Raw genomic sequence first — 72,089 nt, forward strand, 5'->3', positions numbered from 1 at the left:
ACGTCGGCGGCGTCGCGTTTCGCTTGCGACTTCTTCTTGCCTTTCTTCTCGGTGCCGTGCTGAGTGGACGCCTCGAGAACATCTTTCGGCTGGCAGCCCTGGGGCTGCTTGTCCTTCCGGAAGATGGCCTCAACCGCCTCCTGGCCAGAGGCGAACTTGGTCGCGATGTCCATCAGCTCGCTCGCCCTGGTGGGGGTCTTGCGACCCAGCTTGCTCACCAGGTCGTGGCAGGTGGTGCCGGTGAGGAACGCGCCGATGACATCCGAATCGGTGACGTTGGGCAGCTCAGTGCGCTGCTTTGAGAATCGCCGGATGTAGTCCCGGAGAGACTCTCCCGGCTGCTGGCGGCAGCTTCGGAGATCCCAGGAGTTCCCAGGGCGCACGTACGTGCCCTGGAAGTTATTGGCGAAGGCTTGGACCAGGTCGTCCCAGTTGGAGATCTGCCCCGGGGGCAGATGCTCAAGCTAGGCTCGAGCGGAGTCGGAGAGGAACAGGGGGAGGTTGCGGATGACGAGGTTGTCATCATCCATTCCACCCAGTTGGCAGGCCAGCCGGTAGTCCACGAGCCACAGTTCTGGCCTTGTCTCCCCCGAGTACTTTGTGATGGTAGTCGGGGTTCAGAACCGGGTCGGGAACGGCGCCCGTCGTATGGATCGGCTGAAAGCCTGCGGACCGGGTGGTTCGGGCGAGGGACTCCGATCCTCCCCGATGTCGTAGCGTCCCCCACGCCTGGGGTGGTAGCCTCGGTGCACCCTCTCGTCGAGGTGGGCTCGATGGTTGCGGTGGTGGTGCTCGTTGCTGAGGCGACCAGGGGCCGCAGGCGCTGTGTTGCGCGTGCACCCGGTGTGGACTGAGGCTTCCCGCACGAATCAGGAAGTCGCGGTGCGATGCTCCGAGGGGTATCCCTGCCTTCGGGTGGCAGAGCTTTTGGCCCGTCGAACCGCGGCATCCTCCAGGAGATTCTTGAGCTCTCCCCGGATACGCCGCCCTTCGGTGGTTGATGGTTCCAGCATTGCGCAGAGAAGTATTGCTGCTGCAGCCAGGTTCTGGTCGACCCCACTGGAAGCCGGTGGTGGCCTTGCCCTGACGTCGTCGGCAATGCGGAGCTGGATGCCCTGGGGTAGATGACGCGCTTCTCCGGCCGGAGCTTGGTCTACCCATTCCTGCCTGATGTTCCGGCGGAGCGGCTCAAGTGTTCCTGCTTCCTCGTCGAGCCTGGCCTGCATCTCGTGGATTTGCTCGAGCTATGCGTCCTGACCCCCCGCAGGCACTGGGACCATAGCTAGCTCCCGAAGGATGTCAACGTGAGGCGCAGGCCTAGGGGGATCACCGTTTTCCGGTATACCAAGATGGTTGCCTTCGTCGGGACCCCCTAGATCGACGTGGAAACATTCACGACTTGGGCCGCAGTCTTCGTTGCCGAAGCTGTGGCTACCGTCGGAACAATCGGAAAGGCAGTAGTCGCATGCGGTCATGAAGTCCCGCATGGCACTGGGGTTACCGAGCCCGGAGAAATCCCAACCAAAGTCGGGCTCGTCATCTTCCTCGGAACCCGAGGGTCCGTAGGTCGAGACGGCCGTCAGCCGGTCCCAGGGTGACCGCATATGATACCCCGGAGGGTTGGTGCATGCCTCTATGAAGGCTTCCACCAAAGCGGGGTCGCTTGGTGGGTCGAGGCTGAATCCAAAAGGCACGAGACGGGAATCGGTCGGTACCTCTTGGTCGACAGGCGGTGATGAAGTCACGTCAGGGGCGGACTGCACCGTCGTCTCAGGTACGATGGTGATGCCCAGCAAGTCCTTCGCGAGCGTGCTGGCGTCGTCCGTCCGCTTGGAGTTGGCATGTTGTGGGGAAACGGCGCTCGTCTTCGTCTCAGACGCGAGGTCGACGCCCGACGTGTCCCCCGTTGGGGCACCGGCGTCGTCGACTCGCTCGACAGCCGACGAGGTGCCGCCTCCTGCTTGGCCACGGTTGCCCCGCCTCCTCCTCCATCGGCGGGGGAGGTGACGGGACAAACTCGGAGGTTGTTCTTCCGCCTCGTGGGGAAGACGTCGTCGATTCCGCCGCCAGCGGGCGGGTTGTCGGCCGCCATTGTCGTCGTCGCGAGGTGGAGGAAGGAGTATCATGTCGTAGCTGCCGTCGAGGGACATGAACTCAAGACTCCCGAAACGGAGCATCGTTCCGGGTTGGAAAGGTTGCTGGAGACTACCCATCTGGAGCTTGACGGGAAGCTGTTCGTCAACACGCAGCAGGCCCCTACCTGGCGCGTCAACTGTCGGCGTTTTGACCCTGGGGGGTCCCTGGACCGACGAGTAAATTGTCGCCGCGTGTCCCAGCCCAGATGGGTCGGCGCGAGACGGAGCACGAAGGGGGGAGAAGAGAGGAGAAAGGGGAAACCCGCGGCCTCCGTGTTGTCCTGCGCCCAGGTCGGGTGCGCTTGCAGTAGGGGGTTACAAGCGTCCGCGTGGGGGAGAGCGAGGAACTCTACGCGCCGTCCCGTCCTCCCGCGCGGCCAACCTCCTCGTAAAAGAGCCCTGGACCTTCCTTTTATAGGCGTAAGGAGAGGGTCCAGGTGTACAATGGGGGGTGTAGCAGTGTGCTATCGTGTCTTGCAAAGAGGAGCTAGCGCCCTAAGTACATGCCTTCGTGGCAGCCGGAGAGGTCTTGACACCCTGTTCATGTAATATCGTGGCCGTCGGAGGAGCGCTGGAGCCTTGAGGGAGGACAGCTGTCGGGGCTGTCGAGTCCTCGCTGACGTCTCCTTGCTTCCGTAAGGGGCTGAGAGCCGCCGTCGTCACGGAGCACGCGGGGCGCCATCATTACTATTTGTTTACCAGGGTGAGCCTGATGGGACGCCGGTCTTGTTCCCCGTAGCCTGAGCTAGCTAGGGGTAGGGTAATGATGGCCCCTCTTGCGACGTGGTCGGTCCGAGTCCTAGGTCGGGCGAGGTGGATGCTCCTCCGAGGTCGAGGTCGAGTCTGCCTTTTGAGGTCAAGGTCGAGTCCGAGCCCCGGGTCGGGCGAGGCGGAGACTGTCGTCCGAGGCCAAGGCCGAGTCCGAGCCCTAGGTAAGGCGAGGCGGAGTTCATCGTCTTTCGGGGCCGAGCCCGAGTCTGAGCCCTGGGGTCGGGCGAGGCAGAGTTCGTCGTCTTCTAGGGCCGAGCCCGAGTCCGAGCCCTAGGGTCGGGCGAGGCGGAGTTCGTCATCTTCCGGGGCCGAGCCCGAGTCCGAGCCCTGGGGTCAGGCGAGGCGGAGTTCGTCGTCTTCCGGGGCCGAGCCCGAGTCCGATCCCTAGGGTCGGGCGAGGCGGAGTTTCCTATGGCGCCCGAGGCCGGACTTGGCTGCTGTCAGCCTCACTCTGTCGAGTGGCACAGCAGTCGGAGCGACGCAGGCGGCGCTGTCTTCTTGTCAGGCCGGTCAGTGGAGCGGCGAAGTGACTGCGGTCACTTCGTCTCTGTCGACTGAAGGGCGCGTGTCAGGATAAGGTGTCATGCCATCCTTGCATTAAATGCTCCTGCGATACGGTCGTTCGGTGTGGCGATCTGGCCAAGGTTGCTTCTTGGCAAAGACTGGGCCTCGGGCGAGCCGAAAGTGTGTCCGTCGCTTGAGGGGGTCCTCGGGCGAGACGTGAATCCTCCGGGGTCGGCTGCCCTTGCCCGAGGCTGGGCTCGGACGAGGCGAGATCGTGTCCCTTGAGTGGACCGAGCCTTGACTTAATCGCACCCATCAGGCCTTTGCAGCTTTGTGCTGATGGGGGTTACCAGCTGAGATTAGGAGTCTTGGGGGTACCCCTAATTATGGTCCCCGACACCAGACTTATGGTGACCGCGACTGCAGGACCAGGATAAATTTAGAACCATAGATCTTCAGCGTCATATCTTGTAATTAATACGAAAAAATACATATAGAAGCTATATTCTTAGCATCAGTCTTACTCTTAGTTAGTCTTAGTTAGACAGGGTAGTTTGCTTATCTTGTGCCTTAATGTTTGTCATGATGAACTATGTTGCATTTGGATCTTTGTAATGAATGTCGCCAGGGTGTAGGCATCCCCTGCACTTTGGTTTACTTGTTAAGTGTTAATAAAATTAGTTACCTAGTTGGGAAGCCCTTTTGTTCTACTTTCCTCTTTATCTGAGAAGTTGTGTTTGTCTGTGTTGGAAGTTAGTGAAGATGTTCATCTGTTCAGTATGGTGGAAGAATTCTATACTCTTTTCTTATGCTGCAAGTTGCAGAATCAGTTCTGATGTGTGATTGCATTCTGCAGATGTCAGAAAACAAGCGCAGAGGAGGAAGGCGTGCTCAGCAGGAGCGGCCAGCTCAGCAGGATGAGGCACCCTAGCAACAGCAGCTGCCACCCTCGCCCCCGATGACGATCGAGCAGATGTTCTTGATGCAGACTTAGGCAGTTCAAGCCATCGGTCAGACTCTGGCCACCATTCAGCAGCAGCACCAGCAGCCACCACCTCATCCTCAGATGCCTAGAGACAAGCGTGCTGAATTCATGAGATGTCATCCCCCAACGTTTTCTCACTCTTCTGACCCCATGGATGCTGAAGATTGGCTGCGCACTGTGGAGCAGGAGTTGCACACCACTCAGTGCGACGACAGGGAGAAAGTTCTATATGGTTCCCGTCTGTTGAGAGGAGCAGCTCAGTCTTGGTGGGAGTCTTATCTCGCCACCCATGCCAACCCCGACACTATTACCTGGGAAGAATTCAGAGGCAATTTCCGCCAATACCATGTTCCAGCAGGCCTGATGACAGTGAAGAAGGAGGAGTTCCTAGCGCTCAAACAAGGGTCAATGTCCGTCAGTGAGTACCGAGACAAGTTTCTGCAGTTGTCCCGTTATGCTCCTGAGGATGTCAACACAGATGCCAAGAGGCAGTATCGCTTCTTGAGGGGCTTGGTTGACCCTCTTCAGTATCATCTGATGAATCATACCTTCCCCACTTTTCAGCACCTAATCAACAGAGCGATCATGACAGAGAAGAAGCGTAGAGAGATGGAGGATCGCAAGCGTAAGATTGGTGGACCTCAGCCTGGAAGCAGCAATCGCCCTCATTTCTCAGGCAACCCACCTCAGCAGTTCAGGCAGAACCAGCGCCCACCTTAGCAGCAGCAGTACCAAAGGCAGTACCCTCAGCACCAGCAGCAGAATCGCCAGAACAATCAGTTAGGAGGAGGTCAGTTCCAGAGGCCGAATCAGCAGGCACCTCGTCTTCCCGCCCCAGCAACCAACTAGAGCAGTCAAGCAGCACCAGTTCAAGGCGGAAGCAGAGCATGTTTCCATTGTGGAGAGCAAGGCCATTGGGTGATGCAATGACCGAAGAAGGCAGCCCAACAGCAGTCAGGCCCTGGCACTCCGGCAAAGCAGAATATGTCTTAGCCTGGAGCAGGCAACCGCTCTCAGCCACGCTACAACCATGAAAGACTGAATCACTTGGAGGCTAAAGCAGTTCAGGAAAACCCCGACATGACAGTAGGTATGTTTCCAGTCGACTCCCATATTGTAGAGGTGTTATTTGATACTGGAGCAACACATTCATTCATTACTGCATTTTGGGTAGAAGCACATAATCTTCCAATCACTACCATGTCAACACCCATTCAAATTGATTCAGCCGGTGGTAAAATTCGAGCCGACAGCATTTGCTTGAATGTAAGTGTGGAAATAAGGGGATAGCATTTCCCGCTAATCTCATAGTAATGGGTACTTAGGGAATAGATGTCATCCTAGGGATGAACTGGCTAGATAAGTATCAGGCAGTTATCAGCTGTGATAAGAGGACAATCAAGTTGATGTCCCCACTAGGAGAGGAAGTGGTGACCGAGTTAGTCTCACCTGAGCCAAGGAAAGGAAGTTGTCATCAGATGGCTATTGATAGCAAAGAGCCAGATCCACTCGAGATTATCAAGGTTGTGTCAGAATTTCTAGATGTGTTTTCGGAAGATTTACCAGGCATGCCGCCTGAGCGGAAAGTTGAGTTTGCTATAGAGCTTCTTCCTGGCACCGCCCCCATTTCTAAAAGAGCCTACAGAGTATCTGGACTAGAGTTAGTTGAACTCAAGAAGCAGATCGATGAGCTGTCAGAGAAAGGTTACATTCGGCCAAGCACCTCTCCTTGGGTTGCCCCTGTCCTGTTCATGGAAAATAAAGATGGCACCAGAAGGATGTGTATTGATTACCGAGCTTTAAATGAAGTCACGATCAAGAACAAGTACCCCTTGCCCAGAATAGAAGATCTGTTCGACCAGCTGAGAGGAGCCAGCGTGTTTTCAAAGATAGATTTGAGGTCAGGTTACCATCAGCTCAGGATTCGACCTTCAGATATTCCAAAGACGGCATTCATTACCAAGTATGGATTGTATGAGTTCACTGTGATGTCTTTCGGTCTAACAAATGCACCAGTCTTCTTCATGAATCTGATGAACAGTGTATTCATTGATTATCTTGACAAGTTTGTTGTGGTATTTATTGATGATATTCTCAAAGCAAAGAGGAGCATGCAGATCATTTGAGGATGGTATTGCAGAGATTGCGAGAGCACCAGCTGTATGCAAAGTTGAGCAAGTGTGAATTCTGGATTGATGAAGTCCTGTTCTTGGGTCACATAGTCAACAAAAAAGGATTGGCTATGGATCCAAAGAAAGTGGTAGACATTCTGAACTAGAAAGCGCCAACAGATGCCCGAGGGATCAAGAGCTTCATTGGAATGGCTGGATATTATCGGCGATTCATTGAAGGGTTTTCGAAGATTGCGAAACCAATGACAGCTTTGCTAGGCAACAAAGTTGAGTTCAAGTGGACCCAGAAATGTTAAGAGGCCTTCGAAGCGCTGAAAGGGAAGTTGACTACAACGCATGTCTTAGTCTTGCCTGATGTGCACAAGCCCTTCTCGGTGTATTGCGATGCTTGTTACACTGGTTTGGGATGCGTGTTGATGCAGGAGGGAAGAGTTGTGGCCTACTCGTCCCGACAGCTGAAGGTTCATGAGAAGAATTATCCAATCCATGACCTAGAGTTGGCAGCAGTGGTTCACGCACTGAAGACAGTGAGGCACTATCTGTATGGGCAGAAATGTGATGTTTACACAGACCACAAGAGTCTAAAGTACATATTCACTCTATCATAGTTGAATATGAGGCAACAAAGATGGTTAGAGTTGATCAAGGACTATGAATTGGAGATTCATTACCATCCAGGCAAAGCGAACGTAGTGGCAGATGCTTTAAGCAAGAAGAGTCAGGTCAATCTGATGGTCGCTCATCCAATGCCTTATGAGTTGGCCAAAGAGTTTGATAGGTTGAGCCTCGGATTTCTAAACAACATGCGAGGAGTAACAGTTGAGTTAGAACCCACCTTGGAGCAGGAAATCAAAGAAGCACAGAAGAATGATGAGAAGATCGGTGAAATCCAGCAACTGATTCTAGGAGGCAGAGGTAAAGACTTTCGAGAAGATGCAGAAGGTGTGATATGGTTCAAGGACCGCTTGTGTGTTCCCAATGTCCAGTCCATTTGGGAGTTGATCCTCAAGGAAGCTCATGAGTCAGCTTATTCTATACACCCTGGAAGTGAGAAGATGTATCAGGATCTGAAGAAGAAATTCTGGTGGTACGGAATGAAAAGGGAGATCGCAGAGCATGTGGCTATATGTGACAGTTGTCAAAGGATCAAGGCAGAGCATCAGAGACCAGCTGGATTGTTGCAACCGTTGTGAATTCCTCAGTGGAAATGGGATGAAATCGGAATGGACTTCATAGTCGGATTGCCTCGCACTCGAGCCAGCTACGATTCAATTTGGGTAGTGGTGGATCGCTTAACCAAGTCAGCCCATTTCATACATGTCAAGACCAACTACAGCAGTGCAGTATTGGCAGAGTTGTACATGTCCCAGATCGTTTGTCTTCATGGTGTGCCAAAGAAGATAGTGTCAGATAGAGGAACACAGTTCACCTATCATTTCTAGCAGCAGTTGCATGAAGCTTTGGGCACACATCTGAATTTCAGTTCAGCTTATCATCCGCAGACAGATGGTTAGACCGAAAGAACTAATCAAATCCTCGAAGACATGTTGAGAGCCTGTGCGTTACAAGATCAGTTCGGATGGGACAAGAGGCTGCCTTATGCAGAGTTCTCCTATAACAACAGTTACCAGGCCAGCTTGAATATGTCACCATTTCAGGCGCTTTATGGAAGGAGTTGTAGAACTCCGTTGCAATGGGATCAGCCTAGAGAAAAGCAAGTGTTCGGGCCAGACATTCTGCTCGAAGCTGAAGAGAACATCAAGATGATTCGAGAGAACCTGAAGATAGCGCAGTCAAGGCAGCGAAGCTATGCAGACACAAGAAGGAGAGAGCTGAGTTTCGAAGTCGAAGATTTTGTCTATCTGAAAGTATCACCGATCAGAGGAGTCAGAAGATTCGGAGTCAAAGACAAGCTAGCACCCCGCTATGTTGATCCGTATCAGATTCTCGCAAAGCATGGAGAAGTGGCCTATCAGCTCAGTCTGCCAGAAGGCTTGTCCGCAGTGCATAATGTCTTTCATGTGTCTCAGTTGAAGAAATGTCTGTGTGTGCCAGAAGAGCAATTGCTAGTGGAGGGTCTTGAAGTCCAAGAAGACTTGACCTATATTGAGAAGCCAATGCAAATCATTGAGACTGCAGACAGAGTCACCCGAAGGAAGACTATCAGAATGTGCAAAGTCAGATGGGGTCATCACTCTGAAGAAGAAGCAACATGGGAGTGTGAAGATGATCTGATGGCTAAATATCCTGAGCTCTTTGCTAGCCAACCTTGAATCTCGAGGGCGAGATCCTTTTAAGGGGGATAGATTTGTAACGCCCCAAATTTGAGAGTTGAATTTTTCTTTCTCTAGCACTCCCTAAATTCGGGCGTTACCTTTCCTCTTTCTTTTTCTTCTCGCTGAGCCTTGTTCATTTTCAAAGTTCTAGCGAGATTTAGCTCGATATCTTGTGTAAGTAAACCCTAGAAATATTTTCTTTTGTTTGTTGCACCATGCCGGTCCATGCATTTATTTTGGTTGAGTGAAATTGTGAAATTATTCATTTAGCAAATAGATTAGAAAAGGTAAAACCCCTTTTTTCCCTTCTCTCCCCTCCCCCTCTCCTTGTAGCCCGGCCCAGGCGCGTGGCCCAGCCGGCCTCGGCGGCCCAGCCTTCCCCCCCCGCCCCCACGTGCACCGTGCGCGCGGCGGTTGGAACCGCCGCCGCCTTCCCCCTGTGGGCTCCGCCCGTCAGCCGCCCCTCCCCCCAAAACATCTCTCTCTCTCCCCATGCCCCCTCGCGCACGTCTCCCCCGCCCGGCTCACCCGTCGTCGAACCGCCGCCCGCCGCCCTGCCCTTGGCCGCGGTAATCCCCCCTCCTCTTCTCCTCGCTCCCCCCTTCTTCCCTTCCACGGTGCAGCGCCATTCAGCCTGGCGCGGCCATGGCGTGGCCCGGCCTCGGCGGCGCCAGCGCGGCACACCCGCCTCGCCCGACCATGGCGCGCGGCTCGGCACCCCCGTCCCGGCGCAGCTCCATCTCCCTCGGCCCTCGTCCCGGCGAGCCCGCCTCGTGCGGCCCCTGCGCGGCCGGCCATGGCGTGGTTGTGGCGCTCACGCCTGCCTCGGCGGCACCCTCCCCCGCGGCGGCCCGGCCTCGGCACCCCTCGGCGTGGCGCGCTCGCTCGCCCGACGCGGCTCCCCGGCCTCGGTGCCCCGCGGCGCGCGCGGTCCCGGCCCCCTCCTTGCGCAGCCCGCGGTGGCGCGGCGTGGCACGCCCGCCTCAGCGTGCCTTGCCCCTGCCCCCTGCCGGGCACGGCCGCGGCATGTCCACCCCGGCGTGGCCTTGAGCTCGGCCCGGCGTGCCTATGGCGCGCGGCCTTGAGCTCGGCCAGCGTGCGGCCCCACGGGCGGCCCCTCTGGCGCTGCCCCGCTGCGCGGCGTGTGCGCGACTCGGCCCCGGCGTGTGCGTGGCTCGTCCGTGGCACATCAGCGTGGCCTTGCGCGCACACGTGCTCGCGTGGTGTGCGCAGTGATTTAGTGCGGCTCGCCGTGCCTTCGGCGCGACGCGTAGCGCCCTGTCACGAGCGACGTGCTCGTCTACCCCTAGCCACCCGTCTACCCCTCCCCGTGTATTCTATGCGCATTGGTCACGTTGTTTATATTAATGAAATGGAAACTCAACTCAGAAATTGATTACGTTAATTATCTCACATAGTTAATCATTGACTTCGTTTAATGTCGACCAATTGGAGATAGTTATAACTCTATTAGTGCATGTGATTAATACTTGTTAGTGTAACTAGGTAGAACTAGATGAAGTAATGATTAATTATACACCTACCCATAATACGCTTCGATTATAGCTTTAACCACTGCGAGACCTTCCTTCTTCTCTTTCTAGCAGTTGCGAATACAAAACCGTATGTCATATCTTATGCATATTCAGTTTATCTGCTCTCTTGTATGGTGTACTGTTTATGTCCTAATTCAAATGGATGGATGTATGTTTGCGCTCGCATAGAGAATGGTTTGGTTGAGGAGTCCGAAGAACTCGCAGGAGAAGACCCTGAGCAGTAGCTGGTTGGTGGAGGCAAGTGTCCCTTGAGCTATCTTTGTCCTATACAATTCTATAATTCACTTTCTGCATTTACACAGTTATACCTAAGGATTGACTAGCTTTTGTTATCCTTGTCCTTGTTTACCTATTTGGGTTGGATTATTATGGTTTAGCTTTATGCTAGTGCTTAACACCAATCAATGAACATGATGAGATTTATCAATGATACGTTGTTTCCCTTCTTTATTATGATATTATACTTGTGCTATTTAAGGGGGCTCGAGCGGTTTCTCGAGTGCCTGTATGTAAGGACCTGTTCTTTGGATGACCGCCCGGGAAAACAGTGCAACCATGAGGGTGGAGTGGGATGCCCTTAGCTGAATAATTAGAGGAACCGGGGTGTAGTTCGCTTAGCCGTCGTGCCATTAATGGGGCTCGGTGTATGCGGCTCGCTCTGCCAAGTTTGGTTCGCCCCTTGGGGAGGAGTGCGGTGCATTTAGGAAACCTAACGGGCAGCTACAGCCCTAGGGAATCTTTGTAAAGGCTATGTAGTGATACCGTGCTAGGTCACCTTGGTAGTGATCAATGGAGAGTCATGATCTCTGGGCAGAAAGGAAATCACGGCTTGTGGGTAAAGTGCGCAACCTCTGCAGAGTGTTTGAAAACTGATATATCAGCCGTGCTCACGGTTATGAGCGGCCAAGGGAGCTCCATTGATTAGTGATACTTGATCAGAGATGTTCGTATTACAGGTGGCAGTGAGAATGATGGTTTTGGCATTGACTATGGTAATGGTAAGTGGTATTTTTTCCGTTTGGAAAGGGTACGTTTGGGTTAATAACGTGGGTTAATTCTAAAACTTGGCTTTCTCTACTAGTAGTAATAATCTGACCAACTAAAAGAAACTGCTTGACTTACCCCCACATAAAGCTAGTCCACTACAGCCAGACAGGACACTTGCTGAGTATGTTGATGTGTACTCACCCTTGCTCTACACACCAAACCCCCCTTCCCTAGGTTGTCTGCATTGCAACCACTGCTCAGGAGAAGATGAAGCCATGGAAGGAGACTTCCAGGGGTTCCAAGATTACGACGAGTTCTAGGCGTGGGTTAGCGGCAACCCCCAGTCGGCTGCATGTGAAGGCCGCGTGTATCTACGTTTCTTTTCCGCACTTTGATTATTGTAAAGACTATGTGGATGTCTCATACATATGATGTAATCGACTATTATTACCCTTTTATGTGATTATTTGAGCACTATGTGATGATGTCCAGTTATGTAACTATTGTGTACGTGAATCGCTGATCCTGGCACGTACATTGTTCGCATTCGGTTTGCTTTCTAAAACCGGGTGTGACACCTAGCCCCCTAACCAGCAACCTTAGAGACCATGTAAGCCATAGCTAGGACTGTAACACCCCTGGTGTTACTGTTACTAAAACTTGAGCATAACATCATAAGCATTGGCATTGCATATGTTTGACACACCTAGAGTGCATTCACTAGGCAAAAATTTCAAACAAGTGTATTGATATGGTATTTTGTAAATAAGACCCTAGTGTAGGGTACTTAACCTTCAATAGGGACCTGAGGGGTAAAAGAGGACCCAAATAGAGAAAACCCCAAAGATTAAGTAAATTAATCATAAAATGTTATCAAAGATGGGCCTACATTGCATTTACACCCCTGAGATACCAAAAACCCTAATGGAAACCCTAGAAAACCCTAAACCTAAACCCTAGGGGGTTGAGTGCAAAATTAGTCCACTTTTGGACTAAAGTGCAAAAACCATGTTAAATAAGTATCCTAAGTCATTTGGTTCACAAATATGTGGATTTGTAAGCTAAACCCTGGATTTTGGACCTATTTGCAAAAAGGACCCATTTGGATTCTATGCTAAGTTTGAAATCAGTGATATGGGCTCAACTTTGGAGCTCTGTAGCTTTCAAATTCTAGGGTTTTTGCCCTAGGTCAACACATCAAATTTGCAGAACTATCAAAGGAGAACAATTTTGCTTAAGAGTGTAAGCACAGTTGTTATGAAGAATTTGGAGAAAATCACACCCAAAGTCAGGCTATCAGGCTGTTAAAGTCTGAATTTCAGACTGACAGTGCAACCACAGAGACTTTGGGCATGAATTCAGGCTTGATTCAATAGGAATTTGGCTACTGCTGCTATGGCAAAATTATAGCTGGTTTGTAGCTCTATAACTTTGCTGCATAGATCTGGACGAGTTACCATAGAAATTTGAAAGAAATTTGGCCCTAAACCTTGGTTGTCAGGCGCACTGAAGAAGAATGCGATGGTACAGTACACCGGGTGGATAAGCTTCAGCCTCACCACCGACGACCTCTGCCGTGATTCGCGCCGCCGCCATTGCGATTTACGCCACCGGTGACCCGATAAGTCTGCCAGGTAATAGCTATTCGCCTGGAGATAACTCCGGTGACTCACCGCCGTATCCCCCTTGCTTTGCGGCCTGTGCAGATAAGCTCGCCGGCGACAGCCATCGCACGGCTTGGCACCACGTACCCTGGCACCTCCACTGGATCATCGTGAACCGCTGTAATCCTCTGTCCATCGCCGGAGTGACTGCCACGGCGTTGAACACGAATTCACGTGCGCCAGTGACCTCCCCCTTCCTCTGACCGCCACGCGTCACCATTGAAATTTCCGGCCACCGCTCTCTCTCCCTATAAATTGAAGCCACCGTCAGCTTCGCAACATCATCACGCACCACACCACCCAGTATTGCTCCCAGTCGATCACCAGTGAGCGCGAATTTTAAACTTCCCCCAAATCTGCTCAAAATCACCGCGAAAACAACCTCACCGCAGTCAGCTCAGCTCAGGTCAGTTCAAGTTACTCCGCCGCTTGTTCTAGCATCCCTAGGCTCTCCTCAAGCTCCTCGACCCTTTTAATTGAACTGGACCGCCATGAATCACCGAGAACACATTCATCTGTCCGCAATGTTCACGGTCACCGTGGCTAGAGACATTCAGTTAGTCATTTATGAAATTAACTTAGGGGAAACATTCACTAGGCCCCGAATCTGGTTTAGACCGACGAAGGACGCCAGTCCTTGCCCCGTTCGGCTGGTCTACGCGCTCGCCGGAGCTCTGCCGTGTTCATCGTCGTCGGGGACCTCGATGTGGAAGGGAATAGAACTTGGGGGGTTTATTTGAAAAGCGTCAGTGACTCAATAAAATAGTAAAAGAACCCTTTCCCAGTTAGCCAGAACACCAAGGGCCTTTCTGCAAAGTCTCCAGCGAGGGCGCAGGCGCGCGCGCTTTCCTGTGTTGGTTGGGCCGCCGGGGCTGAAATCGGCCTAGGACTGTTCACTCTTTTTTCCTTTTCTTTTTCGGGCAGGACTCCAACAATTTTAGAAAATAGTAGAAAAATCCTAAAAATGTCAAACCAATTTTCCTAGATTCCTAATTTTCCATAGAATTTAATAAAAATAGTTTCATGATTTTTAGATTAAATAGGGAATTTTAGAGCATTTAAAATAGCCTAAAACCTTGTTTCTAGATTTTTAGAAAATAGATAATAATTCCAAAAATCCCCAAACTTTTTAGATGACCTTTATATAATATTTAGAAGCCTTGGGTTGATTTTGGTATGATTTAGACCTTGTTTGATAACTAGAACCCAAAACCCTACCCCTGCGCTTTGAAATCCTTTACTGACTCCGGAAACCCTAGTTTCCCGGAGAACCGTGAAGGAAAATTGTATTCAAGACCTTAGATAATAAACTTCTACTATCCTTGCACTCTCATGAGCATTACATGGCACTCATTATTATGTATGGTTATCTTTAGAACACGAAGAAGAAGTTGAAGTAGTAGAAGAGAAGACTTCACCACCACCTCAGGAACCTCAAACAGACAGTTGTTTTTACTTTGACATCTGTGGAACTGAGCCTGAATCACCTGTAAACTAAGGCAAGCCCCGGTGCATTTGCCACCTCCTTGACTCTTTTAAAATCTTTCTCACTTGCTTGATGCATTAGGTGATAGGAGTTGATTGATAAAACAATTCCTGCATTACCTTCCTTGAATTTGATTACCTTCCTTTGGATCCCTATTTTATAAAAAAGCTTTTACTATGCTTAGTCTTGCTTTAGCAAAGAAAAGATTTTGTTTTTACAAAAGATGATGTGGCAAAGTGGGAGGGATGTTTTTGAAAATAAAATTTGATGGTGGATCCATCATGGCCATGATGGGTTCAACATCGGAAAAGATGTACCTCTACCAGGTACCAAACTTTGGGTTGAAATGATTAAGCTGAGACCGGGCGGGTGACTTGCACGAGAAGAGAGTCTCAGTGTAGTGTCTCCGTCTGAGTCGATTAAGGACCGTGTCGATGTAGGCTTGATGACCGAGGACCCTTTAACTGGTCACATGCCTCGTCATGGGTAAGCTTTGCCTCGGGCAGACTAAGGCCAGAATAAGATACCACGCAATGGGAGTGGAGAGATGGCGAGAGTAGCGTGTACCCTCCATGGCAAGAGGCTGGACGGTGGTGTATCTGTGCTCTCGGTTGGCGTGAACCTGATCTGGTCTTAAGAAACCCGGTGGTGGGTTGACATATGCAAGGGTTAAGTGCTACATATGTCGTGTGATCAGAGATCCTCAGCTGAGTATAATCGATTCGGATCGTCGTACCTTCGCGGTTATGAAGACTTGGTCACTGACTTACACGTAGAACTCCAATAAAGATTAAGGGTCCTAAGAAATTGGCTAGTGCAGGTCAAGTGATTGAACTAGGGTAGAAAGAACTCTAGAGACAGGCAATCTTACCTAACCTGACAAGTAAAATTTGGATTTTTAAGGATCCACTTTAGTAAGCATTTCTGCAAATAGAGTCTTTGATTATTGAGAAACCTTACCTTGACTCCCTGATGACCAGCATGCCCTTGAGAGTCTTTTCTTTAGTTGGGTAAGTCTTGCTGAGTAATTCCATACTCAGGGTTTTATTCCCTATTGTTTTTAGGTGAAGAAGCGACAAACTTTTGTTGTTTCTGTTCCAAGGTGGTCTCAAAAGAAGAAAATCAAGAATAGAGCTGCGGGAGGAAGGGTTCCTCCATAAAACTTATGTTTTATACTTATCGGGAGGGGTTTTTGCCTCCCTTGGTTCTGTAATAATAATACTCTGCACTCGGTTAAATATTTCCTGGTCTGTAATATATAACTTTGTCTTACTTTTAAAATAAATGTAAGTTTATGTAATTGCTTCCGCATTTTCATATCTCCGTTGATCTGTAATGTCTGCGTGACGGGTGAAACGCTCTTGGGAAAAGTAAGAAAAGCAGATACCGAACTTGTCAAGTGATTCAGGGGCACCTACAGGGTTGTCTGAGGTCCGTTAGACAAGGACAACTGTAAGTGGGCCTAATGACTTGGGAGGTTCCGTCACAAGGACAAGTAAAAGATTAGGGGGGAGATAGAGATTAGGGGGAAGATAGCAGAAGTAGCATAGAAGTAACAGAGATAGTACAAGTAGCATATAACTATAGAAGAGTAACAAAATTGCAGTTTTAACATAGTACAAAATAGCAGAGATACAAGTAACAAAGATAGTAGAAGAAACATCATTGCTAATAGACAATGGTATCAGGATGACATAGGTAAGTAATGACATAGAAAAGTTCATCATTGCTAGTCGACAATGGTATCAGGATGTAAGTAATGTCATCATTGCTAATAGACAATGTTCTCATCATGAGCAACTAAGCACATCACATAAAGGAACTTAGCACAAAGAAAGTGAGTTCAAAATTGCAGATAGTTCATCATTGCTAATAGACAATGTTCTCAGCCAGCAACTTAGCACAAAGAAAGTGAGTTCAAAATTGCAGATAGTTCATCATTGCTAATAGACAATGTTCTCAGCCAGCAACTTAGCACAATACATATTACATAATGACAACTATCCCCTATGTGAGGCCCTATTCTGCCACATTTGTTGAGCCCAATTGTCCCTGGTAGCAACTAGGCAGCATTGTCCATGACAAGGTCATGGGGAGCTTCCTCATGAACTTGATTTGCAGCCCATGTTTCTTCTTGTGGAATATGTTCATCATTCCCATGACAAAGAATCCAGTTGTGGAGGATACAACAGGATAGAACTAGCTTTACTTGTGTCTTGTATGAATGGAAAGGTTTGTTGTATAATATTTGAATCTGTTCTTCAAAGCACCGAAGGCCCTCTCTATTGTCACCCTTAGTGATGAATGTCTAAGGTTAAAGAGCTCTTTTGGGTTCTGTGGATTCCTCCCCCCATATTCACTCAAGTGGTACCGTGTGGCATGGTAAGGGGGTAAAAACCTAGGTCTGACAGCATAACTAGCATCCACAAGGTAACATTTACCTAACATAATAGATCATATATTAGGGAATACCAAGGAAAGTGTGCATTGTGTAGACCAATACTATTTTTACCTTGGGACACTTTTAGACCATCTTCTCTTTCAAGGGCATCAGCAAGGATAAGGGCATCATGTGCTGAACCCTCCCAGCCAGCAAGAACATATGTAAACCTTAGATCAAAGTCTACAACAGCTAAGATGTTCTGTGTTGTGGTGTGTTTCCTACCAAGGAAGGTAGCTCTCTGATGTCTAGGAACTCTTGCTAGCACATGAGTGCCATCAATGGCACCAATACAGTCCTACACATTAGGGCAAACATTTGTTACTACAAACCCAACTTGAAAAGGAAGGGATCAGTAGTGGTCTGTTTGGAGGGCTGAGCTTGAAATAAGGGTACCATCTGTGGCTATCTCTAATTTTGGTTGGTGTAGCAGTTGAAGGTGGCAAGATCATTTCATTTCTTAGTTCACCAACAACATACAATACTTCCCTAAAGTATCTGCTAATGGTCTCAATAGACATTCGAAAGCTCATATGTATAACTCTAAATCTTTGGTTATGACCTACCACATGTAAAAACATGGCAACCTACTCCTTTACTGAGCTATGAATGCTATCTCTCAATAGTTGCCTAGTGCGAAAAAGTTCACACAATTGCATAAAAGGGGCTCTTCTCATCCTGAGTAAGTCAACACACTCAACATCAGTGGATTCATAAATAAACCTTAAGTTGTTTTGCCTCTCTTGGTCTCTTTGGTGCATTGGGCCATAAGTGATAGACCTCCTAGCATGCATTCGGTGCCTTAACCATGCAGCCAACCAGGCTAACATAACTGCTACAAGAACCACTGCCTTTGTAATTAGCCGACGACGTGCAATAGCAGAATCCATTGCTAGAGTAATAAAATAGAAAAGGAGATTAGAGGTCTAAGTTGGCTCACATGTGTTGTGCTAGTTGCTAAAATGTAATTCATAGAACATTGATCTATAGCTCAGAGGCACACTAGCATCATAGAACATTGATCTATAGCTCAGAAAATACATGATCAAGCATGCTAAACGGTGATGTGCTAGTTGCTAATATATGAAAATAGATTCTTACACAAGCCATGACTGCGACATAAAAGAGATGCGCCACCCAGAGGCAATGAATCATCACATACCATTGATCGATAGCTCAGAGAAACACAAAATGTGCATTAAACTTGCCATTAAAGAAACACAAAAGCAAGTTAAATGCCACAAAAGTTATCACAAAATGTGATAGTTCAAAAGGGGTTTTTACCACAAAATGTGCATTTAACTTGATTTCTCAACCACAAAAGATCAATACCAGAGTAAATACCAGATCTGTTAAGAGAGTGATATGTTAACAAATGCTTTGACAAAGAAAATAATACACAGAACTGGATTCATAGCATAAAAAGCAGCATGGTTATACACAGGAGAGATTCATAGCATAAAAGCAGCATGGCTATACACAGAACGGGAACTAAATCTACCATAATACCAATTCTGTTAAGAGAGTGAGCTAAAAAGCAACATGGTTGTACCAGATCTGTTCAAAGGTGGCTTTATTCGGCCAAAAGCAGCATTATTTTAGGACCCTCAGATTCTCATATCAGTAGTAATCAAGATTCTCAGATCAGTTTGGTTCAAATCAGTAGTACTCAACGGGAACTAAAGCGAATACCTCGTGTTCAGGGGGATAGGGGAATGTCAAAGTCCTTACCTTTGAAGAAACCTAGAGAGTGCGAGAGGAGGGTGCGAGAGCTCCACAACGGGAACTAAGGCGAGCTCGACGGAGAGAGAGGGAGCTCGACAGCGGCGAGTAAGGGTGCCAAACCCTAGCTCATAGTGAGTGGATACGGAGAGGGAGAGCTCGAGGGCGAGTGGAGACGGGAGAGGGAGAGCTCGACAGCGACGACTGAGGCGAGCTCGATGGAGAGAGGGGGTGCTCGACAGCGGCGACTGAGGCGAGCTCGACAACGGCAACTGAGGCAAGCTCCCGGCAAACAGATATCTCCTTGTTGTCTGGAAGGCAATACAAAAATCGTCTTCATCAATACCATTAAACACCAGGGATCTTGGGGGATACTTCAGATCCTTAGCATATTGCCTAGCTTCGGCAACCTGCTCCTTTGATAGCTTTTCCCTGCCGCGTGACGCACTATAAATTCCAATCCCTCAGTAGAAGCTTCAGCGGCAGGGAATTCAGATTCTTTGCTGGTTCCCTATTTTTCTAATGGTAACGGAGCTTTTACAGCACTTGAAGGTTTTGGTTCAGTATCCGTTTCAACAAGCTCCGCAGGCCCTGTTTCTGCGGGAACTGAGGGCCCAGCTTCAGCTTCAACCCAAGTTATGACAGCTTCGACAATTTCCTTTGTATTTTTCTCACCCATGCTAGGTACTTCTGTAGAGACAGGAGTTAGTACCTTTGTCAATTCCATGACAGCATCCAGTACACTAGCCATTCTCCTCCTTTTCAGAGTTAGCAAAGTAGTTTTTTGAATCTTCGGCAATTCTACCTCTGGCAGTGAAAAAGTTTTTGTCTGCTCCGCTATTGTATTTGGAATTGGCTCTTCGGCTGATCCCACTATGGCTTCAGCAGTAGCGGGATGATTTGGTTCAGCGGCAGAAGAAGACCCTTCAGCAGGCTTCGGCACCTTGGCCGTTTCAGAGTGCCTGGGCCAGTGTGTCAAGACTTTAACCTTTTTCCCTTCAGCGTGGTAGAGATTGCCAAAGCAGTACCCTTTATTTTCTTTTCCTGCTTTCGTGAGTGATAACAATAGTCTGGGTACACAAAACCAATTACATCAAAAACCCTGTTTAATCTCTTCTTGCCTTGTCCTCCGAAGGCCAATGTCATGGCATCGTCTTCGGCCCTTGTGTAGGCCCCGAGCAATTCGTCACTAGTTGCCTCAATATAATCCAACCAGTCATCGTTCGGCTCATCGAACTGATCTCTGTATCTAAAGGTGTATTTTAGATAAACTAAGCTGCCTTGGCTGGACCCAGCAGCGTCCTTCGTCATCTCCCAGCCACTTCCAAGAGGCCACACTCTGTAAGCAATATGCTCCTGGACTAAGTCCCTGGTGCCAATATAAGTACATACAGTGTTGAAGGCCATCTGACATGCTTGAATATCATTTCCCAAGGGCAGTGACTGGTCTCCTAATGCCGAAGCGAGACCAGATAAGGTGTTGAATGATCCCCTTTATATCTTCTCTTTCAACTAAGTCGTTCTTCACATAAAACCACTCTTGCATCTAGGCTTCTGGCCACCTCTTCCGAAATGTTGGGACTAGATAGCTCACTTCAGAGCGAGGCACGAAGCCATAACAACCAAAATTATTATGATATTGTTCTTTGCCAGTAGCCTTCGTCTCATAGGATAGCTCATGCATGTTGCAGAAGCATTTTGCATTCGGCTCTAAACCCTGGCTTATCATGGCCCAAATGAAGATCCCCATTCTAATGATAGCTTCGGGGGTAATCTGATGAAGGTAAATTTCAAAAGTCTTCAAAACTTCAACTAAAAATTTGTCCAGGGGGAATCGAAACCCTGCTTTCATAAAACTCCTATAGACAACAATTTCGTCTGCTTCGGGCGCAGGGGCATTGCTATCTCCTCCAGCCCTCACGATAGAAATATCGCGGAAGTATCTTCCTTTCATTGCATCAATTTGACTCTGTTTGATGGTTGATTTCCTGAAGATGGTATGACTCGGCCGCCAGGGCCGATCTTCGGCACCTTCATTTCCACTTTCTAAGTCAAAACTTTCACTATCACCGGAATCTTCAGATAACCCAGCTAGCATCTCATTGGTAATCTTATTTATATTTGTCTTCTTCATAGCTTCATAAAACCCAGCCAATATAGGGTCAGCAATCTTCTTCTCTTCAGCCATTTAGACAACGGTTGCACGATTGCCGAAGCTTAAAACTCAACCAAAACTCGGCAGAGCAAAAAAATTCAGAATGCCAAAAATAGCGCAAGCAACTGAAATGGCACAACAAATGCTCTTGATGCAGGTTCCTATTTAAATGCCTAGTGCCCCACGATTTGGTGGGTCCTTATGTCAGTGATATTCGCTATTCTAGCGAAGGGAAGGTGTTTTTTGGAACCTTCGACTAAAGGCCTTCGTTCACGTCGCAGTTTGAATTTGTTACAAAGAAAGAAATTAATACTGCAAGGGGCTACTGTTGGGGCCTTCCTCTTCTGAAGGTCCTCAAAAACATGACTAGTCATATGTTTTGTGTAACATAGACTGTTACAGGAGGCTTCGACTTTGGGATGAAGGTTTTCTCCTCTGGTAAAGCCATGCGTGATATGAAGATACAGCCCGAAGGTGATATGACTGAACGCCGAAGCTATGGCTAAAGGAGCTTCGGCTTGATATGATAGCAAGGATGAAGGATGGAACCGATCTAAGGAGGAAAATACTACTTTGTCCTTGATAACTTGCATTGTAATTAAGAGTAAATGTCAAGGGCATGGATGTAATCTTATCTGGGCTGCGTCCCGTGCCTATAAATAGATGAACAGTAGCATCGTACTATTCACGCTGAATTGTAATCTCTCTCTCGCGTCATCTTTGCATCCCTACCTTCTGGCGAACCGAAGGTACCATTGTGCTATAAATATCATTAATGTTCATTTTGATATATGAATACGAATATAAATAAATTGTGAGGACTTGATCATTATCTTTCATTCTTTAACATTCTTTTACATTCTTATTTATGTTTGTATTCATATTTTATATACTGAGATGATGAAGGCATGTCCTTCATGACCTTCGTCTAAAGATCATTTTATCCGAAAGGAAATAATGCTTCGAAGGACGAAGGTCTTTAACCATTAACAATCGTGTTGTCTTGTTCTTGATCTATAACATTTGAGAACAAGTGACCAACAAGACTCATCTCCATTGCTTCGAACCCCCAAGTGCTTAATAGAATCACTCGATGATTAGCATATGTGTTTTACAAAGTGCTTAGGCTAGCGCTTGCTCTAGGTTGTTCCTAGTAGATTGAGTGAGGTTAGAAAATCCACACAAATCACTCCTCTTGCGTAAGCTGTTGTACTTGTACCGAGTGAGGCGAGAGTCTTGCGAGACCACACCAACCGCGTTTGTGGTGTGGCTGCCACCATATACTAAGGGAACAAGGCCTACGGTGTTTCGGCCGAAAGCTCGATAGTGAAGACGGCGGGGAGCGTCCAAGAGGAGGCCAAAAGCAGAGCACCAATTGTGCGTAGAGAAGGCCTACGACTCTCTACGGAGTCACTCGACTAGGTGCTTGGCCCTCGCGTGGGCTTCCCTTTACGTAGGGGCACCAACGAGGATTAGTTAGAACCTTACGTGGTTCTAGATACCTTGGTAAAAATATTGTCGTGACAACGGGAGTTTGCATGTCTACCTTTATCTTTAAGCTTCCACATTTATTGTTTACATGAGTTGTGATATTTACTATTCCTAGTTTAGAATATAGGCAAGTCGGTAGGATTGGAACTTCGGTTGCTAAACTCCTTTTTGCTGTAGAGATAGCAACACTTAGACAAAACCTTAGTGCACACTCGTGTCCGGCTATTTGCATAGGTTTTGTTTCAGGGAATTATTATTGGCCTAGTTTAGAGTGCGAAAAATAGAAGTCATAATTAATCCCCTCTTAGGCGTCTACATTCTTTTCACAATGCATATAAATACAAACACCTAGTAGCACTAGATGATCGAATTATCCAATTAATCTCCCCCTAATAGTATGGCCACCTATCCTAAATCTGGTCACATACTTTATAAAGTTTTGATAGGTAAAAAATGTCTTAGCTTATATCTTTGTCTTGAGCACTTGCATTTTACTTTAACCCTTCCTTTTATCATGTTTAGCACATGATCAGCCCTTATGAACATCATCATCATTTTCATAGTTGTTATACTTGCTCAAACTTGGATATGGACTTAGCCTATCTTATGTATAGTACTTAGAGTAGAGGTTAGTCCGCTAGTTTAACAATTACTAAAACCATACATAAAGCTTTCAAAAGGAAAACGAAAGGATTTCATGTGTGGAAACATTGCATATGATTGAGCCTTTGCTTCTTGGATTCTCTGATCATTTGGGATGAATGGTGAAGAGATTATGAAGATGAAAAAGGATTTGGAGCTGAGTGAAATAGAAAGGAAGTTTTTAGAAAAAAAATTAGACAATAAAGATGCTTATTTTCTTCGCTCAGTTGATTGCTTATAAGAACTTAGTAGAGATTGTTATAACAAATTTGGAGCTATGCTTGAAGACGCTTATTGGGAGAAGGGAGATTTTAGTTTAGTCTTCGGCTAGCTATGTTCTCATTACGAGGATATGCCAACTATGCTCTAGACGACTGGTAAGCTAAGTTCTATTTGACTTGGGCTTCGTTTTATCAGATGAAGGAAGCCAATGATTCGTTGTATGCGAAGCTATAGATGAATGTTATAAGTTTCCTCATGTTGAGTCTTAAAAGTTTCTGTAAAGGTTAACAAGCTAGGAAAGAAAGTATTTTCATTAATACTGGAATCTCGGGGGCGAGAGCTTTCCATTACAAAAGCCAAAACTAGAATACACAAGTGTTTTGTGAGTTGTTGGATTTGTTATTTTTTCAATTATCTCTTGTTGCCATCTTGTGATGTTTCCTTCTTACTGCAGCTTGAGGGAAGAATCGACACTAGCTGAATCATGTCAGAAGAAGGCATACAAAGCTATTGTGGATCTCGCAATGCAAAGTGATGATGTTCGTGACCATATTATATAGTTTGTTTTGTAATTATTGAGGGGTGAGAATACAATTGTAAATACTTAAACTTTAATAAACCTTGTGTTGGTTCCTCCTCTCAGGCTTGCGCAGAATGATGCAAAGATTATGCATCTTTTGATGTATACGAGAAACTTCATTGTTGAACCTTCGAAATTAGTTGAATATTATGTTTAATGTTAGTGAAGATTTGTTTGATTCTCACATAAGGATTGTGTATTTTTAGCTTAGAAATGGTATTCTTACATGTTTGCGAGGATGAATTTTTCTTAGATTGTTGTGAAGATATCCATTTGCATTAGCAAAACTAGGATTTAGCGTGATCGTGTTGTTGATCTCTCTAAGGCAACCTGATGAATGATAGTTTTTGTCATTTAATGGAAGTAGACTTCCTTAATTTGTTTTGCTTTCCATGTAGTTGGAAGACTTGAGTCCTATTGACATGTCTGAAGATTTTCTTTGAACCAATGCTAACTGATAGTCGCCTAGAAAAGGCTAAATAGACAAAACTTAAAATTTAACTTCAAACAATCTAACTCAACCTGAGATTATTATATTAAGTGCTTAGAACAAGATGAGTTAGTTCGAGTAGTTTAAGTACAATGCTTGCACAAGGTTTTTAGTAAATATAAATACATGATTGAACTTTGCAACTCAATGGAAAATAAGATTAGTGCAAGTAGCTAAAAGACTAGGAAGGAAAGATGTAGAATAAATTGCAACACAAAAACAAATGAATACACATCAATTTATTAACGGAGTTCGAATTTTTTAAAAAACTTACGTCTTCGTTGATCCACTAAAATTTAAACAGACACTAAAGTTTAATGGAAACAAACGGACCCTTCAGTTTGCTCTCGGGGCTTTGGTCTCTTCCCCTTCGTCACTCTCTCTCTCTCTCCCCGACTCACTACTTATCTCCCGTCGGGCCTCGACGGACGGCGGCAGTGGCCGCGCGGAACGGCGAGAGGACGACGAGTGGAGGTTCACGTGGGGGGTGCCGCTCTGCTAGCGCGTGAACGGTCATCTTGGACTTTGGAGGTAAATACCCGGAGCACGACGAGGGCAGCTGTTGTGGGTTTTGGTTGGGGTTTTGGAGCAAATAGGTTTCTCGATTTTCCTACGAAATTTCTGATCACGATTTGCACGGTTCCACCCAGTGCTCCTTGTGCTGCAGTGGACGCGTGGTGCCGCTATGGATGCAGGAGCCAAGAAGAAGAGGAGGCTGGAGGAGGGGCAACGTGGTGGTCAAGAACTGCCGGTGCCGGTGCCGCCCCGGGGCCCGGACCTGATCAACAGCCTCCCCGACGAGATTCTTTGCAGCATCATCACCCTCCTCCCGACCAAGGACGGCGCCCGCACCCAGATCCTCTCGCGTCGGTGGCGGCCTCTTTGGCGCACCGCGCCTCTCAATGTCGAGGTCGCTATCAATTACGTTGGGCACATGTCGTCCTACTGCAGCCGTCTCTGCAGCCTGTTGAGCACGCACGAGGGCCCTCTCCGTCGCTTCTCACTCACCTATCAGCTATTTGGCAACAACTTCCAGTTGGTCGACTCATTGCTGCAATCCCCCAGGATCAATGACTTCCCGGAGTTGGAGATTTGTTCATACAATGTACTTCCGCCGTCTGTGCTCCGTCTTCTGCCTCTAGTCTGCGCCCTGCACTTAGGCAAGCGGGCTCCACCACGATATAGCGATCTCATTTTTTTCCCAGACCTCAACCAGCTCAAGCTCCTAAATTGTAGTCATTTCCCCAACCTCAAGCACCTCACACTTGCTAGGGTCCATATATCTGACACTGCTCTCCATGCCGTTCTGTCTGGATGCCCTGTCCTAGAGAGCATGGTTCTGGATGGTAACATCGGTTGCCACAGTCTACATATCAGTTCGCCGACCCTTCGGAGCCTTGGTGTGTCGGATGGTGTTAAAGTCTTGGAGGGAAAGCTGCAAGAGCTCATTGTTGAGGACGCTCCTCTCCTAGAAATGCTTATCCCACAGCCTCCAAGTTATGGTCTGGTGATCTGGGTTATTCATGCACCCAAACTGAAAACATTGGGGTATCTTCATGATGACATCCCAACATTTCAGCTTGGAACCATGTTTTTTGAGGTATAGCTACATCTTTTACTTAGCCCAATGCATTTCCATGTACGTGTATTGTTCACCAGATCATATGGTTTATGTTCATACCGTTATTTCAGAAAATGGTGCCTATTATTAGCCTGCCCAATGTGATGCGTACTGTAAGAACTTTAGCCCTCCTCACCACTCCTGATCTGGATCTTGTCATTGGCTTCTTAAAATGCTTTCCATGCGTGGAGAAGCTATACATTGTGGTGAGATTTTCTTCTTTTTTTTGCGCAAAGCTACTTGTTTGTTGTACTAAATAAACTGAGCAGTCAAAAATCATGTTGCATCTCAATTGATGGTGTGTTGTTTCACTTCACTCTTCCCTTTTCAGTCATATACTCGGATGCTTATTAAGAACGAACAAGGCTATGCTCCACTTGAATGCCTTGATCGGCATCTCAAGAACATGCAGATAATAAATTATGAGGACAATAGTGCAGATGTAAATTTCGTCAAGTTCTTCATCTTGAACGCCAGAGTGCTTGAATCTATGAAGTTTGTGGTTCGTCAAGGCCAGTGTGATACAAAATGGATTGCCAGACAACACAAGAAGCTAGAGGTACATGGCAGAGCTTCTCGAGGTGCTACATTTTGTTTTGAAGCTGATGCCACACGTAGGATGTCTAGCTTGGTACACACGAAGCACATCCATGATTTGGCTTCAGATCCATTTGATGAATCATTATGTGGGTGCCCTGGTGATTATGTCTTTTGAAGATGTCTATCAGTCAGACAGTTTGGTAAGCCAAACGCACTTGAATTTTTTACATACCTGAAATTTCTAAGGTTATTTTTTGGTGGCCAGTGCTATTGTCAGAAAGCTATGCCTTTTTTTGTGTTTATGTGGAAACCTGCAACATTTTTCTTTGCAATAGAAATTTGAATCATATTAACCATTTTGTGTAGCTTATTGCTGCTGTTTTCATAGAGTATGATCTTGAGTGCCTCCTTGCCTATTCATGACTAAACTTGACTGTGTTGTTCATGTTACTATTGCATTGATTACATACAAAGACATTATTTATTGATTATTAGAAGTATTAGTGCTTACTGGAATACAAAAACAGAAAACAACCCATCCTTATGTCTTTGTATGTCTTGCAATTTATTTGGATGACTAGCATTTGTAGATAGATGTGGCCAGAGTTGATTGTGTAAGTACCTTGTTATACTAATGTTGCAGATTGTTATTTTTCGAGGTCATATTACACAGGAGTTGCAGATTCGATTCACCCCCCTTAAGAAAACATCTTTGATTCCATCTTTTATGCCAATGTGATTAAACTCGTGCTAATAGCCTAATACTGCTTAAATGTTTGTATTAGAGAATCTGTTTTCATGATCTGTTTTACAGAACCATTGTTAACAGCGATATTATTGATCCTGGGAAACAAAAAAAATACAATTCTGTTATTTGGGGCTGTGTAGATACTAGTGGAGACATGTTGGGCCTATTTGGCACAGCTTATAGGCTGCGTATGGCCAAAATGTGTGGCAATTAGAAGCCAAACTGCTCGGAATTTTGCAGCCTTTTCTGGTTACATTACTCCACCACAGTTCATTTGTACTAAAACGCAGAAGCTTGGTAACCACACTTTTCCTTTATTTGTGCATCTTCTCAGTGAAGTATTTGTCCCCATATAGTTGTACCAACCTGTGCTGTTGTTTTTAGTGATTTTCAGTTGATCGATGCAGAGTATATATGTTGTTTTGTGTATGAAGTTCTTGAATTTTAAATTAAATTTCAGATTAAACTGATTGTTCACCAATAATTGACAACTTGACAATCTAACTATCTAACTACTAGCAGTCTAGCATCCAGTTGTGTACTTGTGTACTGGTAACTTTTATATAATATAGTTTCCATAACCTTTGGTATGATGGAGCTGTGTTTAGCATTCAATTTCTGCGCTGCAGCATTCTTGTTCTCGTTAGTTCATATGGCTTTATTTCAACCTACAGTTCTATTAGTAATACAGATCGGGGTTTCAAACATTTCCATCGTTGGGTTACAGCCCTGTAAGAAGCTGCTTAAAGGACTTGATCCGAACATGTTCATATACATTATTGGCGGGTGAAGTTTAATACTAATTTTATATTATTCACTTAAATGCTTAGAATTAAGTATTTAAAGGTGTCCTTCATGGGTACTACTTGACCTACTAAACTAGCATCTCTTTCTTCATGTGTAGTAGTGCTGAAATCAAAATCTCATATATCCGGTTTTAGTTCTACTTAGTATAAAACCTCTGGACTTTACATCCTCTCGCCACAACTCTAGGTTTTTTATTTACTCCCGCTCGACTTTCTTCAACTAGCACTATATCGTCTGGCGAAAAGCATACACTAAGGGATATCTCTTTGTATGTCCCTTATGACCTTATATGTTACCAAGGCAAATATATGTTTGGGATATCATTTTTAACTTTATGTTGGTGATGTGTTTGCCTGTAAGATTAGATGGGCATGGATTATATCACTGAGTGCCTATTGATATGTTAAGATTACTTGTTATGTTATATTGTTCCCCGGGTAGCTCTCTTGTATTGCTTGTTCCACTCAATTAGCCTTCTTCCTTGCATGGAATTTATGGACAAGCCATAAGTAGGCCATTTTAATCAGGTTCATGTTCACAGCCTATTTTGTTTGGAAACCTCGAATTCTGCCATTCAGCTCTCTGTCAGAAAATTTTGTTATTTGCTATTTTCGCTGCAGAAAAAATCTGATTAAAGTATATTACTTACAGAGGTATGTTGAAATGGACTGCTGCTAGAGACGCCCTGGTGTTCTTTGGACTTGCTGCTTGGCTCATCTTTGGCATGTTTTGGGTATACAATTTAGAAGGAAGTTGTCTCATGTCCGCAATGCACTCTAATTACGATGAAATATGTTGTGCTGTGTACTGTGACAACAAAAAGTCTATCCGTAAGGTGCTGGAGAAGTTCTCTTGCTATGGTGATCTCTTTATATTTGTGTGTGAATTTTGCTATGATTGATGATCGTTTGCCCCTTCTAGTCAGGGTTTTTTTTATCACTTGTCCTGTTGAATGAAAGCCGATCATTCTCAGTTTACATGATGTTTGGAATTGGATTTTCCCTAATAATAATTAATTTAGGTAAATTGTTATAATAGTTGTCATTTTAATTGTCTAATGGGCGCTCAGAATATGCTGACGATGACATAGCAGGCAGTCAGGCACACGTCGTTGCTCCAATTGTTGGCATGTCTTGTGGCTTGCATATTATTGTCTAAGGAGAAAAAACAAATTCGTAAAACTTACGATTTGTAAAGTTTAAAGAGTATATGAATTCATTTATGCAAATTTTGAACTGGTCGCTAAATTTCGAAAGCATAAAAATGATTGTAGTATTGATGAACCAAACTGAAATCAAAGCAGATTGTATTACCAGCTTGTGATTATGTTCGAAAAAACAATATACATTAACCAGTGGGTGGAAAGTAGTCTACACTTCAGAGTTTGGAAGATGGTTGTTGTCAATATTTGCCACAAGCTGATAAGCACACTGGTCATTAATGAAGCAAGGTGTGGATGGTGAGGCCAGGCCAGTGGCCATCATTTATATAAACGCTTAGAAAATTGCAGAGCATCAACAGATATTAGGTGAATGAAATAAAAATGACAACTCGTGTAGGTTCATACAAGTAAGGTCTTACATTGCTGGCTGTAAAACATGGTTCGCACATGTCGTAATTATTACTATAAAACATGGTTAACACTCAAAACATTCAGGCACTACATATTGTGCCTATTGCTGTATTGCAGAACAAGGTAATACTGTGTCGCTCCTACACCTCTGGCAACAACACCAGCGAGCGTCTATCTGGTCAGGCATGTGATCCCTGTTGTAGTATGTGAAACGTGTGATGAAAACATTGTGATAGTTGACATTGGAACATTGTAAAATATTTATATTAACGTTGCAAATTGATTTAATTGATTTTGTAGGTAATGCATGTGTCCAAATATTTGTTTTGATAATCACTAGCTAGTACACATAACCTCTATAGTGACGGTTCTAGATGTATTTGCACTAGCGTTTTTCGGTGCCGCATGCTAGGGACTAGTGGAAAACAACGTTATGGTTTTCTTAATAATAAACCGCCAGTGAAAATGCACTTTTCACTGACGGTTTTCTTTATTTAGCCGCCAGTGGTAGTTTTTCCGCCTTTTCCAAATTTTCAAGACAAAACTGAATTATATATATATTTACACTATATATATATATATATATATATATATATATATATATATATATATATATATATATATATATATATATATATATATGTCCGGTATCGTAATTAGGGGTACCCTCAATACTTCTAAGCATGGCTGAAAAAAATCTTCAAAACAGGCCGTAAAGACTGGTAAGCACAGTTCAAAGTTAAAGCCTTATCTACCAAGGGACGCGATCTCGTCTCGCCCGAGCCCGACCTCGGGCAAGAACCATAGTCCCGGACGGATTCACGCCTCGCCCGAGGGCCTCCTCAGGCAGTGGGCGCACCCCCGGCTCGCCCAAGGCCAAGCTCGAGCAAACTTTGTCGTACAGCAACCTCGGCCAAATTGCCTTACCACCGATCGTATCGCATGCGCATTTAATGCGGGGATCACCTGACACCTTATCCTAACATGCGCGCCTCAGTTGGCAAGGTCGAAATGACCGCAGTCACTTCGCCCCTTTACTGGTCGTTCTGATAGGAAAACAACACTGTTCACCCCGTTCCGACTACTGTGCCAACCACCAGGGTAAAACTAACGACAGTAAGTCACGACCTCCCCCGACTACAGCCTCGGGCGCAACAGGGAGCTCCGCCTCGCCCGACCCCAGGCCTCGGCCTCGGGAGAAGGTCTCCGCCTCGCCCGACCCTAGGCCTCGGCCTCAGCCTCGGCCTCGGGATAAGGTCTCCGCCTCGCCCGACCCCAGGCCTCAGCCTCAGCCTCGGCCTCGGGAGGAGTCACCGCCTCGCCCGACCTCAGCCTCGGCCTCGGGAGGAGTCACAACCTCGCCCAACCTCAGCCTCGGCCTCAGGAGAAGTCATCGCCTCGCCCGACCTCGGCCTCGGACCGACTACGCCACAGGGGATACATCATTACCCTACCCCTAGCTAGCTGCCTCAGGCTACGAAGGAACAAGACCGGTGTCCCATCTAGGTTACTCCGGCAACAGGTAATGATGGTTCCCTGCATGCATCCATGACGTCGATTGTTCTCAACTCTCTACGAAGGCAAAGAAACGTCAGCAGGACCTAGGGCCGCACCGCTAGCTACGCTTCTACATGGCTCAAGCACTTCTCCGCCTACCACATTTGCACATAGCTACACCCCCATATGTACAGCTGGATCATCTCCTTGTATCTATAAAAGGGGATGCCCAGGGCCTTCCCAGGGAGAGAGGAAAGAGGCTAACTCAGACGGCTCACTCCAAGGCCAAAACCCTCTCCCGCGAAGCTTGTAACCCCTACTACGAGCACCCTGGTGCAAGATAATATAAGCCTCACCCCCCTCTCATGTTTCATCTTGCATCAACCCATCTGGGAAGGGACACGCAGCATCAAATTCACTAGTCGGTTGAGGGTCCTCGTGGGTCCAAAACACCGACAGTTGGCGCGCCAGGTAGGGGCCCAGCTGCGTGTTGGCAATACTTTCCCGTTGATTTTCAGATGGATAATCTTCAGTAACCTGTTCGGCCCGGGATGGTGCTCCGCTTTGGGAGTCTCAAGTTCATGTCCCCCGACGGTAGCTACGACATGGTACTCCTTCCCCCGCAGCGCGACAACAACGACGGTCGTCGGCTCGCTCGGCGGAGGCGAACTCGACGACGATATCTCCCCGTGGCGGAAGAGTGATAGTCGCCTAGAGGGGGGGGGGGTGAATAGGGCGAAACTGAAATTTACAAATATAAACACAACTACAAGCCGGGGTTAGCGTTAGGAATAAGAAACGAGTCCGCAAGAGAGGGCTCAAAACAAATCCCAAGTGAATAAGCAAGTGAGACACGAAGATTTGTTTTACCGAGGTTCGGTTCTTGCAAACCTACTCCCCGTTGAGGAGGCCACAAAGGCCGAGTCTCTTTCAACCCTTCCCTCTCTCAAACGATCCACGAATCGAGTGAGCTTTCTTTTCTCAATCACTTGGAACACAAAGTTCCCACAAGGACCACCACAAGTTTGGTGTCTCTTGCCTCAATTACAAGTGAGTTTGATTGCAAAAGAAGGATCAAGAAAGAAGAAAGCAATCCAAGCGCAAGAGCTCGAAAGAACACAAGCAAATCACTCTCTCTAGTCACTATGGCGTTGTGTGGGATTTGGAGAGGATTTGATCTCTTTGGTGTGTCTAGAATTGAATGCTAGAGCTCTTGTAGTAGTTGAGAAGTGGAAAACTTGGATGCAATGAATGGTGGGGTGGTTGGGGTATTTATAGCCCCAACCACCAAAAGTGGCCGTTGGGAGGCTGTCTGCTCGATGGCGCACCGGACAGTCCGGTGCACACCGGACAGTCCGGTGCACACCGGACAGTCCGGTGCCCCCTGCCACGTCATCACTGCCGTTGGATTCTGACCGTTGGAACTTCTGACTTGTGGGCCCTCCAGGGTGTCCGGTGCACACCGGACATCTACTGTTCATTGTCCGGTGTGCCAGTATGGGCGCGCCTGACTTCTGTGCGCGCAGAGCGCGCATTAAATGCGCGGCAGAGAGCCGTTGGCGCGGAGAAGACCGTTGCTCCGGAGGCGCACCAGACAGTCCGGTGCACACCGGACAGTCCGGTGAATTTTAGCGGACTAGCCGTTGGCGTTTCCCGAAGCTGGCGAGTTCCTGAGGCCGACCTCCCTTGGCGCACCGGACACTGTCCGGTGTACACCGGACAGTCCGGTGAATTATAGCCGAGTCGCCTCAGGGAATTCCCGAAGGTGGCGAGTTTGAGTCTGAGTCCCCCTGGTGCACCGGACATGTCCGGTGGCACACCGGACAGTCCGGTGCGCCAGACCAGGGGTGCCTTCGGTTGCCCCTTTTGCTCCTTTGTTGAATCCAAAACTTGGTCTTTTTATTGGCTGAGTGTGAACCTTTTACATCTGTATAATCTATACACTTGGGCAAACTAGTTAGTCCAAAGATTTGTGTTGGGCAATTCAACCACCAAAATTATTTAGGAACTAGGTGTAAGCCTAATTCCCTTTCAATCTCCCCCTTTTTGGTGATTGATGCCAACACAAACCAAAGCAAATATGGAGGTGCATAATTGAACTAGTTTGCATAATGTAAGAGTAAAGATTGCTTGGAATTGAGCTAATATAACTACTTACAAGATATGCATGGAATGTTTCTTTCTTTATTTAGCATTTTGGACCACGTTTGCACCACATGTTTTTTTTTTGCAAATTCTTTTTGTAAATCCATTTCAAAGATCTTTTGCAAATAGTCAAAGGTAAATGAATAAGAGTTTGCAAAGCATTTTCAAGATTTGAAATTTTCTCCCCCTGTTTCAAATGCTTTTCTTTTGACTTAACAAAATTCCCCCTAAAGGAGATCCACCTCTTAGTGTTCAAGAGGGTTTTGATATACCATTTTTGATATACCATTTTTGAAATACTACTTTCTCCCCTTTTTGAACACAATAGAATACCAATTGATAAATACTTTTGGAAAGCACTAAGTTTTTGAAATTTGTGGTGGTGCGGTCCTTTTGCTTTGGGCTCATACCTTCTCCCCCTTTGGCATGAATCGCCAAAAACGGAATCATTAGAGCCCTCGAAGTAATTTCTTCCCCTTTGATCATAAGTAAATGAGTTAAGATTATACCAAAGGCGAAGTCCGGTCCTTTATCTTTGAGCTCTTACTCTCTCCCAAAGACGAAGTCCTTTTCTTAGATGCTCATTTCTCCCCAAGGAATAGAGAGTTGCTTGGAGTGATGGCGAAGTATGAGTTACGGAGTGGAAGCCTTTGTTTTTGCCGAAGACTCCAATTCCCTTTCAATATACCTGTGACTTGGTTTGAAATAGACTTGAAAACACATTAGTCATAGCATATAAAAGAGATATGATCAAAGGTATTCAAATGAGCTATGTGTGCAATCTAGCAAAAGAAATTTCTAGAATCAAGAATATTGAGCTCATGCCTAAGTCTGGTAAAAGATTGTTCATCAAGAGGCTTGGTAAAGATATCGGCTAATTGATCTTTAGTGTTAATATAAGAAATCTCGATATCTCCCTTTTGTTGGTGATCCCTAAGAAAATGATACCGAATGGCTATGTGCTTAGTGCGGCTGTGCTCGACGGGATTGTCGGCCATTTTGATTGCACTCTCATTATCACATAGCAAAGGGACTTTGGTTAATTTGTAACCATAGTCCCGCAGGGTTTGCCTCATCCAAAGCAATTGCGCGCAACAATGACCTGCTGCAATGTACTCGGCTTCGGCGGTGGAAAGAGCGACCGAATTTTGCTTCTTTGAAGCCCAAGACACCAAGGATCTTCCCAAGAACTGGCAAGTCCCCGATGTGCTCTTTCTATTGATTTTGCACCCCGCCCAATCGGCATCCGAATAACCAATCAAATCAAAAGTGGATCCCCGAGGGTACCAAAGTCCAAACTTAGGAGTATAAGCCAAATATCTCAAGATTCGTTTTACGACCGTAAGGTGGGATTCCTTAGGGTCGGATTGGAATCTTGCACACATGCAAACGGAAAGCATAATGTCCGGTCGAGATGCACATAAATAAAGCAATGAACCAATCATCGACCGGTATACCTTTTGATCCACGGACTTACCTCCCGTGTCGAGGTCGAGATGCCCATTAGTTCCCATGGGTGTCTTGATGGGTTTGGCATCCTTCATCCCAAACTTAGCAAGAATGTCTTGAGTGTACTTCGTTTGGCTAATGAAGGTGCCTTCTTTGAGTTGCTTCACTTGAAATCCTAAGAAATACTTCAACTCCCCCATCATAGACATCTCGAATTTCTGTGTCATGATCCTACTAAATTCTTCACATGTAGACTCGTTAGTAGACCCAAATATAATATCATCGACATAGATTTGGCATACAAACAAGTCATTTTCAAGAGTTTTAGTAAACAAAGTAGGATCGGCCTTACCGACTTTGAACCCATTTGCAATAAGGAAATCTCTAAGGCATTCATACCATGCTCTTGGGGCTTGCTTGAGCCCATAAAGCGCCTTAGAGAGCCTATAAACATGGTTAGGATACTCACTGTCTTCAAAGCCGGGAGGTTGCTCAACATAGACCTCTTCCTTGATTGGTCCATTGAGGAAGGCACTTTTCACGTCCATTTGATAAAGCTTAAAGCCATGGTAAGTAGCATAGGCTAATAATATGCGAATTGACTCAAGCCTAGCTACGGGTGCGTAGGTTTCACCGAAATCCAAACCTTCGACTTGTGAGTACCCTTTGGCCACGAGTCGAGCTTTGTTCCTTGTCACCACACCATGCTCGTCTTGCTTGTTGCGGAAGACCCATTTGGTTCCTACAACATTTTGGTTAGGACGTGGAACTAAATGCCATACCTCATTCCTAGTGAAGTTGTTGAGCTCCTCTTGCATCGCCACCACCCAATCCGAATCTTGGAGTGCTTCCTCTATCCTGTGTGGCTCAATAGAGGAAACAAAAGAGTAATGCTCACAAAAATGGGCAACACGAGATCGAGTAGTTACCCCCTTATGAATGTCGCCGAGGATGGTGTCGACGGGGTGATCTCGTTGTATTGCTTGGTGGACTCTTGGGTGTGGCGGTCTTGGTTCTTCCTCATCCTCCTTTTCTTGATCATTTGCATCTCCCCCTTGATCATTGCCATTATCTTGAGGTGGCTCATCTTCTTGATTTTGCCCTTCATCAACTTGAGCCTTATCCTCATTTTGAGTTGGTGGAGATGCTTGTATGGAGGAGGATGGTTGATCTTGTGCACTTGGAGGCTCTTCGGATTCCTTAGGACACACATCCCCAATGGACATGTTCCTTAGCGCTATGCATGGAGCCTCTTCATTACCTATCTCATCAAGATCAACATGCTCTACTTGAGAGCCGTTAGTTTCATCAAACACAACGTCACATGAGACTTCAACTAGTCCAGTGGACTTGTTAAAGACCCTATATGCCCTTGTGTTTGAGTCATAACCAAGTAAAAAGCCTTCTACAGTTTTAGGAGCAAATTTAGATTTTCTACCTCTTTTAACAAGAATAAAGCATTTGCTACCAAAAACTCTAAAGTATGAAATGTTGGGCTTTTTACCGGTTAGGAGTTCATATGATGTCTTCTTGAGGATTCGGTGAAGATATAACCGGTTGATGGCGTAGCAGGCGGTGTTGACTACTTCGGCCCAAAACCGGTCCGGTGTCTTGTACTCATCAAGCATGGTTCTTGCCATGTCCAATAGAGTTCGATTCTTCCTCTCCACTACACCATTTTGTTGAGGGGTGTAGGGAGAAGAGAACTCATGCTTGATGCCCTCTTCCTCAAGAAAGCTTTCAATTTGAGAGTTCTTGAACTCCGTCCCGTTGTCGCTTATTATTTTCTTGATCCTTAAGCTGAACTCATTTTGAGCCCGTCTCAAGAATCCCTTTAAGGTCTCTTGGGTTTGAGATTTTTCCTGTAAAAAGAATACCCAAGTGAAGCGAGAATAATCATCCACTATTACAAGACAATACTTACTCCCGCCGATGCTTATGTAAGCAATCGGACCGAATAGATCCATGTGGAGTAGCTCAAGCGGCCTGTCGGTCGTCATGATGTTCTTGTGTGGATGATGGACTCCAACTTGCTTCCCTGCCTGACATGCGCTACAAATCCTGTCTTTCTCAAAATGAACATTTGTTAATCCTAAAATGTGCTCTCCCTTTAGAAGCTTATGAAGATTCTTCATCCCAACATGGGCTAGTCGGCGGTGCCAGAGCCAACCCATGTTAGTCTTAGCAATTAAGCATGTGTCGAGCTCAGCTCTATCAAAATCTACTAAGTATAGCTGACCCTCTAACACACCCTTAAATGCTATTGAATCATCACTTCTTCTAAAGACAGTGACACCTACATCAGTAAAAAGACAGTTGTAGCCCATTTGACATAATTGGGAAACAGAAAGCAAGTTGTAATCTAATGAATCAACAAGAAAAACATTGGAAATAGTATGGTCAGGTGATATAGCAATTTTACCCAATCCTTTGACCAAACCTTGATTTCCATCCCCGAATGTGATAGCTCGTTGGGGATCTTGGTTTTTCTCATATGAGGAGAACATCCTTTTCTCCCCGGTCATGTGGTTTGTGCACCCGCTGTCGAGTATCCAACTTGAGCCCCCGGATGCATAAACCTACAAAACAAATTTAGTTCTTGACTTTAGGTACCCAAACTGTTTTGGGTCCTTTGGCATTAGAAACAAGAACTTTGGGTACCCAAACACAAGTCTTGGAGCCCTTGTGTTTGCCCCCAACAAACTTGGCAACGACCTTGCCGGATTTGTTAGTCAAAACATATGATGCATCAAAAGTCTTAAATGAAGTGCTATGTTCATTTGATGCATTAAGAGTTTTCTTTCTAGGCAACTTAGCACGGGTTGGTTGCCTAGAGCTAGATGTCTCACCCCTATACATAAAAGCATGGTTAGGGCCAGAGTGAGACTTCCTAGAGTGAATTCTCCTAATTTTGCTCTCGGGATAACCGGCAGGGTACAAAATGTAACCCTCGTTATCCTGAGGCATGGGAGCCTTGCCCTTAACAAAGTTGGACAAATTTTTAGGAGGGGCATTAAGTTTGACATTGTCTCCCCTTTGGAAGCCAATGTCATCCTTAATGCCAGGGCGTCTCCCATTATAAAGCATGCTACGAGCAAATTTAAATTTCTCATTTTCTAAGTTGTGCTCGACAATTTTAGCATCTAATTTTGCTATACGATCATTTTGTTGTTTAATTAAAGCCATATGATCATGAATAGCATTAACATCAACATCTCTACATCTAGTACAAATAGATACATGCTCAACAATAGATGTAGATGGTTTGCAAGAATTAAGTTCAACAATCTTAGCATGAAGAATATCATTTTTATCTCTAAGATTGGAAATGGTAGTATTGCAAACATCTAGTTCTTTAGCCTTAGCAATTAAATTCTCATTTTCTATTCTAAGACTAGCAAGAGAAATGTTTAATTCTTCAATCCTAGCAACCAAATCATTATTATCTCTAGGATTGGGAATTGAAACATTACAAACATGTGAATCAACCTTAGCATTTAAACTAGCATTTTCATGTCTAAGGTTGTCAATCATCTCACGGCAAGTGCTTAGCTCACTAGATAATTTTTCACATTTCTCAATTTCTAGAGCATAAGCCTTTTTAACCTTAACATGTTTCTTGTTTTCTTTAATTAGACAATCCTCTTGGGAATCCAAAAGATCATCCTTTTCATGAATAGCACTGACTAATTCATTTACTTTTTCCTTTTGAGCCATGTTAAGGTTGGCAAAAAGGGAACGCAAACTATCTTCCTCATCACTAGCATTATCATCACTAGAAGATTCATATTTAGTGGAGGAGTTGGATTTAACCTTCTTCCGTTTGCCGTCCTTTGCCATGAGGCACTTGTGGCCGACGTTGGGGAAGAGGAGTCCCTTGGTGACGGCGATGTTGGCGGCGTCCTCGTCGTCGGAGGAGTCGCTTGAGCTTTCGTCGGAGTCCCACTCGCGACAAATATGGGCATCGCCGCCCTTCTTCTTGTAGTACCTCTTCTTCTCCTTTCTTCTCCCCTTCTTGTCGTCGCCTCGGTCACTGTCACTAGATATAGGACATTTAGCAATAAAATGACCGGGCTTACCACACTTGTAGCAAACCTTCTTGGAGCGGGACTTGTAATCCTTCCCCCTCCTTTGCTTGAGGATTTGGCGGAAGCTCTTGATGACGAGCGCCATTTCCTCATTGTCGAGCTTGGAGGCGTCTATGGGTTGTCGACTTGGTGTAGACTCCTCCTTCTTCTCCTCCGTTGCCTTGAATGCAACGGGTTGAGCTTCGGATGTGGTGGCATCATCAAGCTCGTTGATCTTCCTCGAGCCTTCGATCATGCACTCAAAACTTACAAAATTCCCGATAACTTCCTCGGGGGTCATTTTAGTATATCTAGGATTGCCACGAATTAATTGAACTTGAGTAGGGTTAAGGAAAATAAGTGATCTTAGAATAACCTTAACCACCTCGTGGTCATCCCACTTTACGCTCCCGAGGTTGCGCGCTTGGTTCACCAAGGTCTTGAGCCGATTGTACATGTGTTGTGGCTCCTCCCCTTTGCGAAGCCGGAACCGACCGAGCTCCCCCTCAATCGTTTCCCGCTTGGTGATCTTGGTGAGCTCATCACCTTCATGCGCGGTCTTGAGTAAATCCCAAATCTCCTTTGCGTTCTTCAACCCTTGAACTTTGTTATACTCCTCTCTACTTAAAGAGGCTAGGAGTATTGTTGTTGCTTGAGAGTTGAAGTGCTCGATTTGGGCCACCTCATCCTCATCATAGTTCTCATCCCCTACGGATGGTACCTGCGCGCCAAACTCAACAACATCCCATATGCTTTTGTGGAGCGAGGTTAGATGAAATCGCATTAAATCGCTCCACCTAGCGTAATCTTCACCATCAAAAGTTGGTGGTTTGCCTAATGGGACGGAAAGTAAAGGTGTATGTTTGGAAATGCGAGGGTAGCGTAGGGGGATCTTACTATACTTCTTGCGCTCTTGGCGCTTAGAAGTGACAGAGGGCGCGTCGGAGTCGGAGGTCGATGTTGATGAAGTGTCGGTCTCGTAGTAGACCACCTTCCTCATCCTTTTGTGCTTGTCCCCTTTCCGATGCAGTTTGTGAGAAGAAGATTTTTCCTTCTTCTCTTTGTGGTGAGAAGAGGAAGACTTTTTCTCCTTCCGTTTGGAGGAGTCCTTCTTCTTCTCCTTCCTCTTGGTCCGGGACTCTTCCGATGAAGTGCTCCCGTGGCTTGTAGTGGGCTTTTCGCCGGTCTCCATCTCCTTCTTGGCGTGATCTCCCGACATCACTTCGAGCGGTTAGGCTCTAATGAAGCACCGGGCTCTGATACCAATTGATAGTCGCCTAGAGGGGGGGGGGGTGAATAGGGCGAAACTGAAATTTACAAATATAAACACAACTACAAGCCGGGGTTAGCGTTAGGAATAAGAAACGAGTCCGCAAGAGAGGGCTCAAAACAAATCCCAAGTGAATAAGCAAGTGAGACACGAAGATTTGTTTTACCGAGGTTCGGTTCTTGCAAACCTACTCCCCGTTGAGGAGGCCACAAAGGCCGAGTCTCTTTCAACCCTTCCCTCTCTCAAACGATCCACGAATCGAGTGAGCTTTCTTTTCTCAATCACTTGGAACACAAAGTTCCCACAAGGACCACCACAAGTTTGGTGTCTCTTGCCTCAATTACAAGTGAGTTTGATTGCAAAAGAAGGATCAAGAAAGAAGAAAGCAATCCAAGCGCAAGAGCTCGAAAGAACACAAGCAAATCACTCTCTCTAGTCACTATGGCGTTGTGTGGGATTTGGAGAGGATTTGATCTCTTTGGTGTGTCTAGAATTGAATGCTAGAGCTCTTGTAGTAGTTGAGAAGTGGAAAACTTGGATGCAATGAATGGTGGGGTGGTTGGGGTATTTATAGCCCCAACCACCAAAAGTGGCCGTTGGGAGGCTGTCTGCTCGATGGCGCACCGGACAGTCCGGTGCACACCGGACAGTCCGGTGCCCCCTGCCACGTCATCACTGCCGTTGGATTCTGACCGTTGGAACTTCTGACTTGTGGGCCCTCCAGGGTGTCCGGTGCACACCGGACATCTACTGTTCATTGTCCGGTGTGCCAGTATGGGCGCGCCTGACTTCTGTGCGCGCAGAGCGCACATTAAATGCGCGGCAGAGAGCCGTTGGCGCGGAGAAGACCGTTGCTCCGGAGGCGCACCGGACAGTCCGGTGCACACCGGACAGTCCGGTGAATTTTAGCGGACTAGCCGTTGGCGTTTCCCGAAGCTGGCGAGTTCCTGAGGCCGACCTCCCTTGGCGCACCGGACACTGTCCGGTGTACACCGGACAGTCCGGTGAATTATAGCCGAGTCGCCTCAGGGAATTCCCGAAGGTGGCGAGTTTGAGTCTGAGTCCCCCTGGTGCACCGGACATGTCCGGTGGCACACCGGACAGTCCGGTGCGCCAGACCAGGGGTGCCTTCGGTTGCCCCTTTTGCTCCTTTGTTGAATCCAAAACTTGGTCTTTTTATTGGCTGAGTGTGAACCTTTTACACCTGTATAATCTATACACTTGGGCAAACTAGTTAGTCCAAAGATTTGTGTTGGGCAATTCAACCACCAAAATTATTTAGGAACTAGGTGTAAGCCTAATTCCCTTTCAAAGAGGAACACCCGGGTTTGCCCCGCCACCCTCCTCGCCGGAGGAGGAGACGGAGCAACCATGGCCAGGCAAGAGGCGGCACCTCGTTGGCTGTCGGACCAGAGCGAGTCGACGACGCCGGCACCCCTGTCGGAGACATGTCGGGTGTTATCCTCGCACCTGGGACAACGACGGGTGTCGCTTCCCAGCAATGTGCCAACCTCAGGCGGACTAATGACGCCAACACCTTTGCGAGGGACTTGTCGGGCATTAGTCTCGCACCTGAGATAACGGCGCATTCCATCCCCGATGCGGCTTCACCACCGTCCATCAACCAGGAGGTACCATCCGTTTCCCATCCTATTCCTTTTAGATTCAGCTTCGATCCATCAAGCGACCCCACTTCAGCGAGCGCTTTCGCAAGGGCATATCCTGACCTTCCGGGGTACCATATGTGGTCAACTTGGGACCTGTTGACGGCCGCCTCAACCTCCGGACCTGTGGGTTCCGAAGGAGAGGACGACCCTGACTTCAGTTGGGATTTCTCCGGACTCCATGATCCCAGTGCCATGCGAGACTTCATGTCCGCATGTGACCACTGCCTCTCCGGCTACTCTGACGATAGCCATAGCCTTGACGACGAGGGTTACGACCCAAGTCGCGAGTGTTTCCACATCGATCAGGGTGATCACGACGAAGACAACCACCTCGGCATGCCAGGAAATGACGACGCCCCTGTGCCTGCGTCTCGCGTTGAGATCCCGCGGGAGCTAGTTGTGGTCCGAGTCCTTGTGGGGGGTCAGGGCACACAGCTCGAGCAACTCTGTGAGATGCAGACCAAGCTCAACGAAGAAACGGGGTGACTTGTGCAGCTCCGACAAACATCGAGCAGGAGTGGGCAGGCTGAGCACTCGCCGGAGGAGCGCGTCATCGGGTCCAGGACGTCCAGCGCCGTATCATTGACGATGCCAGGGCAGGGCTGCCCCCGGCCTTCAGTGGGGCCGGCCAGAACCTAGTTGCAGCAGCGGTGTCACTTTGAACAATGCCAGAGCCATCCACCACCGAGAGCGCGACATATCCAGGGCGAACTCAAGGACCTCCTAGAAAATGCCGTTGTCCGACGAGCCGAGAGCTCTGCCTCCCGAAGGCGAGGAGGCCCCTCGGAGCATCACGCAGCGTCCTCCCGACGCATGTGCGAGGCCTCGGTCCACACCGAGCACACAGGAGACAGGACACCTGCAGCCCGGGATTGCCTCGGCGACGAGCAACACCGTCGCGACCGTCGAGCCCGCCTCGAGGAGAAGGTACGCCGAGGCTACCACCCCAGGCGCGGGGGACGCTACGACAGTGAGGAGGATCGGAGCCCCTCGCCCGAACCACCAGGTCCACGGGTCTTCAGCCAGGCCATACGGCGGGCGCCGTTCCCGGCCCGGTTCCGGGCCCCAACTACCATTACCAAGTACTCAGGTGAGACGAGGCCGGAGTTGTGGCTCGCGGATTACCGGCTGGCGTGCCAGTTGGGAGGGATGGACGACGACAACCTCATCATCCGCAACCTCCCCCTTTTCCTCTCCGACGCTGCCCGGGCCTGGCTGGAGCATCTGCCTCCTGCGCAAATCTTCGGCTGGGATGACCTAGTCAAGGCCTTCGTTGGAAATTTCCAAGGTACGTACATGCGCCTTAGGAACTCGTGGGATCTCCAAAGCTGCTGCCAGCAGCCAGGGGAATCCCTGCGAGAGTACATCTGACGGTTTTCAAAGCAGTGCACCGAGTTACCTAACATCACCGACTCGGACGTCATCGGAGCATTCCTCGCTGGCACCACTTGCCGGGACCTGGTAAGCAAACTGGGACGCAAGACTCCCACCAAGGCGAGAGAATTGATGGACATAGCCACCAAGTTTGCCTCTGGTCAGGAGGCGGTCGAAGCTATCTTCCGGAAGGACAAGCAGCCTCAGGAAAGACAGAAGGAAGACGTCCCCGAGGCGTCCGTCCAGCGTGGCACGAAGAAGAAGACCAGGAAGAAGGCACAAGCAAAGCGCAACGCCATTGACGCGGATCTCGTCGCTGCTGCCGAGCACAGGAATCCTCGGAAACCTCCCGGAGGGGCCAACATGTTCGACAAGATGCTCAAGGAGTCGTGCCCCTATCACAGGGGTCCCATCAAGCACACCCTTGAAGAGTGCGACATGCTCCGGTGTTACTTCAATAAGGCCGGGCCCTTGGCAGAAGGTGGCAAGGACCAAGGCAACAACAAGAAGGGGGGCGACAAGGAAGAAGAGTTCCCGGAGGTCCACAACTGCTTCATGATCTACGGTGGGCAAGTAGCGAATGCCTCGGCTCGACACCGCAAGCAGGAACGCCGGGAGGTCTGCTCGGCGAAGGTAGCGACGCCAGTCTACCTAGACTGGTCCGACAAACCCATTACCTTCGACCAAGGCGACCACCCCAACTGCGTACCGAGCCCAGGAAGGTACCCGCTTGTCGTCGACCCTGTCATCGGCAACGCTAGGCTCTCCAAGGTCCTCATGGATGGAGGCAGCAGCCTCAACATCATCTACGCCGAGACCCTAGGGCTCTTGGGGGTCGATCTATCCACGATCCGGGCCGGTGCAGCACCTTTTCACGGGATCGTCCCTGGCAAGCGTGTCCTGCCCCCTGGGCAACTTGATTTGGCCGTCTGCTTCGGAACTCCCTCCAACTTCCGAAAGGAAACCCTCACTTTCGAGGTAGTCGAGTTCTGAGGGACCTATCACGTGGTGTTGGGAAGATCGTGCTACGCCAAGTTCATGCCCGTGCCCAACTACACGTACCTCAAGCTCAAGATGCCAGGCCCCAAGGGAACCATCACCTTCGGATCCACATACCGCCACACTTACGAGTGCGACGTGGAATGCGTGGAGTACGCCGAAGCCCTCGCCGAGTCCGGAGCCCTCATCACCGACCTAGATTGCCTCTCCAAAGAGGCGCCCGACGTGAAGCGGCACGCCGAAAACTTCGAACCAGCCGAGGCGGTTAAGTCCATTTCTCTTGACCCCAGCAACGATGCCAGCAAGAAAGTCAGGATCAGCTCTGAGCTCGACCCCAAATAGGAAGCAGTGCTCGTCGACTTTCTCCACGCGAACGCTGAAATTTTTGCGTGGAGTCCCTCGGACATGCCAGGCATACCGAGGGATGTCGCCGAGCACTCACTGGACATCCGAGCCGGTGCCCGACCCGTGAAACAGCACCTGCACCGTTTTGACGAAGAAAAGCGCAGGGCCATAGGCGAGGAGGTCCACAAGCTAATGGCTGCAGGGTTCATCAAAGAAGTATTCCATCCAGAATGGTTAGCTAACCCTGTACTTATAAGGGAAAAAGGTGGGAAATGGAGGATGTGTGTAGACTACACTGGGTTAAATAAAGCATGTCCGAAGGTTCCCTACCCTCTGCCCCGCATCGATCAAATTGTGGACTCCACCGTTGGGTGCGATACCCTGTCTTTCCTCGATGCCTATTCAGGCTATCACCAAATCAAGATGAAAGAATCCGACCAGCTCGCGACTTCTTTTATCACACCTTTTGGCATGTATTGTTATACTACTATGCCATTTGGCTTGAGGAATGCAGGTGCAACATACCAAAGGTGCATGAACCATGTGTTCGGAGAACACATCGGCAGGACGGTCGAGGCTTACGTCGATGACATCGTTGTCAAAACAAGGAAAGCCTCCGACCTCCTCTCTGACCTTGAGGTGACATTCAGGTGCCTAAAGGTGAAGAGCGTAAAACTCAATCTCGAGAAGTGTGTCTTCGGAGTCCCCCGAGGCATGCTCCTAGGGTTCATCGTCTCCGAACGAGGCATCAAGGCCAACCCGGAGAAAATCGCGGCCATCACCAATATGGGACCCATCAAAGATTTAAAAGGAGTACAAAGGGTCATGGGATGCCTTGCGGCTCTGAGCCGCTTCATCTTGCGCCTTGGCGAGAAAGGATTGCCCTTGTACCGCCTCTTAAGGAAGGCCGAGCGCTTCACTTGGACTCCCGAGGCTAAAGGAGCGCTCGGAAACTTAAAGGCACTTCTTACTAATGCGCCCATCTTGGTGCCCCCCGCTGCGGGAGAGAATCTCTTGATTTACGTAGCCGCAACCACTCAGGTGGTCAGCACTGCGGTCGTAGTCGAGAGACAAGAAGAGAGGCATGCACTGCTCATCCAGAGGCCAGTCTACTTCATCAGCGAGGTGCTATCCGAGACCAAAATTCGCTACCCGCAAATCCAGAAGCTACTGTATGCGATGATTCTAACACGACGAAAGCTGCGACACTACTTCGAGTCTTATCCGGTGACTGTGGTGTCATCCTTCCCCCTGGGAGAGATCATCCAGTGCCGAGAGGCCTCAGGTAAGATAGCAAAATGGGCAGTGGAACTCATGGGGGAAACACTTTCATTCGCTCCTCGGAAGGCCATAAAATCTCAAGTCTTGGCAGACTTCCTGGCTGAATGGGTCAACACCCAATTGCCGGCAGCTCCAATCCAGGCCGAACTTTGGACCATGTACTTCGATGGGTCGCTTATGAAAACCAGAGCACGTGTTGGCTTGCTCTTCATCTCACCCCTCGGGAAACATGTGCGCTACGTAATACGCCTCCATTTTCCAGCATCAAATAACGTGACCGAGTACGAGGCCTTGGTTAATGGATTGCGCACCGCTGTTGAGCTAGGGGTTCGGCGCCTCGACGCTCGTGGCGACTCGCAGCTCGTTATTGACCAGGTCATGAAGAACTCTCACTGCCGCGATCAAAAAATGGAGGCATACTATGATGAAGTTCGGCGCTTGGAAGATAAGTTCTATGGGCTGGAACTCAGCCATGTTGCTCGACGGTACAACGAGACTGCAGATGAGTTGGCTAAAATAGCCTCGGGACGGAAGACGGTTCCCCCGAATGTCTTCTCCAGGGACATATATCAACCATCCGTCAAGCTCAATGACGCACCCGAGCCCGAGGAGACCTCGGTCTAGCCCAAGGTACCCTCGGCCACCGAGGGTGAGGCCCTGCGCGTCGAGATATAAAAGAGTGGGGTCACACCAAACCTCAACTGGCGGACCCCGTACCGGGAATATCTCCTCCGAGGAGAGCTGCCCCTCGACAAGGCAGAAGCTCCGCGACTGGCTCGGCGCGCCAAGTCGTTCATTTTACTAGGTGATGAAAAAGAGTTGTACCACCGCAGCCCCTTAGGCATTCTCCAACGATGCATATCCGTCGCCCAAGGACAAGAGCTGTTACAAGAAATACACTCGGGGGCTTGCGGTCACCATGCAGCACCTCGAGCCCTCGTAGAAAACTGAAAGGGAAATGTGCCCTTGGGCCATTTCTAAGTGTTTTGGTGATTTAGTGTCCAACACAAGTGTCTAATTGTAAAAAGGTGGACAAAGTACAAATCAAGGATAAAGGTATGTTTCTCGGACTTAGTACATTGTTTTATGGACTAATGCATTGTGTTTAAGTGCTGGAAACAGGAAAAATGCAATTGGAAATGTCTTGGCTCGAGCAGCCAAGAATCTGCTGAGTCTAGGAGCACCGGACTGTCCGGTGGTGCACCGGACAGTGTCCGGTGCGCCAGGCTGACTCGGCGTGAAGTGGCCGCTCTCGGGAATTCGCCGACGGCGTATGGCTAAAATTCACCGGACTGTCCGGTGTGCACCGGACTGTCCGGTGAGCCAACGGTCGGCCGGGCCAACGGTCGACCGCGGAATCTGCGCGCGACACGTGGCCGGGCCAACGGTCGGAAGGGGGCACCGGACTGTCCGGTGTGCACCGGACATGTCCGGTGCGCCAACGGCTCCCTGATCTGCAACGGTCGGCCGCACCATTTTAGGAAGGGAATCGGGCACCGGACACTGTCCGGTGTGCACCGGACTGTCCGGTGCCCCCGACGACAGAAGGCAAGATTGGCCTTCCTGATTTGCTCTCAACGGCTCCTAGCTGCCTTGGGGCTATAAAAGGGACCCCTAGGCGCATGGAGGAGTACACCAAGCAACCTTAGAGCATTCTTGATCATCCACACTCAGTCTTTGCGCATTCGTTTGTCATTCTCAGTGATTCGAGCTCCGTTCTAGTGAGAACTTTGAGATAGTCTTTTGAGCTCGATTCTTGGCCGTGTGTGTGCGCATCTTGCTGTGGATTTGTGTGTGTTGCTTCCCTCCCTTACTCCGTGTTTCTTTGTGAACTTCAAGTGTAAGGGCGAGAGACTCCAAGTTGTGGAGATTCCTCGCAAACGGTATTGAGAAAAAGCAAGCAAAACACCGTGGTATTCAAGTGGGTCTTTGGACCGCTTGAGAGGGGTTGATTGCAACCCTCGTCCGTTGGGACGCCACAACGTGGAGTAGGCAAGCGTTGGTCTTGGCCGAACCACGGGATAACCACCGTGCCATCTCTGTGATTGATTTATTGTGGTTATTGTGTTTTGACTCCTCTCTAGCCACTTGGCAAATTACTGTGCTAACAAGTAACCAAGTTTTGTGGCTTAAGTTTTTGAAGTGTTACAGGATCACCTATTCACCCCCCCCTCTAGGTGCTCTCAATTGGTATCAGAGCCGTTCTCTTCAAGAAAGGGACTAACCGCCCGAAGAGATGGATCCTAAGGGGAAGGGAATCGTGATCAACGACAAGGAGAAGGATTCCTTCGTCAACGAGCCAAAGGATGACAAGTCCAACGACTCGGGCTCGGGCCACAGACGCAAAGATGGGAAGAAGAAGAAGAAGACAAGACGCATCAAGGAGATCATCTACTACGACAGCGATGAGTCTACTTCCTCCCAAAAGGACGACGACCACAACGACTACGAGAGAAGAAAACCGGTTAATTCAAACTTTTCTTTTGACTACTCTCGTATTCCGCAAAGTTCAAATTCACATTTGCTCCCCATTCCACTTGGCAAGCCCCCTCACTTTGATGGAGAGGACTACGGATTTTGGAGCCACAAAATGCGTACTCACTTGTTCTCTCTCCATCCTAGCATATGGGAGATTGTAGAGAATGGAATGCACTTTGATAGTACGGATAGTCCTATGTTTATTAATGAACAGATTCATAAAAATGCACAAGCTACTACTGTGTTGCTAGCTTCTTTATGCAGGGACGAGTATCACAAGGTGAGCGGCTTGGACAATGCCAAGCAGATCTGGGACACCCTCAAGATCTCTCATGAGGGGAACGACGTCACCTTGCTCACCAAAATGGAGTTGGTGGAGGGCGAGCTTGGACGATTCGCGATGATAAGGGGCGAGGAGCCGACACAAACATACAACAGGCTCAAGACCCTTATCAACAAAATAAGGAGCTACGGGAGCACGCGATGGACGGACCACGACGTCGTCCGCCTAATGCTAAGGTCATTTACCGTTCTTGATCCTCATTTGGTGAACAATATTCGTAAAAATCCTAGGTACACCAAGATGTCGCCCGAAGAAATTCTTGGGAAGTTCGTAAGCGGGCGAATGATGATCAAGGAGGCGAGATACGTGGACGACGCGTTGAACGGTCCTATTCATGAGCCTCAACCCATTGCTCAAGGCAACGAGGAGCAAGGAGGCGCTACCGAGCAAGGTGGCGCAAGTTGAGGCAGCCGGACTAAATAATGAGGAGATGGCCCTCATCATTAAGCGCTTCAAGACAGCGCTTAAAGGTCGCAAGGGACAGCCAAACAAGACCAGGACAAAGGAGAAGCGCTCGTGCTTCAAATGTGGTAAGATTGGTCATTTCATTGCTAACTGTCCTGATAATGAAAGTGACCAGGAAAAGGGGAACAAAAGGGAGAAGAAGAAGCATTACAAGAAGGCCAAGGGCGAGGCACATATCGGAAAGGAGTGGGATTCGGATTGCTCCTCCTCCGACTCCGACAATGAAGGACTCGCCGCCACAGCCTTCAACAAGTCATCCCTCTTCCCCAACGAGCGTCACACTTGCCTCATGGCAAGAGAGAAGAAAGTAAGCACTCATACTAGTACTTATGCTTCTTCGAGTGAGGATGAGTCTAGTGATGATGATGAGATAGATTACTCATGCTTATTCAAGGGATTAGATAGAACCAAGGTAGACAAAATTAATGAATTAATTGATGCCTTGAATGACAAGAATATGCTTTTAGAAAAACAAGAGGATTTGTTGTATGAAGAACATGATAAATTTGTAGAAGCACAAAAATCTCTTGCTTTAGAGATTAAGAGAAATGAGATGCTTTCTTGTGAGTTGTCTACATGTCATGATTCAATTTCTAGTTTAAAAAGCATAAATGATGATTTAAATGCTAAACTAGAAAAATCTAGTAAATTAACTTCTTGTGAAGAACATGTTGTGATTTGCACTAGGTGTAAAGATTTTGACATTGATTCTTGTAGTGAACACCTAGTTTCAATTTCCAAACTTAATGATGAACTGGCTAGTCTTAATGCCCAACTTAAGACTAGCAAAAGCGAATTTGATAAATTAAAATTTGCAAGGGATGCCTATACAATTGGTAGACACCCCTCAATTAAGGATGGACTTGGCTACAAGAGGGAAGCCAAGAACTTGACAAGCCACAAGTCTCCTATCTGCGCCAAGGAGAAAGGGAAGGCTCCTATGGCTAGTAGTGCTAAAAAGAACCATGCTTTTATGTACCATGATAGGAGACAAACTAGAAATGCTTATAGGAGTTATAATGCTTATGATGATTTTGATTCTCATGCTATGTTTGCTTCTAGTTCTTCCTATGTGCATGATAGAAATATTGGTAGGAGAAATGTTGTTCATAATATGCCTAGGAAAAATGTTGTCAATGTTCCTAGAAAAGTTATGAATGGTCCCTCTACAATTTATCGTGCCTTAAATGCTTCCTTTGCTATTTGTAGAAAGGATAGGAAAATAGTTGCTAGAAAATTAGGGGCAAGATGCAAGGGAGACAAAACTTGCATTTGGGTCCCTAAGGATATTTGTGCTAACCTTGTAGGACCCAACATGAGTTGGGTACCTAAGACCCAAGCCTAAATTTGCCTTGCAGGTTTATGCATCCGGGGGTTCAAGCTGGATTATCGACAGCGGATGCACAAACCATATGACGGGGGAGAAGAAGATGTTCACCTCCTACGTCAAGAATAAGGATTCCCAAGATTCAATTATATTCGGTGATGGGAATCAAGGCAAGGTAAAAGGGTTAGGTAAAATTGCAATTTCCAATGAGCACTCTATCTCTAATGTGTTTTTAGTTGAGTCTCTTGGTTACAATTTGCTATCTATTAGTCAACTATGCAAGATGGGATATAACTGTCTATTTACAAATGTAGATGTGTCTGTCTTTAGAAGAAGTGATGGTTCACTAGCTTTTAAGGGTGTATTAGACGGCAAACTTTATTTAGTTGATTTTGCAAAAAAAGAGGCCGGTCTAGATGCATGCTTAATTGCTAAGACTAGCATGGGCTGGCTGTGGCATCGCCGCTTAGCACATGTAGGGATGAAGAACCTTCACAAGCTTCTAAAGGGAGACCACATGATAGGTTTGACTAACGTGCAATTCGAAAAAGATAGACCTTGTGCAGCTTGTCAAGCAGGTAAACAAGTGGGAGGAGTGCATCACAACAAGAATGTGATGACCACATCAAGACCCCTGGAGCTGCTGCATATGGACCTCTTCGGACCCGTCGCCTATCTGAGTATAGGAGGAAGTAAGTATGGTCTAGTTATTGTTGATGACTTTTCCCGCTTCACTTGGGTGTTCTTTTTGCAGGATAAGTCTGAAACCCAAGGGACCCTCAAGCGCTTCCTCAGGAGAGCTCAAAATGAGTTTGAGCTCAAGGTGAAGAAGATAAGGAGCGACAACGGGTCCAAGTTCAAGAACCTTCAAGTGGAGGAGTTCCTTGAGGAGGAAGGGATCAAGCACGAGTTCTCCGCTCCCTACACACCACAGCAAAATGGTGTGGTAGAGAGGAAGAACAGGACGCTAATCAATATGGCAAGGACGATGCTTGGAGAATACAAGACCCCCAAGTGCTTTTGGTCGGAAGCCGTGAACACGGCTTGCCACGCCATCAACAGGGTCTACCTTCATCGCCTCCTCAAGAAGACTTCGTATGAGCTGCTAATAGGTAACAAACCCAATGTATCTTACTTTCGTGTATTTGGGAGCAAGTGCTACATTCTAGTGAAGAAGGGTAGAAATTCTAAATTTGCTCCCAAAGCTGTAGAAGGGTTTTTGTTAGGTTATGATTCAAATACAAAGGCGTATAGGGTCTTCAACAAATCATCGGGTTTGGTTGAAGTCTCTAGCGACGTTGTATTTGATGAGACTAATGGCTCTCCAAGAGGGCAAGCTGTTGATCTTGATGATGTAGATGAAGAAGACGTTCCAACGGCCGCTATGCGCACCATGGCGATTGGTGATGTGCGACCACAGGAACAATTGGAGCAAGATCAACCTTCTTCCTCAACAATGGTGCTTCCCCCAACTCAAGACGATGAACAGGTTCATCAAAAGGAGACGTGTGATCAAGGGGGAGCACAAGGTGATCAAAGTGATGGAGGAAGAAGCGCAACCGGCACCTCCAACCCAAGTTCGAGCGATGATTCAAAGGGATCATCCCGTCGACCAAATTCTGGGTGATATTAGCAAGGGAGTAACTACTCGATCTCGATTAGTTAATTTTTGTGAGCATTATTCCTTTGTCTCTTCTATTGAGCCTTTCAGGATAGAAGAGGCCTTGCTAGATCCGGACTGGGTGTTGGCCATGCAGGAGGAGCTCAACAACTTCAAAAGGAATGAAGTTTGGACACTGGTGCCTCGTCCCAAGCAAAATGTTGTGGGAACCATGTGGGTGTTCCGCAACAAACAAGACGAGCACGGAGTGGTGACGAGGAACAAGGCTCGACTTGTGGCAAAAGGTTATGCCCAAGTCGCAGGTTTGGACTTTGAGGAGACTTTTGCTCCTGTGGCTAGGCTAGAATCAATTCGTATCTTGCTAGCATATGCCGCTCACCATTCTTTCAGGTTGTACCAAATGGATGTGAAGAGCGCTTTCCTCAACGGGCCGATCAAAGAGGAGGTGTACGTGGAGCAACCCCCTGGCTTCGAGGATGAACGGTACCCCGACCACGTATGTAAGCTCTCTAAGGCGCTCTATGGACTTAAGCAAGCCCCAAGAGCATGGTATGAATGCCTTAGAGACTTTTTAATTGCTAATGCTTTCAAGGTTGGGAAAGCCGATCCAACTCTTTTTACTAAGACTTGTGATGGTGATCTTTTTGTGTGCCAAATTTATGTCGATGACATAATATTTGGCTCTACTAATCAAAAGTCTTGTGAAGAGTTTAGCAGGGTAATGACGCAGAAATTCGAGATGTCGATGATGGGCGAGTTGAACTACTTCCTTGGGTTCCAAGTGAAGCAACTCAAGGATGGCACTTTCATCTCCCAAACGAAGTACACGCAAGACTTGCTAAAGCGGTTTGGGATGAAGGACGCCAAGCCCGGAAAGACGCCGATGGGAACCGACGGACACACCGACCTCAACAAAGGAGGTAAGTCCGTTGATCAAAAAGCATACCGGTCAATGATAGGGTCTTTACTTTATTTATGTGCTAGTAGACCGGATATTATGCTTAGTGTATGCATGTGTGCTAGATTTCAATCCGATCCTAAGGAGTGTCACTTAGTGGCGGTGAAGCGAATTCTTAGATATTTGGTTGCTACGCCTTGCTTCGGGCTCTGGTATCCAAAGGGGTCTACCTTTGACTTGGTTGGATACTCAGATTCCGACTATGCTGGATGTAAGGTCGATAGGAAGAGTACATCAGGGACGTGCCAATTCTTAGGAAGGTCCCTGGTGTCGTGGAAATCTAAGAAACAAACTTCCGTTGCCCTATCCACCGCTGAGGCCGAGTATGTTGCCGCAGGACAGTGTTGCGCGCAACTACTCTGGATGAGGCAAACCCTCAGGGACTTTGGCTACAATCTGAGCAAAGTCCCACTCCTATGTGATAATGAGAGTGCTATCCGCATGGCGGAAAATCCTGTTGAGCACAGCCGCACAAAGCACATTGACATCCGGCATCACTTTTTGAGAGACCACCAGCAAAAGGGAGATATCGAAGTGTTTCATGTTAGCACCGAGAACCAGCTAGCCGATATCTTTACCAAGCCTCTAGATGAGAAGACCTTTTGCAGGCTGCGTAGTGAGCTCAATATCTTAGATTCGCGGAACTTGGATTGAAATGTAGCATACATGTATTTATGCCTTTGATCATGTTCATTCTGCATTTTGTTGCTTATTGTGGTGCTCAAGTTGTACAAACACTCCCTGGACCTCACAAGTCCTGTTTGCAAGTGATGCACATATTTAGGGGGAGCTGTGCTACAACTTGACCCTTTGAGACTAACCATGTACTTGAGGTTGGTTGTTTTAGTCTCCAAGGAGAATTGAAAGGGAAAATGATGGACTTGGACAATGAAAGACTTCCACTACACTCCGATGAGAGGGTAACTTATTCCAAGTTCATCTCATGAACTCTAATTGCCATTTGCTCTTAATTGAAGATTTTGGTGAGGCAATGGGGTTATGGGGCCAAGATTGATCCCGTTTTGGTGCTTGATGCCAAAGGGGGAGAAAATAAAGGCCAAAGCGATAAATGGATCGGCTACCACTTGAGAGATTTTGAAAATAGTAGAATAGAGTTTTTGGTTTGTCAAAACTCTTTTGTTGTCTCTCTTGTCAAAAGTTGGCTTCTTGTGGGGAGAAGTATTGATTATGGGAAGAAGGGGGAGTTTTTGAAATCTTGAATCAATTTCTCTTGGAATGACTCTCTTTATGTCTTAACATGTGTGTTTGACTTAGAGATAGAAATTTGAGTTGGATTTGCAAAAACAAACCAAGTGGTGGCATAGAGTGATCCATATATGTCAAAATTGAATCAAAACAATTTTGAGTTCTTATTTGATTTGATTTTGTACTTGTTCTACTTGCTTTATGTTGTGTTGGCATAAATCACCAAAAAGGGGGAGATTGAAAGGGAAATGTGCCCTTGGGCCATTTCTAAGTGTTTTGGTGATTTAGTGTCCAACACAAGTGTCTAATTGTAAAAAGGTGGACAAAGTACAAATCAAGGATAAAGGTATGTTTCTCGGACTTAGTACATTGTTTTATGGACTAATGCATTGTGTCTAAGTGCTGGAAACAGGAAAAATGCAATTGGAAATGTCTTGGCTCGAGCAGCCAAGAATCTGCTGAGTCTGGGAGCACCGGACTGTCGTGCACCGGACACTGTCCGGTGCGCCAGGCTGACTCGGCGTGAAGTGGCCGCTCTCGGGAATTCGCCGACGACGTACGGCTAAAATTCACCGGACTGTCCGGTGTGCACCGGACTGTCCGGTGAGCCAACGGTCGGCCGGGCCAACGGTCGACCGCGGAATCTGCGCGCGACACATGGCCGGGCCAACGGTCGGAAGGGGGCACCGGACTGTCCGGTGCGCCAATGGCTCCCTGATCTGCAACGGTCGGCCGCGCCATTTTAGGAAGGGAATCGGGCACCGGACACTGTCCGGTGTGCACCGGACTGTCCGGTGCCCCCGACGACAGAAGGCAAGATTGGCCTTCCTGATTTGCTCTCAACGGCTCCTAGCTGCCTTGGGGCTATAAAAGGGACCCCTAGGCGCATGGAGGAATACACCAAGCAACCTTAGAGCATTCTTGATCATCCACACTCAGTCTTTGCGCATTCGTTTGTCATTCTCAGTGATTCGAGCTCCGTTCTAGTGAGAACTTTGAGATAGTCTTTTGAGCTCGATTCTTGGCCGTGTGTGTGCGCATCTTGCTGTGGATTTGTGTGTGTTGCTTCCCTCCCTTACTCCGTGTTTCTTTGTGAACTTCAAGTGTAAGGGCGAGAGACTCCAAGTTGTGGAGATTCCTCGCAAACGGTATTGAGAAAAAGCAAGCAAAACACCGTGGTATTCAAGTGGGTCTTTGGACCGCTTGAGAGGGGTTGATTGCAACCCTCGTCCGTTGGGACGCCACAACGTGGAGTAGGCAAGCGTTGGTCTTGGCCGAACCACGGGATAACCACCGTGCCATCTCTGTGATTGATTTATTGTGGTTATTGTGTTTTGACTCCTCTCTAGCCACTTGGCAAATTACTGTGCTAACAAGTAACCAAGTTTTGTGGCTTAAGTTTTTGAAGTGTTACAGGATCACCTATTCACCCCCCCTCTAGGTGCTCTCAAAAACGCTTTCCGACAAGGTTTCTACTGGCCGACCGCAGTGGCCGACGCCACTAGGATTGTACGCTCCTGTCGAGGGTGTCAGTTCTACGCGAGACGGACGCACCTGCCCGCTCAGGCCCTACAGACAATACCTATCACTTGGCCGTTTGTCGTATGGGGTCTAGACCTCGTCGGTCCCTTACAGAAGGCACCCGGAGGCTTCACGCACCTGCTGGTCGCCATCGACAAATTCTCCAAATGGATCGAAGTCCGACCCTAACCAGCATCGGGTCCGAGCAGGCGGTGACGTTCTTTACAAATATCATCCACCGCTTTGGGATCCCAAACTCCATCATCACCGACAATGGCACACAATTCACTAGGAAAAAGTTCCTAGACTTCTGTGAAGGCCACCACATCCGTGTGGACTGGGCTGTCGTAGCTCACCCAATGACAAACGGGCAGGTGGAGCGCGCCAATGGCATGATTTTGCAGGGACTAAAACCGAGGATCTACAACGACCTCAACAAGTTTGGCAAGCGGTGGATAAAAGAGCTACCCTCGGTGGTTTGGAGTCTGAGGACGACGCCGAGCCAGGCCATGGGTTTCTCGCTGTTTTTTCTAGTCTATGGGACCGAGGCCGTCCTACCCACGGATTTAGAATACGGTTCCCCGAGGACAAAGGCATACGACGACCAAAACAACCAGACCAGTCGAGAAGATTCGCTGGACCAGCTGGAAGAGGCTCGGGACGTAGCCTTACTACACTCGGCGCGTTATCAGCAGTCTCTGCGACGCTACCACGCCTGAAGGATTCGGCCCCGAGGCTTCCAAGTGGGAGATTTGGTGCTTCGGCTACGACAAGGCGTCCGAGGGCGTCACAAGCTTACTCCTCCCTGGGAAGGGCCGTTCATCATCGCCAAAATTTGAAGCCCGGGACATACAAGCTGGCCAACGATCAAGGCGAGGTCTACAACAACGCTTGGAACATCGAACAGCTACGTCGCTTTTACCCTTAAAGTGTTTCAAGTCGTTCATGTATCTCGCTCCCTTTACATGTATAAATAAAAAGTCTAACCATCAAGGGAGGATCGGCCTTGCCTCAGCAAAAACCGAACCTCCCTCAGGGGCTAGAAGGGGGGAACCCCCTCTGCGTCAAAATTTTCCTCGGAAAAGTTTTCTACCAAAACGACTTTCATGCCTTTCGACTATATCGATAACGGAATCCTAAAAACGAGCGAGAGAGACCTTGAACGGCAAGGCCGGCCGAGCCGAGGGACTCCTACGCCTCCGGGATATGGATACCTCACTCATCACCTTCCGCGAAAAGTAACTCGCGCTCGAATAAGTGATTCTGCTACTGAACAAGTCCTAAACGCTCGAAACAAGAGGCTCAGGTGTCGGCAGGAGGAGGAGCAGCACCCTCGGCGTCATTCCCACCTGCGGCAGAATCTGGCCCGGCCTCCGACGACGACACAGGCGGAAGGATCTCCACCTCAAAAAAGGAAGCCAACGCCGCGCCTGGGCCCTCGGTAGCCACGTCAAGCCTTTGGACCTCGGATAGGGCGGCCTCCTCTTCGTCGGGTAAGCAGTAGCCCTCGCTGACCCACTCCAAATCCACGTCGTAGTGGGAAGCGAGGATGGCGAAGGCCCGCCTAACGCCATGGTGCAGTGCCCCGCGGAGTCTGCTGCGCACGTGGCTGCCCAAGGCCCGCAGGTGACTCTGGGGGGTGCTGCCCGAGGGGACGTCGTCGAGGCCAAAGGTCCGGCAGAAGGCCGAGATGGCCTCGGACATGGCTATGCAGCCGGCCTCCTTCTGCTCAGCCGCCTGAGCAAGCGTCTTGCAGTTCTTGACGGACTCGTTAAGAGTCGTCTCAAACCCTGAAGACAGCCGAACAATATTCTTCAGACGAGGAGAAGAATGAAGCTAAAACAAAGTCACAAAGTAGCCAAAACATACCTTCGGCCCGGGCACGCTGCTGTGAGGCCATGGCTTGGGCGGACCGGGCAGACCCGACGGCCACGGCCAGGCCCTTCGCAAGGGTCCCGGCCTGAGCGGTCGCCTCGGGTCTAGAAGGGGGGGAACCCCCTCTGCGTCAAAATTTTCCTCGGAAAAGTTTTTATACCAAAACGACTTTCGTGCCTTTCGACTATATCGATAACGGAATCCTAAAAACGAGCGAGAGAGACCTTGAACGGCAAGGCCAACCGAGCCGAGGGACTCCTACGTCTCCGGGATACGGATACCTCACTCATCACCTTCCGCAAAAGGTAGCTCACGCTCGGATAAGTGATTCTGCTACCGACGAACAAGTCCTAATGCTCGAAATAAGAGGAAAGAAGCACGACATTATACTCAAATACCCAAATGTTCAGGCCTCAGCAGCCATAGAGAACAAACACACATACTTAGGGTAACTATGCTACCTAGACTTAGACGTCGGCAGCACCCTCAGCGGTTTTCCTGACCTGCGGCAGATGTCTTAGTACTTAAAGCAATTACATTTTGCTCTCTGGCAAATACCATTACATTCCCTTACAAACGGGACCCTAGCTCCATTCCCGTAGGAATGAACTACCTCCACACCAGAAGGGCTGCGAGATAACAAACTCCAAGCGGCTCACGGGCGACCACTGCACCAGCAGCGACAACGACCTCCGCCTCGGGCGGCTAGACAGCAGCAACGACTGCCCCAGGGCAAACGCTACTGTGAAAAGACCCTCGCCCCTATCCCCCACACGGGGGGCGAGAACAAGCCATTAAAGCCAAAGAGCCGGAGGTTCGTCCACAGGTGGCACTGACAGTCTCGTCAGCGGAGGCAACCACCCCTGCAGTGGGAAGCCTCACCTATGGCGGCCACCACCTCAGCACCGATGACAACGGCCACCTGCGCACCAACGCTGTGCCGGCGAATGGCGGCCGCCCCAGCGCGCACAAGGAGGTCCTCACTCCTGTCCTTGCAACGAGAGTGAGGACAAGACCATCCAGGGACGCGAACACCGCCCCTGCAGCGTACGACGCCTTGTACGATCCCCTGGTGCGGTCGGCGGCGCGGGAAGGGCCGTGGACGTGGCCGACCTACGCACGGCGCGACCGTCGCCCGTGCGGTGGACGGACAGCCACACCCCGACCAGGCAGCAGGTGGCAGTTCGCCCCCTCCGCAAGGCTGGTGGACGCCCTTCTCCCCCAAATGCTGGAGGAAGAAGCGGGTCGCCACCCCATGCGAAGGGCAGGACCGCAACTTGGCTTGCCCTCCCCCCAGCACGGATGATGAACCTCCTTGAAGCTGAGGGCAGGGGGAGGCCACAACCCGGCTCGCTCTTCTCCACCACAAGGCTGACGATCATCATTCTGGGTGATCGCTGGCGGGGAACTGCAGTCGGGCTGCATGATGAAAATCCTTGAAGCCGAGCGATGACTAGAGAGCGCCAACCCCCACGAGGTCGTGCTCCTCCAACAGCAGCAAGAAGAAGGCAAAACCGGTGCACCCCATCTGGAGGCCCAGAAGATGGAAAGACGCGATGAATGCGAGAAGAGCAAAGGCATGGCTACTGCCCGGGAGATTGATCCCTTTTTAAAGGCAGATCCCCCCACTCGCGCTCCAAAGCGTCACGGGCAAAGTCTCCCCCGACGTGCTCCAGGGTTCCCACCCTACGACACGGGGGCTAGGTCCCACATGTCATACAAACTGACCCGAAACGCGAAGATGGCGAACCGCCGCACACAAAGCATGCAACCACCCCACGGTCAAGCGCTCTCTCATCCTCGCCGAAACCAGCGGTCGAAAAGGCGGACCACCACGCAAGAAGCGTGCAACCGCACCGTGGTTGTGCACCCTTTCAGCTTCGTTGCAATCGGCGGTCCAGCATGGAGGCCCGGGCCCACATGTCATGTGACCGGCGCACCAGTTACCATGTGCAAAGAAACCACACTGCCACTTGCGCCAATGCCGCGTCTTTTCGGGACTACAGAACCAGTGCAACGACTCGAGGCAGCCCGGCGCATGACCCAGCAGTGCTAATTAAGTGCGATGGTCACGGGTCAGTCAGCTGTGGGGATAGACACGATAGTTGGTATGACCATAGGCGGACCGGCATTAATTGTAGCCACAGACGTGCGGAAGCAGCGGTCCAACCACCAACCAGGCCCTGGTCGTGCCTACAGGCTCGCATCCTCCAGGCGGCAGGGGAGCCCTCTCCTACAGCATCTACAGCATAAAGACGACGCACCCGTGTTCCATTCCTCGAACGACTCGCGCACGCGCAACAGATACCCCGCGGGTCGCCCGTCCCGTCGCATTAACTCCCTGGCAGGACACACGTCTCCTCTGGCAGGCGGGCGGGCGCCGTTTCACCTCCGTCATGATGACTGCCTCAAAAAAGGTGCGCCACACTGTTTCGAAATATCTCCTTTCTTCCTTTTCTCTCTCCTTCTCTCTCTCCGCAGGGATCGGGAAAGGGGATATTTCGAAGGAGCCCTTCACAGCGAAAGAAACGGGCCCCGAGGTACCCTAAGACATTTCTGGGGTTCGGCAACCGCCCCAGAGCACTCGGGCTCTGAGCCCTTTACTGATCAGGGGTTCGAAGGCTGGCCCCTCGGAGGGATCGACAGCCGCCCTAGAACATGCAGAGTCAGGGATGACCCTGGGTACGTCCGTTACATGGCCAAGGCTCGGGCTACGCTCCCGAGGTACCCTAAGACATTTCCGAGACCAGCGGGAACAGTTTGTAATGGAATCCCACCGAAGGGAGGCACCGAGCCCTCGGACCCAATCAAATGGGTCCGGGTCCAGCGAATCACCTGCAGGTACTTTTGGAGCGCGCCTCTGGGCCACTAGCCGACCCTTATCGAATAGGGCTCGGGCGTCCACTCGGATTACCCAATAGCAACTCACTGGACACACCATGTTCAGCACCCACCGAGGGTAACATGGCACGTTCCCCCCCTCCTCCTTGCGGAAAGGCGACGAAGGGGCGTACAATAAAAAGCCGAGACGGTCCTCGATCGTCCTCTCGCTCTGTGGAGAGGCTCGGAGGCTGCTCTCGCACTAGGCTATGGGCCAAATAGTTGACCACGTCGACAAACCAGCTTAAAAACTCGGAGCCTGACCATGCACCCAGGCTGCGGCCAGGCCGCACGAGGGAACAACAAGGCCGACCGAGGAATCACAAAAAGAATTAAGACCTCAGAGGAGTCAAACCACTCCTCTGAGGCCTCGGGGGCTACACCCGACGGGTGCGCTCGCGCGCACCCATCGGAACAAAATATAACCAAGAAAGGCTGGTCCCCTTGCAAAAAATCCGGTAGAACCTCCAAGCGAGTGCCTACACTCCCTTTGAGGCTCGGGGGCTACTGTCGGGTACCGTAATTAGGGGTACCCCCAATACTCCTAAGCATGGCTGGAAAACATCTTCAAAACAGGCCGTAAAGACTGGTAAGCACAGCTTAAAGTTAAAGCCTCATCTACCAAGGGATGCGATCTCGTCTCGCCCGAGCCTGACCTCGGGCAAGAACCGTAGTCCCGAACGGATTCACTCCTCACCCGAGGGCCTCCTCAGGCAGTGGGCGCACCCCCGGCTCGCCCGAGGCCAAGCTCGAGCAAACTTTGTCGTACAGCAACCTCGACCAAATCGCCTTACCACCGACCGTATCGCATGTGCATTTAATGCGGGGATCACCTGACACCTTATCCTGACACGCGCGCCTCAGTTGGCAAGGTCGAAATGACCGCAATCACTTTGCCCCTTTACTGGTCGTTCTAACAGGAAAACAACACTGTTCACCCCGTTCTGACTATTGTGCCATCCACTAGGGTAAAACTAACGACAGTAAGTCACGACCTCCCCCGAGTTCAGCCTCAGGCGCAACAGGGAGCTCCGCCTCGCCCGACCCTAGGCCTCGGCCTCAGCCTCGGCCTCGAGAGAAGGTCTCCGCCTCGCCTGACCCCAGGCCTCGGCCTCAGCCTTGGCCTCGGGAGAAGGTCTCCGCCTCACCCGACCCCAGGCCTCGGCCTCAGCCTCAGCCTCGGGAGGAGTCACCGCCTCGCTCGACCTCAGCCTTGGCCTCGGGAGGAGTCACAACCTCGCCCGACCTCAGCCTCGGACTCAGGAGAAGTCACCGCCTTGCTCGACCTCGGCCTTGGACCGACTACGCCACAGGGGATACATCATTACCCTACCCCTAGCTAGCTGCCTCAGGCTACGAAGGAACAAGACCGGTGTCCCATCTAGGTTACTCCGGCAACAGGTAATGATGGTTCCCTGCATGCATCCATGACGTCGATTGTTCTCAACTCTCTACGAAGGCAAAGAAACGTCAGCAGGACCCACAGCTGCACTGCCAGCTACGCTTCTACAGGGCTCAAGCACTTCTCCGCCTGCCACGTTTGCACATAGCTACACCCCCGTATGTACAGCTGGATCATCTCCTTGTATCTATAAAAGGGGATGCCCAGGGCCTTCCCAGGGAGAGAGGAAAGAAGCTAACTCAGACGGCTCACTCCAAGGCCAAAACCCTCTCCCGCGAAGCTTGTAACCCCTACTACGAGCACCCCGGTGCAAGATAATATAAGCCTCATCCCCCCTCTCGTGTTTCATCTTGCATCAACCCATCTGGGCAGGGACATGCAACGTCAAATTCACTAGTCGGTTGAGGGTCCTCGCGGGTCCAAAACGCTGACAATATTGATAGCAACATGAAATTAAATTCTATCATACATTTATAGACGTGTTTACAACCATCACACATTTTATACATCAAAGTTTTCACCTAAGTTCTAAAAACTATCACGGCTAAGAGATAGTCTACTAATTTTTGTGAGTACTTTAAACTATGGCCTAGCAAATGTATCGGTAGCATCGTGATATTTTTCTTCAATGGAAATGACATATTTCAATATGAGTGTGCATAGGTCCTTAATTATTCCATACAATGCACCTTCGGTCATTTCCTCGTTGAAAAATTTCTATAAAAGAAGTTTATAAACATCATATATTTACACTCGATAACACATTTATATCTTTAATGACATAAATACATACACGACTATTACTAATAATACCTGATCAGGGTTTGTGATATATCGTCTATTTTGTCTCATGAACTCACACACATAGAACCGACATAGGACAGTTCCAGGTGGTTGCTTGTACCACTACATAAGGGGATATTTTTTATTTAGTTGCAACATTGTTCTATGTACGCACATGTATGATATGTATTCATAAATTCACATACTTACTGGCCATTTATAGTGGATTTCTAGTGGCACGCGTTGTTTTGACGTATCGTACTTTACACCTCTCATCTTATAAAATCTATAAGCCCTGTGATCTCAAATAGAATCACCATATTATTCTCAAATTTTCATTGATAAAAGTATGCATGAATAGAAAAGGCTTACAACTCTAAGATGCTGAGGAATTTTGCATAGGTCTAAGGGTTGTAATCCAAGGAGTCGAGCACAAGCACCTTTCCAACCTTGGGATAAATGAGGAAGCATATCCAGTGGTCCCTGTATGAATCAAATTTGTGATAAATATGTATTGAAATTATTAGTTTTATTTATGCAAAATCACACTTACTTAAAGTTACCACTATGGCCTCCATGTCTTTAAATTGAAGTATTGTGTGTCCTATGTAGGTGGTGTATCGAGCTTCAAAATCTTTCTTCATATCTTGTATATGCTTCCCAACTTCTTCGTTCGTCTTTACTTTTAATTCTTCATTATCTTTTCTGATTATGAAAGTGTGATTTTGCTCGGATATCTATATTGGGCTGAGATACCCGACCCTTTTATCGGTAATAGCATTGGGATTGGTAGCGTAAAGGATATCTTGCTGATCATGTTGCATTCTGCAAGGCACACGTGCATGTCAGATATTGAAAATTTATACAACTCACTAATAATAACACATATATGTGGAAGTATGAGTGACACTTACAATGCAAACATTGTTACGAGTTATACGTCGAGTCTTTGAAGGTTCATTATTAACCACATGTCCTCGAATGCAATAAATGCCTTCTCTTAAACCATGAAAAGCATTTCCTGGTACATGTACACTGCTGGTGTCGATGCCAACTGAAGATGCCCCCATGTACCAGTCATGCAACCTTTTAATACCAGCCGAGAGCTTCCTTAGTTTCTCAAAAGTGATTAGAGCATCAGGCACATATTTTTAGGCACATTTTTATAATCTGACTTAGTTGACTTCTTTATCTTTACAGTCATTGCCTCAGCCTTTTTTGCAAACTTCTTGTGCTGAACCAAATCAATAGTATGTGACGTGAGGCTCCATGCAATCCCTGACAAAAACCTCGTTGTGTCATAGTAGCGTTACTCTTCTTTTTCTCATACGGGGACATCAATTTTGGTATAGAAAATTTAGATTTCTTTGATGGTCGTGGATCCATTGATGGCTGTGGAGAAGGTGGATCCCTTGCTGGTGGTGTAGACAGTGGGTCACCAAGAGGATGAGGAGGAGAAGGTGGTGGAGCCCTGAATGGTGATGCTTGTGGTGGAGACAGTGGGTCAGAAAGAGGATGAGGAGCAACATGTGAAGTTTGAGGAGGTGCTGATGGATGTACAATAGGAACTACAGGTGATGACTTTTGTGTTAAGGGTTGGGCAGGGGACGACGACAGTGGTGGATCAACCATTTCGACATCCCTTTGAGGCCAGAAGAGAAATTCTTGATAGCTTATCCATGTGTCTCAGTACCTTCGGGCCCAGGGATGTCTAGCATGTCGCCCTCAGATCCTTGGATGACCGTCGTCACTTGTACCCTACAATAATTTTCTAAAATGTCGCTTGCATGAAACTTGTGTCCTAGGATCACAAGGCATGTGGCTACTTTCTTCGTACGATGATTGTTAATACCATATCTTATAATTAGGGTGCACGCCACAGGCCTTGTGATGTAATCAACTGGATAGTGTGACTTATTTCCCGTTGACGCGATAGATCTTGGACGATCGTACAATCGGTGGAAGACGACGGTAGAGCTGCTGGAATTAGTTGCATCTATGGAGTGGTCATCTGTTGAACAAACATCGCACTCGCCAATTGCTGCATCAATTCAGAAGGAGGATTCGATAGCATTTGAGACATCAGGTCCTTGTATCGATCATGTTTCTTGTATAGACCTTCCCACTGTGGTCTGAATCTTTCCTTCCATCCTTCCTTAGACAAGATTCCTCGTACATGACTAGGATGCTCAGGGTTATCGAGACCAACCGTTAGGATTCTCTCTCCCTTTGTGGCTTAAATGTTCCTTGGCTCTACTTAGCTGTCGTTGCATATATTTTTTCACCGCTTCTTCAATAGTGGGATCATCAAAAGATAAACCAACCTCGGTTCCCTTGGTTTTCTAGCATGGATCCAATAAGTCGTCCTTTCACCAAGTTGCTTGGACAGCGTCAGCAGAGTCTCGGTGGTTGTCATTGAAATCTTACCACTGCTTCCCATCAGCTGGATGTCGAAGCTTCTCATTGCTTTTGTGCTCATCGGAAGCATGCCAGCTCATAAGTTTGGCATCCTCAGGGTTAGCGAACAAACACCTTAATCGATCGACGACAGGGAGGTACCACATCACCAAAGCATGAATCTTTTTGACCGCATAATAGTCTTCTTCTTATTTTTCTTTGCTTGTGGGTTTTGAACTTTGTTGGGTCTTATTTTGGGCTTTCTTTCGCTTTTCCCTTTAGACAAGAATGCAACACACTCTTCCACTCAATAGTCTTTATTCGTCTTGTACCTACTGTGCCGCACTTTGGGCAGCTCTGCAAGTCTTTATAATCATCACCTAGATAAAGGATACAACGATTTCTACATGTGTGGATCTTCTCCACATCCATAGTGAGTGGACTTATTATTTTATTTGCATAGTATGTGTTAGTAGGCACTTTGTTCTTCTTTGGAAGCATGACTGTGATAATACTCAGGAACACATCGAAACTAGCATTGGACAAACCATATCTAGCTTTTAACATCAACAACTTTAGCATAAACCGGAGCATCATGAACTCTTTGGTATAACCCATAGACTCGTCGTACAAAGGCTCTTCTGCTGCCTTCATCAGGGACTCCATACCTTTCATGAAGAACATCGATGGATCTGTATGACGACACAATATTGCCTCTAACAACTCTACATCTTCCTCATCCATAACATTTGGCAGAACATGAGTTCGATCATGTTCATTTCCTCAAGCGTAACCATGATCAATAACATTTGACACTACATGTTCGCTCTATGGAAGAGGTTGTTGTGTCTCGTGAACGAACTGAAATCTGTCGTTGATGTTCGCAGGGTTTCTAGTTGTAGAAGGCAAAGAGCTACCCTCTCCATGGTTTGTCCAAACTATGTAATCCTTCATAAATCCTCGGCATACCATATGAGATATGATTTGTTCTCCATCAAATACAACAACTTTTTTGTAGTCCATGCATGCACAATATATGTGCTTTGTTTTTGTTCTCCAAGCATGGTTCATAGCGACATCAATAAACCTATGGACCTCGGATATGTATGATGGATCTAGCCTTGATAAGTTATACATCCAAGATGTCCTCTCCATCATCAACTGTAAAAAAGTAACTGTTGGGGGTCTGCTTCGTCACCGAAGGTCCCATAAGAAGAAACACCTTCGAAAGATTGACACAAAGCCAAAGTTATCAATCAGAGAGCTTCAGAGTACATTTCCAAATGTACCGACTTAAAGATGAAATGACCAATCGGCCCGTGATAACTTGTATTATGATTGTAAACCTTTGTAAAGGGCATGAATGTAATTTCTCACAGGTTGCGTCCTGTGCCTATAAATAGATGAATAGTACCCCTATACTGTTCACGCTATCCTGTATTCGCTCGTGCGCAACACTTGGATTTTTGCCTTCTGTCAAGCCGAAGGTATAAATGTAATTAAATATCGTATTTAAATATCCAAGTTTATATAATGAAAACATGTGAATGATATTATATGTTTGTTCATGTTATCCTTCATGTTTCATATGTTTCGTCTATCGTTATCTTATAACCATGATGATGAATGTACGTTCTTCATAACCTTCGTCCGAAGATCGTTATATCCCAAGGGAAATAATGCTTCGAAGGACGAAGGACATTAACATTTAATACTTTGTGTTGCCTTGTTCTTGACTCGAAGCATTTGAGAACAAGTCCCCAACATTGGCGCCCACCTCCGGTGAACTCACTTCCACTTTTGAGCTAATGGCTTCGTCCAACACCCAAGCTGAAGCTGCTTCGGCTACGAAGCTGGTGCTCCCAATAACAGGCGGTTCATGCTCAGAACCAGCCAACAAGAAGCAGAAGAAGGAGTCTCTGAGAAGGGTACAACATGTTGGGGTGCAGGGACCCTTCATCAAGTCAAAATGGTCCCACATCCCAATCACCTTCTCCCAGGAGGATCTTCAGCTCAAGGATTATCCTCACAATGATGCTATGGTCATATCTTGTGTCATCAAGGGATTTCTGGTCCACAATGTTTTGGTTGATACAGGTAGTGCAACTGACATCTTATTTTCTAAGGCCTTCAGGCAGATGCAAGAGCCAGAGGACAAGATTCATGATGCTACACACCCTCTCTGTGGCTTCGGAGGAAGGGAGATTGCAGCGCTCGACAAAATCACGATGCCAGTGACCTTCGGCTTCGTCCACAATACAAGGACTGAATAAGTTGTGTTTGACATCGTTGATATGGAATACCCCTACAATGCAATCATTGGTCGTGGGACACTCAATGCTTTCGAAGCAATACTTCATCTAGCATATCTATGCATGAAGATACCTTCAGAACAAGGACCCATTGCTGTTCATGGTAGTCAGGAAGCTGCTAGAAAAGCTGAAGAAAACTGGATAGACTCAAAAGCAATCCACAACATAGATGGAACTGAAGCTTGTGAACAGTACAAGTACAGGAGAGAGAAGGCTGCCTCGGCTGATCAGCCGAAGCCTATGCTTCTATGTGAAGACATAGTAGAGCAGAAGGTATTGCTGGGATCTCAGCTATCGGAAGAGCAGGAGAAAACCTTGATAAGGTTTTTATTCAACAACAAAGATGTTTTTGCTTGGTCGGCTAATGATCTCTGTGGCGTAAACAGAGACATCATTGAACATTCACTCAATGTCGACCCGTCTTTCAGGCCAAGAAAGCAAAGGCTTTAGAAAATGTCTGATGATAAAGCTGAAGGTGCTCAAAATGAAGTCAAAAGACTTCTCAGTGCTGGTGTTATTAGGGAGGTAAAATATCCAGAATGGCTAGCCAATACTGTTATGGTGAAGAAGGCCAATGGCAAGTGGAGAATGTGTATTGATTTCACGGATCTCAACAAGGCCTATCCGAAGGACGAGTTTCCATTACCAAGGATAGACTCTCTTGTGGATGCAGCAGCTTCTTCAGAACTTATTAGTCTGCTGGATTGCTACTCAGGATATCATCAAATATGGATGAAGAAAGAGGATGAGCCAAAGACTAGCTTCATAACTCCCAGTGGCACCTATTGTTATCTTCGGATGCCTGATGGTCTCAAGAATGCTAGAGGAAGTTTCAGCAGAATGACAGCCAAGGTCCTTCATTCCCAGATAGGCAGAAATGTGCTAACATACGTTGATGATATCATAGTAAAAAGCACAAAGCAAGAAAATCATATCACTGATCTGCAAGAAACATTTGCTAATTTTAGGCAAGCTGGCCTGAAATTAAATCCTAAAAAATGTGTCTTTGGAGTGAAGAAGGGTAAGTTCCTTAGCTGCCTAGTTTCAACGAAGGGGATTGAAGCTAACCCAAGCAAGATCGAAGCCATCCTTCAAATGGAACCACCAAGCATAAAGAAGGGGGCCCAACGATTGGCAGGAAGACTGGCTTCATTGAATAGATTTATATCTAGATCACCAGAAAGAAACTTGCCATTCTTTGAAATACTGAAGTCAGCCGAAGTCTTTCAATGGGGCCTAGCTCAACAGAAAGCCTTCGAAGAGCTGAAGCAATACTTAATTGATCTAACAACATTAACTCCACCCGTGCCAGGGGCTCCGTTACTATTGTATGTGGCAGCTTCACACTCTGCAGTGAGTGCGTCGCTTGTGCAGGAGAAACTGGAAGGACAAATTAAAAAGCAAGCCCCAGTATACTTTGTCTCCGAAGTCCTAAGTTTATCAAAGAAAAACTATATAGAATTGGAGAAGGTGTTGTATGCTGTCTTAATGGCCTCCATGAAGCTTTGGCACTATTTTCAAGCATTCCATATAATTGTTCCTTCATCACAGCCTTTGAAGGATATTATGAGGAACAGAGAAGCTACTGGAAGGATTGGAAAGTGGGCTGCGGAACTCAACGAATTCAGCATTGATTATGTGCATAGATCCTCGATCCAGTCCCAGGCATTAGTAGACTTCATCGTTGACTGGACACCAGGGGCTCAGGAAGAAGAAGCAAATAAAGATGTCGAAGCTTGGACAGTGTTCTGGGACGGTTCCTAGGGAACCTTCGGGGTAGGTGCAGCTGCTGTCTTAGTTGCACCTTCCAAAGTCAGAACATGCTATGCAGTAAAGCTTGATTTCAGCTGCATAAATAATATTGCTGAATACGAAGCTTTGCTTTTGGGGCTTCGGAAGTTAAAGGCAATGGGGATAAGAAGGGCGGTCCTTAAAACCGATTCCCAAGTTATTTTTGGTCATGTTGACAAGAGTTGCAGGGCAAGAGACCCAAAGCTTGAGAAATACCTGGATACAGTTCGAAAGCTTGAAGCTTCTTTCGAAGGGTTTTCTATCAAGAATATTCCACGAGGAGAAAATGAGCACGCTGATCTGCTAGCCAAGTCAGTGGCACAGGGGCTGCCTCTACCTTCGGAAGTATTCTTTGAGACAATAAGAGCACCGTCGGTGGAACTTCTCGAAAGAGCAGTGCTCAATATATCTCCTGTTCATGGTGAAGATTGGAGGACTGAGATTATATCTTTTCTCCAAGGTAATTGCCTTTCAGATGACGAAGCTTATAATAAGAGAATGGAGGCAAGAACAAGACCATATGTAATAATAGAAGGGGAGTTATACAAACATGGAGTCTGCTCTCCACTTCTCAAGTGTCTATCCAGAACTGAAGGTATAGAGCTGATGAAGGAAATACATGCAGGATTGTGTGGATCTCACATTGGATCTAGACCTTTGTTGGGGAAGGTCTTCAGACAAGGATTTTATTGGCCGAAGGCAGCTTCGGATTCAACAGATCTGGTTCAAAAGTGCAAAAATTGCTAAAAGTGTGCAAGAGACCAGAAACAACCATCGTCGTTAACCCAACTAATACAGCCAACTTGGCCATTGCAAAGATGGGGCCTGGATTTGTTAGGTCCACTTCCACCAGCACAAGGCAATTTAAGATATGTTGTGGTGGTTGTAGAATATTTTTCCAAGTGGATTGAAGCGAAGCCTTTGGCCACAATAACTTCGGTCATAGTCCAGGAATTCTTTTGGCAGAATATCGTTTGTCGCTTCGGTGTACCAAAGGCTATAACTATGGACAATGGAACACAGTTTGATGCCGAAACCTTCAAGGAATTATGTGATCAAATTGGCATGAAGATCCATTTTGCATCAGTCAGACATCCAGAATCAAATGGACTTGTCGAAACAGCAAATGGTATTATAATGACAGGAATAATGAAGTTAATTTTTAACCAGCCCAGAGGAAAGTGGCCAGAAGAGTTGATTAAAGTGGTGTGGAGCCACAATACGACTGTATCAAGATCAACAGGTTTTACGCCATTCAAGCTATTATTTGGTGACGAAGCCATAACCCCAGAAGAAGCTAAAACGGGGTCAATAAGAACAACAACTTCGACCGAAGACGAAGCTGATTATCATGTGGCAAAAGACACTATAGAAGGGGTCAGACTTCAGGCTGTGGAAAATATTAATAAATATCAAGCCGAAACAATAAAATGGCGCGATAGAAAAGTCTGACTGAAAAATATCAAGCCAGGGCATCTGGTGCTTCGGAGAGTGGCTAATCCGGACACAGTAGGCAAACTACAGCTGAAGTGGGAAGGACCTTTTCTGGTGGTATCTTCGTCAAGGCCCGGTTCTTACAAACTAAAGGATATGGATGGCAATGATATTCCTAGGTCTTGGAATGCGGATGAGCTTCGACGGTATTATGTATAGATTCATGTAATCTTTTTCATTTTTCCATGGCACCCTTTTCCTTTCCAAAGGAGGAAAAGGTTTTTAATGGGGCCATAGTTTGTAATTTTTTCCTTTCTTATTCAGCTCCACGAGAGCAAAATCCCCCAAAATATGTATATGTAAAATCTGAGCATGCACCGTCGAGTGCAGAGAAAAAGAGAACACAGGGAGAAGCTCGAAAGTCGTCCCTAAGGGGATGCAGAGCATAACGAAGCTACAAAAAGCCATTCCTAAGGGAGCGCAGCATAAGTTTTCTGCTCAAAAGTTGTTCCTAAGGGAATGCAGAGCCAAATACCACCAAAATATAAGGCGAAGCGCGAAGAGTCAACGCGAATACCGCCGAAATAGAAGGCGAAGAAGTTCAAAAGACGTTCCTAAGGGGATGCAGAACTTACACCGAAAAATAAGCGGTGCAGCCGAAAAATAAACGGCAAAGAGATTTCAGTCATTCCTAAGGGAATGAAGGTTATGGATGAAGCTTCGTATGTGTGTGTGTTTGGGCATTCATTTGCACGATACATTACATCATACAGTGCATTCATAAACATTCATTTAGACATACATATGAGCATCATCATCATACCATACAGATACAGACAATTGTTTCGGCTATAAGGATACAGTTTCAAAAGCAGATTTATGCTTCGTTGTGTGCGAAAAGAAGGGAAGGTGTTTTTCGCCTTCGGCTCAAAAAATACAAGTTTTGTCCACATCAAAGCACTTCATACATTGATGGAAAGGTAAAAATATATTACAAGGTATGGACAAATTTATAGAGCAGAATCTGATTAGAATATTCTTTATAAAGGTTAATACAAGAGTTTTCTTAGAATTTTTTCACAACTAGGCATTCGAGCTTCTTCATCATCTGTTAGGCTTCGGATCGTCTACTAAGCTTTGGTTCAGTGTTCCTCGGCTTCGTCCTCCTATACATATTAAAGCATTATAAGGAAAGTTAACGTTTTAAGGAAAAGGTAAGCATAAGGTATGATTTTATTACCGGCTTAAGATGACTCCGAGCTTCGTCACCAGCTAGGCTCCGCCCACCCTTTGTCCATATTGGCTTTATAAATCTGTTTCCTATGCTTCGAGCAAGACTGGGGATATCAATCAGATCTGCTGGTGATAAGCTAAAGTTTGGTTTATTAACAATTTTCCCATGCGTGCAACCAGACTTCATGAAGGCAACAGCTGTGCCCCAAGAAGCTAGCAGGGAACAGAAATCAACGTGTCCAGCTATAACCTCATCAAGAGCATCAACTTCGCCCTCAATGTGTTCGAAGGTTCCCGGCAGGTCTTCAATCGAAGGACTGAATTTCTTAGAACTGGCTCCAACCGAGTTGAAGACCTGCTTTAGCCGCTGCACGCATCAGTTGCTAAACTCTAGACATTTATCTTGAAGCTCTTTCAATGATTTTTGCAAATTTGAACTTTT

General features: G+C 47.6%; 1 protein-coding gene across 1 annotated transcript; it reads left to right on the plus strand.

Moving 5' to 3' along the window:
* The first annotated feature begins 24,663 nt into the window (after positions 1–24,663).
* On the plus strand, positions 24,664–28,824 carry LOC100383129 (uncharacterized). Its single transcript, NM_001175795.1, has 5 exons — positions 24,664–24,769; positions 24,889–25,838; positions 25,931–26,065; positions 26,191–26,599; positions 28,606–28,824. The coding sequence occupies exons 2-4, from the start codon at positions 24,924–24,926 to the stop codon at positions 26,572–26,574; spliced, it is 1,434 nt and encodes a 477-aa protein (NP_001169266.1). The 5' UTR covers positions 24,664–24,769; positions 24,889–24,923; the 3' UTR covers positions 26,575–26,599; positions 28,606–28,824.
* The last annotated feature ends 43,265 nt before the right edge of the window (positions 28,825–72,089 follow it).

This window comes from Zea mays, chromosome 7, assembly GCF_902167145.1.
Source record: "Zea mays cultivar B73 chromosome 7, Zm-B73-REFERENCE-NAM-5.0, whole genome shotgun sequence".
NCBI classification, from domain to species: domain Eukaryota; kingdom Viridiplantae; phylum Streptophyta; class Magnoliopsida; order Poales; family Poaceae; genus Zea; species Zea mays.

Bases quoted from the DNA above. Each gene is read 5' to 3' on its own strand.
- LOC100383129 (NM_001175795.1), top strand. From the start codon at position 24,924: ATGGATGCAGGAGCCAAGAAGAAGAGGAGGCTGGAGGAGGGGCAACGT. The intron at 25,839-25,930 runs GTATAGCTACAT...CCGTTATTTCAG, and splicing joins TTGGAACCATGTTTTTTGAG to AAAATGGTGCCTATTATTAG. The intron at 26,066-26,190 runs GTGAGATTTTCT...TTCCCTTTTCAG, and splicing joins TGGAGAAGCTATACATTGTG to TCATATACTCGGATGCTTAT.